Source organism: Peromyscus maniculatus, chromosome 5, assembly GCF_049852395.1.
Source record: "Peromyscus maniculatus bairdii isolate BWxNUB_F1_BW_parent chromosome 5, HU_Pman_BW_mat_3.1, whole genome shotgun sequence".
NCBI classification, from domain to species: Eukaryota; Metazoa; Chordata; class Mammalia; order Rodentia; family Cricetidae; genus Peromyscus; species Peromyscus maniculatus.
The window spans coordinates 88584435-88656523 of NC_134856.1; the positions used below are offsets into that span (position 1 = coordinate 88584435).

General features: G+C 38.4%; 2 protein-coding genes across 5 annotated transcripts; one reads left to right on the top strand and one right to left on the bottom strand.

The window, feature by feature from the left end:
• Positions 1-3545: 3545 nt before the first annotated feature.
• LOC102915293 (aldo-keto reductase family 1 member C21-like) lies at positions 3546-24140 on the top strand. 3 transcript variants are annotated; one of them, XM_042278186.2, is made up of 10 exons: positions 3546-3864; positions 4280-4454; positions 8507-8641; positions 9534-9650; positions 10342-10419; positions 10639-10761; positions 14210-14319; positions 14754-14919; positions 20597-20679; positions 23913-24140. In XM_042278186.2, exons 2-10 carry the CDS (start codon positions 4371-4373, stop codon positions 23953-23955), a joined length of 939 nt encoding a protein of 312 aa, XP_042134120.1. In that variant the 5' UTR covers positions 3546-3864; positions 4280-4370; the 3' UTR covers positions 23956-24140. The 3 variants fall into 3 exon arrangements, with proteins under 3 accessions (XP_042134120.1, XP_076428985.1, XP_006987900.1); XM_076572870.1 differs by having other exon boundaries at positions 3553-3864; positions 8507-8674; XM_006987838.4 differs by lacking the exon at positions 3546-3864 and having other exon boundaries at positions 4245-4454; positions 8507-8674.
• Positions 24141-49794: 25654 nt separating this feature from the next.
• Akr1e2 (aldo-keto reductase family 1 member E2) lies at positions 49795-64141 on the bottom strand. 2 transcript variants are annotated; one of them, XM_006987839.4, is made up of 10 exons: positions 63870-64141; positions 62064-62231; positions 59373-59489; positions 58586-58663; positions 56418-56540; positions 55105-55202; positions 53037-53109; positions 52063-52146; positions 50527-50609; positions 49795-50257 (listed from the first exon to the last, which is right to left on the bottom strand). In XM_006987839.4, exons 1-10 carry the CDS (start codon positions 63906-63908, stop codon positions 50215-50217), a joined length of 906 nt encoding a protein of 301 aa, XP_006987901.1. In that variant the 5' UTR covers positions 63909-64141; the 3' UTR covers positions 49795-50214. The 2 variants fall into 2 exon arrangements, with proteins under 2 accessions (XP_006987901.1, XP_076428986.1); XM_076572871.1 differs by lacking the exon at positions 59373-59489 and having other exon boundaries at positions 63870-64024.
• Between the last annotated feature and the right edge of the window lie 7948 nt (positions 64142-72089).

The window sequence follows — 72089 nt, forward strand, 5'->3', positions numbered from 1 at the left end:
AACTCAATCCTTGGGGGAGGCTTTGCCCTGGAGGAGATGGGAATGGGGGGTGGGCTGGGGAAAAGGCGGGAGGGGGGCTGGAGGGGGGAGAACAAGGGAATCCGTGGCTGATATGTAGAATTAAATTATATTGTGAAATAAAATAAAGTATCTTTCCAACAGGGGAGGTGAGCAAGTTAATTTCTGTTTCTGCCTCTGTTAGTCTGATGTTCTATTTCTTCACTCTTTCCATCTTCCTCCTGCTGCTCTTTCATTTCCTTTCTCCTCCCTTCCTCTCTCTCTCTCTCTCTCTCTCTCTCTCTCTCTCTCTCTCTCTCTCTCTCTCTCTCTGCATGTGTCTGCATGTCTAGGTAGCTGGGGACCAGCCCCATGTTCTTATGTATGCTGTATATTTATTACTACTGAATACATATGTAAAATTAAATTAAATTATAAAAAATAAAGCGGTTTCTGGGCTACACACTGCTTTGATAGAAGCATAGACCCACTATTTCTGAGAGTTGATGGCTCCCAGAGCTGGCAGTCAATGTACCCTTGCCATATTGGGAATCTGAAGTGGCCGGAGCCAGCAGCCACAACCTTTTCAGTCTTAGAATGCTGCAGTTTAAAGCAATAGGTTCACAATAAGACAGATTCAGATGAAATAGTTTACAATGTATGTAAAAATGTATGTAGGCTTAAAAAAGTGAGAAAAAGGAATATATACAGTTATATAAATAAATAGATAGTTTTTAAAAATAAAGTCTTTAGAGAGACAGTAAAATTAATATAAAAAATAAGCCACATGAAGATGGCTATCACACAGAGAATCTGGATTATGTTCTCTTTGATAGTCGTAACCAAAGAAAAACATTTGATTATAAAAGCTGTTGAGTTGTGCCAAAATGTGAATTTTAAAGGTACCTTGACTTCAAAATTTGGATATAAGGATATATTGCTTTGGAAAAGAGGCTCTGCTTTTGTTTCCATAGAAAGCCAGAGGCTGTGGATTTGTTCCAGATTAAGATATATCAGGTATGAACCAGTCAGGACCCCCTGAAAGGTCTCCAATGACACCATGGCCAAGATGATCCAATATCTAGAACAGTTTCAAGGCAACTGGCTCAGACAATACACCCTCACGGACTACCCCCTAAGCCTAAAATTTTCTTTGTGTCCCCATGAGATATAGTGCCCCCCTCCAGCAGGAAGTAAGAGATGCTTCACCCAAATTCCCAAATATACCAAGCTGGCTTTGGAGATGGAATTGGCTCACTCCCCCTCTAAACCCAGGCATATTGCTAAAATAAAAGGTTAAGAGATTCTTGTGCCCCAAATCAGAAGAGCCCTCTGGTGTGGGACACAGAAAAACCAATATTTTTATTTAAAACAGGTTGATTATAAATGTGATTTCTTTCTAAAAAAGAAAAGGGGATATGATATAGATATATAGGATATAGAGATGATAGGATAAAAGGGTAGATTAATAAACCTACTTTTAAAGAGCAACAACTTGTTTAAAATGTTTTACATTCGTATAGATTTTAGTTTATTGATGCAAGTTTAAACTTAATTTTGTAATACTGTATATATATTTCTATTATCATTTCAGGTATTATGTTTATATAACTCATTTAGATTATAGTGGAGAATTAAAAATACAGATTAATAATTAGTCTTCTATGATAGTCAAACTTGTACCATGCTAGTTAAGTTTTCTAGGTTTACATAGATATATTTCAGAGAGGCAGGTAATCTTCAAACACTTCAAAGACCTACAGAATATGGCATTTAAAATATTTTTAAAAATTTTGACTTTCTGGACAGTAAGACATGTCTGCTCCTGGGAGCAACGATTTACTTCAGAGAGGAGGATGGGCATCAAAGTCACTCCATATGGAGTTTATCTTTACCTTGGCAAAATAGCCATTTGGGCAAGAAACTGTTCTTTCCTGGACTGCTTGATTGACTGGACATGCAGGACCCATGGAAAGGTGACCACTGAACTTTGCTTGGCAAAATGGTCCTTCAGGTTCCTGCTTTGCAGAGGAAACTGCCAGACATTCTACAGGACGCAGAGAGAAGTGACTGAGAGACTCTAGGCCTGTGGGCTGAAGACAGATACCCCAACTTTACAGAAAACTTTGGATGACTGTCCAGGCATCCAGCTGTCTCTGTCTACCCTGTGAGACTCCCAAAAGTTGCTTGCATCCTTCTCCCATTTCTCAGGTAGTATTATATCCTTCTGAGGTCTTAGATGTAGTTAAAGCTAGATACAATCTTCCTTAGTTATGATAAAAGATGTTAGACTTTTATCCTTATAAAACCTTATCCATATAAAACCTTAGACTCACAAATATAACATAGATAGGATATCTTCTTTAATTTTTCCAAATAGACTAGTTATTATAGAATAGATATTGTAACTGTAATTCTTGCTTGATAATTGTTTTGTTATCTGTAATTTTACTATGTAAAAGTTAAAACCTTCCTTTAAAAAAAAAAAAAGGGAAGTGCCGTGGGATGTTCTGTATGACAAATGTGTTAATAAATAAAACATTGATTAGCCAATAGCCAGACAGGAAATATAGGCAAGACTAACAGAGAGGAGAATTGAGGGAACAGGAAGGGAAATGGAAGAGAGCCTGCAGCCACCGCCAGGACAAGGACGATGTAAGGTACCAGTAAGCCATGAGCTACATGGCAAAGTATAGATTAATAGAAATGGGCTGAATATAAGAGTAAGAGCTAGACAATGATAGGCCTGAGCTAATGGACAAACAGTTTAAACAATATAAGTGTCTGTATGTTTATTTTATAAGTGAGCTAAGGGACTGCCGGGGCTTGGTGGGACCCGGAGAGAAAACTCCAGCTTCAGCCAGAAGATGGAGGACACCAAGAAAGCAAGGCCCTCTAAATCAACAAGATAAACCCACTTATGAACTCACAGGGACTGACAGCATACATAAGGTTTGCATGGGTCTGTACCAGATAAGGTCCTAGAGCTGCAAAAATAGTGGACACATGCCCTCACCCCCAACTCAGAATTAATTTCAAACTGATAACCACTTGCAAGTAAAAGTTCAGTTTCTCCCTCCCCACAAAGGAGTCTCACTGGGGAAACAAAATACTTTTAAGGGTTGTTGGGTCCGGGGTCATGCAATAACAGGGGACAGACCACCAAAGGCTATTACACCAGAAGCAAACTGAATTCCAGAAAATAAATCCAAAGGAGAAGAAAAGCAAAACAAACAAACAAACAAAAAAAAAAAAACCACCAAAGCACTACAGGGCACAAAAGCTGGCTGAGACCACAGCCAGTGTTTGGGATTCTATGGCTGTGGCAATGCAGGCAGATTCTGGTCCCCTTTTTATAGTAAGGGGGAGAGCATCAGGCATGGAATTCATGCTATGAGTCACACTGAAACAACTGTTAAAAATTAACTTTGGTCCAGGCAGTTGTTGACTATAAGGGGTCAGGGCATTAATGCTTAGTCCCTGGCTGTTTACAGAGGAGCTGACTGTAAGCAGAGAATCTTGTTAGAACTTAACCTTTAGAGCTGATGACTGTCAGTTTCCATCTCTTAAGCTTATAATTTTATATTTCTATATTCCTGGACCCACCATGGTAGACTGTTTGCCCAGCAGTAGATGGCTAACAGGCCATCTTCCATTGGCATCTTTGGAGTTCCTTGTCTCATAATGTCATGTCAGGGCTTTTCTTTTTTTTAATTTTAGATTTTTTTTATTTTTAACACACACACACACACACACACACACACACACACACACACACACACACACACACCTTTTTACCCTACAGTTCCTTTGCATATATATTATGGCTTCCAGTTTAAAATTTTTATGGGATTCCTGGATGTGCAAGTGAGTGGGATTCTGAATCTATCTTTTTTGTGCCTTTTGGGGCTCTTTTCCTTATGTTTCTTTCTTTTGTCCTATTCCAATGTATTAGTTTTTGTTTTATATTATGTGATGTTACTTATCATCATATCATATCATATCATATCATATCATATCATATCATATCATATCAACCATATTCCTTTAGGAGCCTGTTTGTTTTCTAATGAGAGACAGAAGGGGTGGATCTGGATGGGAAAGGAGTTAGGAAGGGCAGAGGGAGGGGAAGGGATTATCAGGATTAATTGTATAGAAATATTTTTTTCAATGAAAGGGAGGAAAGAATTCTCTCTTTTATAAATAAGTTAACTGGCTCTCATTTTATCCTCACTTGTGGAAAGCAGCTTAACTCCTCCCACATGTCATGAACTATTATTAGCTTAGAAAGCAGAGGAAGAGCGACCATTATTTAAAGGACCTGTAAAGAAGAACATCAAGCAGAGACAGCTTATCCTGAAGAACGACAGAAGATGAACTCCAAGTGTCAACGTGTGGAACTGAATGATGGGCACTTCATTCCTGTGCTGGGCTTTGGTACTGCTCTACCTTTAGAGGTAAAAACAGTTATGAGTGGTTTGAAAATTCTGAAGAAATAGAACCAGAATAAATGTAAATCTATATGACTTGCAAAGTCACTCACTTCCTGGTGACTCTGGGCTTCCTGGATTCTCTCTTTCCTCGGGCTAGGGCCTGTAACAGAGACTGTTCAGAGACAGAGTGTGGTCATTAGCTTCCTGTTAATTATCTTGGAGCCATGTTTTCTTTTGTTTAAATCCATTTCCTTTTGCTTAACTTCCTGAAAATGAATATTACAGAGGCTTTAAATGTTTGCTTACAGTGTATTTTTCCTTTTGAGAAAAGTCTGTTCAGATAGGCTACCGATTCAAAAAATGGATTATGTGGTTTTTGTTAGTTTTGAATTCTAGACTAGTGTTTTGTAAGAAGAATGGTTCTTCATGTTCTATAGATTTTAACTATTCTTGACTGACTGATACTTTTTAATTACAGGGTAGGGGTTTGTGGTGTAAAAAATCTCAAAATTTAATATGATTGTATTTTTATATTTCTTCTGTTGCTTCATATGCTTTGAGAGACATATTTTAAAAGTTATTGCCCACATAGAAGCTGTTATCTAATTATCTTTGTCTGTTGCAGCACTTTTTATTATAAGTGATACATGGAACCAGTTTATGTGCCCATCATTCAGTAAATAGATAAGGAAAATGTACTATGTCACTCCTGGCTAAATATCTAAGGACATCAAGTGAACATATTATGGAAATATTTGCTCATTAGTCTTTATTGTAGCACTATTCACAGATAAGTTATGAATCCAGCCTAGGTCTCCAACAACAGAACAAATATAAAATATATGTATATATATATATATGTATATATATATATATATATTCATTCAAGCAAGAAGATGACCAAGGTTCTGTTGTTTTTAAGAAACTGAATAAAAGTGAATGTAATCATATAAAGCAAAGAAATCCAGTCTCAAAAGAACAAATATCATGTTTCCTCTAATTTACAGTTCCTTGATTTTATATAGGTATACAAGATCATGTGTGTAGATATGTCTGTCATAAAGTGAAATTGTTTAAGTTAATGAAGGGGATTAATGTGGAGGAAAAGAAAAGTGGGAAGGGAAGGAACACAGTGTTGAATGGGGCATTCGCTCAACATTATATGCTTGCATGAAAATGTTACTATGTAACGTGGTACCATATGCAGTAGATATACACAATACAATATTTTAAAGCATAGATAAAACATTTCATCTATTCATTGTGAATTTTTCATTTATAAAAGAAAATGGTATTCTTTCATTTGTAGTGACATAGATCCAACTGTTGTATACATTCCTATGATTGCCTGCCAAAGGGAAACAAAGAGTTACTTACTTTGTCTCAGAATAGGACACTATAACAAGTTAACTTGAATAATAAACATCACAAGATGCTGAGGCTGGAAATGATATGAGATGAACAATGATCAAGAGAGTTTATGTACCAGGTATGAAAAAGCAGTTGGCTAGAAAGAGTAAGTTTTTGTGTCTCCCAGTTTGGAGGAAGACTGTGGTTTGCAATAACTTAACATGTATTACTCAGTGTCTAGATTGGAAGAAAATAAGGAAGGAAAATGTAAGGAAATTATAAGTCATGTCAAATGTGGACTGTCCCTATTTATTCAGTGTACATGGTCACTGAACACGATTAGTATATGAAATTAATACATATTAACTGAAACAGAATTTTGAGAAGATTCTAGTTTCCAAGATCAGAAGCATGTTGATGTCCAATGTTTCATACATTCTCATACTCTTTTGTTATTAAGTTGCAAATCTGTCTACTTAAATTATATACAAAAGGAGTAAAAAAGAAAACTAGCTGTCAATTTCCTCAATTGCAAGTTGATTGTAACCAGAGAGGTTTTTATACTTATTTTTTTGTTGAAGATATTTTACACTTTTATAAAGCCAAAGATATTAGTACAATAATGTTTCTAAGATAAGATATGTGAGTCATTTAACTTTGGTGCTCTGCTTTGAGTTTGGCTTATTATCTCATTTTCTGTATATGATATGGGCCAATTAGATGTCCCCATGTCTTATTTTTGTGGTTGTCGATGTTTCCCAGAAGTATCACTCTGCAAACAGGCTGGTCTTGCAGCTTCAATCCCCTGGGCCTTTCTAGTGCTGTTATTACAGACTTTGGTTGCAGAACTAACTCCATTAACTATTCTTGGTGCAAAAGAAACAACTAGAAATAAAAATGGGACAATAACCTAGCAGAAATGAGGAACTTAGTAATGGAATTTAGACATAATTGATCTGTGTTCAACATGTTGGACTTAATACACAACAGTACATACAATTCTTTGAAATGAAAGTGTAGACCTGGAGAGTTTACTTGCCTGTAATGAAAGCAGTTTTCCAGTAAAGTGATTATCCTGACCACAAAAGTGTGTCTATGGAAGAGATCTAGAACTTTGAATTCACTTTTTTTGTTCTATAAATTTATTCCGTTTAATTTTGTTTGTTCCCTTTCATATCTCCTCTTCTCTTCTTTTCTTTCCTTTTTCCCCCTCCCAGCCCTGCTCTCTGTATGTATGTAGGTGTGTGTGTACTTGCTGTGGTACCATTGTGCAGGACAGAGAACAACAGTCTTAGGTCATTTCTCTTCCACCATTTGGGTCTAGGGATTGAAAAAAGAGTCATCAGGACTGTTGATAAGTTCTTAACCTGTTGAGTCATCTCAATGGACTAAGATGTTTTTAAAGTGTCCAAAGGACAATGATCAACAATGACAAGAATTGCTTAAATTTGTGGAGGAAAGTAGAATAAAGGGTAGGAGAAGATTGGGAGCACTTAAGGAATCAAAAGAAACAAAAGGTGATATCTAGAGAAGAAAGCAGGTGTGTCATTGTGTGTTGTAATTTCATTGATAAAACTAAGAACACTGATTTCATAATATGTGTGGCAATTTACTGCCTGGACAAGCACTGGGGCTCTCATAAACGAACTTTGATTTGGAGACAGACTTGGGGATGTGGTAAGTCAAGTGTTTATGTAACAAACTGAAAATGAAGATCTTTGAATGGAGGCTCTAAACAGTATCCATTTAAACACCAGAGCACCCTTTGTGAAGTCAGTGTTTGGGAAATTTGATGAGTTCTGACGTCTTTTCCTGGAAGAAACCTCATGGAAGATCTACAGTATAAGAATATGTAAAAATTAAGTTTATAGGAAGAAACCAAATGAACATTTAAACTATCTCGAATAGCTAGAGAAAGATTTACTTTATACCAGGGAAGGGACTATCAAGTTCTGGCTACACTGTGATCATAGCACAGGACCTGTCACTCAATGACCAGAGTACAAGGGAAACACAATGCTGTCTTTTAAGCTGCATTTTTGTAGCTAAGGATAAGAAAGAGGAAAGGAAGGATCATTAGTGACATATTAGAGAAGTTAGTCTTTTTTTTTTTCTTAAATTAGCTGTTTTTCTCGAAACTACAGGGTCTGTTATCTTTTTGCAATTATCAGTTATATAAGGGAAGAGTCGGCTGTTTTTCTTCTGAAATCATCAAATAGCTGACTTCCTGAAACTTTGACACAATTTTATGGCCTTGGCTTTGGGGTGGGTGGAATTCCCTTACACAGCATTTAATTTTTATGTTATTTGGAGGATATTTTCCAGTGTAAATTTTGTTTACCGTTCTTTTTTTTTTTTGCATTTTTGATATTACAATTTAATGGTTTTCTCTCTAGTTTGGCAGGATGGCAGATGATCTGCGACTTGGCCACACAGGGAATGTCTACTGGGCAATCCCAATCTTACAATTCTCTGTAGTAAATCCTGGATCCTAGGTGCTAGCTGAGCCCTCATTTGGCAATGTTCAACCTGTGCTTGGCAAGAACAGATGAGGTTCCCAGACTGCGTTACTCTTGATACCACATCAACAGATGTCAAAGTAAACTTAATGTAGTCTTTACCTCAAAAGATGTAGGGGGAAATTAATACCAGATCAGGTCACATTTTGTGCCTGAATACATTCTGAATCATGAATATCTGTCTATAAACCTTTTGTTGCTCCTCAGGTTCCCAAAAGTAGGATTAAGGAGCTCACCAAAATAGCTATCGAAGTTGGCTTCCGTCATTTTGATTCTGCTTCTGTTTATAAAACTGAAGATTATGTGGGAGAGGTCATCCGAAGCAAGATTGCTGATGGCACTGTGAGGAGAGAAGATGTATTTTATACAACAAAGGTTCTGTTTACGTAATGTACCTGTGAATGAACCATGATATCTGATGCTCATAGGATTAGATCAGTAATTGATAGTGAACAGTACTTACTGGTTTATATTTTACTTGCATGCATTTGCATATTGGATACAGTGTTGATTGACAGAGAATAGTTTTCTCATTATTGCTGTATTTAGATTCATGAATGTAATTTGATTTGATGCCTCTGATTCCGACATCTAAGTACATAGGAATATGATGTAAACTGGACTATGAAAGTAGCCTTGCTTATCTCCTGGATATCTTTCTAACAGTTCTCATTACTCTCAAAATTTTAGATACTTTTATCAATGAGAGAAAATAAGATTAGATTTTGGATGTTAAGCAAGATGTAACTAATATAGCATTAAATAAAATGTTGTAACTATTTTCCCTACAATTACATATATTAAAAATTACATAGACAGAGAGTGACAGAGATAGGCACCCAAGATTGACATCTGTCCATATGTGCATACTAAATAAGCAAAACAGCACACACGTATGCAGATACCCCCACCACAAACTATTTCATATTAAGTTGCCTGGGTAAGAGTATTAGACTCCTACTGTGCATTTTAAATCCAGTTAAATGGATGATGATGAGCATTATTATTGCTTGATTAAAATGTTGAGTATTGAGTAATTTCCAAGATTAATTTATAATAAACATAAAAGATGTGTATGGCTAAATCAGATTAAAGGACATTTGGGAAGAAGTGGAATATTCCCCGTGTGCACATCAATTTCAAATCAGTAGAAAAATGTCGCTGTATTAGGTAAAGTAAATGAACAAATTATCACAATTTATTAATTCAATCTGAATTCCACCCTCTACTATAGGTCTGGTGTAATTGTCTTCGCCCAGAACTAGTGAGGTCTTCTTTGGAGCAGTCACTGAAGAAAGTTCAGCTGGCTTATGTGAACCTGTACCTCATGCATTACCCAGTGGCCCTGAAAGTATGTTGTTTGAATCTCCAGAAGTATTTCATTTAGAGTAGTTTGTATTTATGATGGTTTAGTAATGCAGCAACTATAGGTTCTATGCATCTAAAATACAACTCCTGCTAAGGCACAGCGTTCACAGTAGAGAAAACGACAGAATGCTTATAAGATTCAGAGGAGTAGAAAGTTTTCTGTGAGATGGCATCTTCTAGAGATATCAGAGAAGCTATACTCATGAAGTCTCACAAACATGCTGACTAAAGAAGACCTGAGGAAGGACCAGTAGTCATGTTAATATGGAAGAGGAAAATCACATGAGGCCTCAACACCCCAAAAAGAACTAGAGGCAATAAGAAATTAGAGCAAGAGAAATAATCTTCTCCAGGGAAGAGATGCCAAATTGGTTATCCACCTACTGGAAAGCCCTAAAGAATGATAAAAATCACCTGGGATACTCCATAATGACCTAGAGATGCAATATTTATGAATACATATAATAGGTATAAGAGAAATAGAATCCTACCATGCAAGAGAATTTCCTATAACTCAAAATTCAAACTACATGACAAATATAATTATATTCAATATGACCCATCTATCTTATGGAGGTTTAGTTCTCAGCAATCCCTTTCCCTAGAATCATTACTACTGGTTTTGGAACAATGTGTTTGTTGAGAGGTTACTTTAACATTTGCTTCTGTTCCAGCCAGGAGAAGATGAGTACCCAGTAGATGAACATGGAAAACTAATATTTGACACAGTGGATCTCCTTGCAACCTGGGAAGTGAGTACTGGGATTAAGGAGCACTGGGGGGTGTACAGGGAGAGAAAAAGTCAGACCACAATTTCATACATGAAAATGGGGTGCGTCTTCTGTGTTGGAGGTTATTTTCAAGGGCTGTTTTGTTTAAGAGCTGGGGTAGCATGCGTGACTTTAATGTAGTAGAAACAAAGGAGTTATGCAACGACATAAAATATTTTGTGACCATCATTTCTTCTTTAGGCAATGGAGAGGTGTAAGGAGGCAGGACTGACCAAGTCCATTGGGGTGTCCAACTTTAACCGCAGGCAGCTGGAGACAATCCTGAACAAGCCAGGGCTCAAGTACAAGCCTGTGTGCAATCAGGTAGGGATCCTCAGCCTCTTCTTCTTGTTGTTCATTCCTTTGTTTCCCTTCTTACCACTGGTCGATAGGTACTCTTTTAGCATTCATCTTAGATGGGGAACAAACAAGCTAACAGCACAGTATTTATGTATAGGATATTTACAATAGTAGATTGTGTTTCACTCTGTTAAGTCTTACTGGAAAACATTGGCAGATCCTTTTCTTGTATTTTAGAGAGGTATGGATGATCAATGTAGACTATAGTCATTCATCACACTCCTAAGGAAAGGTGAAATTATACCTGATATGTTAAGAATGAACGATGATTAACAGGGAAAAGCTGTAAGGAACTGTGCTTAGATAAGACTGAGAAAGCTTGAGATGTCCAGAAAACAAGGATGCTGTGAAATTAACAAATGATGCTGGTCTGGGTTTCTGTAGGGTTCATATACTTTGTTGATTATGAACCAAGACTTAGCTATATTAAGAATTACAGCAGACTACAATTCTCATCTAGGTTAGAGGGAAGAACTTTATTGTTTGGCGATATTAATTGGGTTTGTAAAATTAATACTCAGAACTTTGAACAATACTTCAGCTGACTTGGTTTCTGAGCATATTTCGATTTCTTCTCCTGGTTTGTGGCATCAAATAAAGTGTGAAATAACTTCCTTGTATTTGTGGCTCCATTCTCTCAGGTATTTATAACAATTTGCAGAAGACAAGATAAGGTCACATATAAGAAATGAGGGTGTATGCTATTTAAGTTCTTGGCATATAAGAATCAAATCACTAGATATTCAAATATTAAAATAAGAAAAATAATGTGACAATAATTTTTATGTAATTTTATGATAACTTTAAAGCACTTTAGAAATTTGGATGGATGGTACAAATCTTTTATATTTCTTTGTCTATGTCCAAAATTGTTGACATTTTGAAAGTCTGCAAATTATAGTAACATATATATGATTAAACATTAATATATGTGTGTAATATGTTGCCAAATCTTTCAAAGTTAGATTCACATATTACTATCAACCTCTAATTATCTTATAAAACTTTTCCTAGGAATGAAGACATACTATTTTATTATTAGATTTATATTATGCGAACTGAGTTTATAACATTTCTTTCTATATGTTTTCTTCTCTAGTATATGTGCTTATGGTGTATATACAGTGTGTGCAAATATATAAGTGGAGGCCTAAGGCTGATGTTAGAAGTCTTTCTCTACAGCTCATTCTTTGAAACATGCTTTCTCATTCAAACCCATCTTGAATAAGGCTAGTCTTGCTAACTGAGATTCTTCTTGGATCATTTGTCTCCACCCTCAAACTAGAGAAATATGAGCAGAGCAGTCTGCCCATCTCAAATAAATGTAGGTTCTTGGAGTCTGAATTCCAGACCCCCTTCCTTGTGTAGCAATTGCTTTAACTACGGAGCCATCTCTCCAGCTCTCATGCTGTTATGAATTATCAGTTTACAGTAAAATTTCCCTGTTCCCCAAATCACCTTAGGTAGTTTTTCTCTCATCAAACTAAAATTGGTATTCATTCATCTTTCCCAAATATTTTCCCAGTTTTTTTATACTTTCATGTAGACAAGTGTTTTTCCAAATGACATATAGGAAGAATACTTAAAATACTGGATTGATTCAGATATATATTTTTTAATGAAAGATAGTTTTTCTATCCCTGCATGCTTGTATAATAAGGGATTGAGTGTGAATGGTCTATTACACATAATGTTATTTTTTTTTGCCAAGGAAACATCCTCCCAATGTTCCAATGTTCACATGGGAGTCGATAAAGTATCATGTACTGATACAATGTCCTGCTGTTCGTGATGTTCCATTGGCAGTGTGGTAATGCTAATAGTCTCAGGCAGATCTCTTCTTTTTCAACATTTTTTCCTCCATTGTAGACACTGTGACTTGTGTGCACGATGATTTAGAAGAGGGAATTCATACTTTATGATGAACTGTCACATAATATTTGTGAATCCATCAAAGATATTTGCCTGCGTCAATTATTTTGCTTCAGTTTGACAATACTAACTCTTCCTTTCAGCTTATTGTTACTTGTTGTTTTATTGTATATGAAAGAAAATTCATATAGCAAGTTTGGTTCCACTATAGCTATTGGTAAAATTTATACCTTTAGTTATCAATGTTCTGAAAAAGGAGTTGCTTTAGTAAGTACAATTGATAATGACCTGGAGTCTTTTTTTCTATGTCTAATTACCTCCTTTTTGTGTTCAAATTCTTATGAAAGTATTGATTTTGAATTACATCACGAATTTGGATTAACTTTTAGTTTTCAGTTCTTGCTAAAATCTGCCATATTTGAGGTATCTACCCAACTGGCTTTTTCAACCTATAGACTTTATAGTTCATGCTTTGTCATACTTTTTTTTTTTTTTTTTTTGGTTTTTCGAGACAGGGTTTCTCTATGTAGCTTTGCGCCTTTCCTGGAGCTCACTTGGTAGCCCAGGCTGGCCTCGAACTCATAGAGATCCGCCTGGCTCTGCCTCCCAAGTGCTGGGATTAAAGGCGTGCGCCACCACCGCCCGGCGCTTTGTTATACTTTTTAATAGTCAAAACTTAGTAATTCTCTTCCCTTTTCTGCATCTAGGCTCTGTCATGATTCTGCCTAGATAAAATGAATATTTACACCTAGAATTTTGTGCAAAGTTTGATTGAAATCAAAATGGTTGTTTTTTAACTGTTCCTAGATACATTAGACATTATAATTTTTAAATTAAAATATGGAGAATTGAATGGAAATTGTGGGTAGTAATGGGGGGGTGAGAGTGAATAGGATCAAAGTACAAAATGTAATTATATAAACATGTCTTTATGAAGCCCATCAGTACAATAAATGTATCAATAAAACATATATATCATGGGGCCAGTGAGACAGAAGAGTGAGTAAATCCATTTACTGCCAAGATAGAACACCTGAGTGTGATCCTTCCCATGATGGAAGGAAAGAACTGACTCACGCAAGTCTATGGTACATGTGCACACATATGTACACACACACACACACACACACACACACACACACACACACACACACAGAGTCTCCTAAATTCTGGAGTTAGAGCTATGAACAAGCCCAGTCTTTTCTTTCAAATATTTTTAAAAAATGTAAGTGTTCTTTTGAAAATTTATATATGTTCCTTGTTTAAATCCCCCAATTATCCTTTATTATTCCCTTCTCTACCCACACACAAACCCCTTCTACTTCCAAGAAACCTCTATTTTCATAACTTTTTAAAAATGACCCACTGTAATTAATCAAAGTTTCTTGAATAAGAATGAGTTGGAGGTTATTTGCTTAAGTCTTGATGTTGTTATAGTCATGCACACTTTGTTACACAAGTTGTCCTAATTCAGCTTATTGTATTTCAACACTTTAAATCAATGTGAATAATCATGTACTGTTTATTCATTCCTCTGCAGGTAGAATGTCATCCTTATCTCAACCAAATGAAACTTCTAGATTTCTGCAAGTCAAATGACATTGTACTGGTTGCCTATGGTGTCCTGGGAACACAACGATATACAGGATGGTAATGAGGTTATTAAAAATTAAACATAAAAGCCAGGCAGAGGTGGAGCACACCTTTAATCCCAGCACTGGGGAGGCAGAACCAGGCAGATCTCTGTGAGATGAGAGGCCAGCCTGGTCTACAGAGCCAGATCCAGGAAAGGCACCAAAACTACACAGAGAAACCCTGTCTCAAAAAACCAATAAACCAAAAAAATAAATAAATAAAATTAAACATAAGTTAACAACTGCTATTGACATACCTATAGTCCTGCAGTTCTAAGTTCATACTCTGTAATCTGGAAGCAGAGATAGGAGAGAATGAAAGATGATATTGGTGTTACCAGTCCAGGAACACACTTGGGAAAACCCATTGTCTATGGCCATCTTCATTTGTATTTCTAATTCTTTACATGCTATACATTTGGAATTTAGCCCCCTTGTATCTCATTCCAGGGTGGACCAGAACTCCCCTGTTCTCTTGGATGAACCAGTTCTTTGCTCCATGGCAAAAAAATACAATCAAACTCCAGCCTTGATTGCCCTGCGCTACCAGTTACAGCGTGGGGTTGTGGCCCTCAACAGCACTCTCAATGAAAAGCGGGTCAAAGAGAACACAAAGGTGATGAATGAGGCTGTTGGCTTCAGAATTGTTCATACTGAAGCATTATTTGTACTTCTTTAGAAACTCGGGAGCCTGTAATAGCCTTGTCCTTCTACCTTACTTTCTCAGGCTTTTATCTTTTATATACATTTGAAGGGTTTTATCCTGCTCTGTAATAGCATCATAGCTTTTGTTGTAATATAGAACTAGAATTAGATTGAAGATAGATTTCTTGTCTTAGCATCACATTGGCAATGCACCTAGTAACCTTAAGTGAATGAAATGACCCTTTGTCAGCTGAAATGAGGCACCCAAACTAGATAATCTTAGGTCTGCAAATTATTTATGTTCTGTTTCATATTTTCCTACATCTACATTTATTTTAACACCCAGGTATTTAACGTCTTTAAATTTAATTTTCTGTCAAGTATCTTCAAATCTGGTAGAAAGTAACTTTCTTTTCAAAGAGGAGGTCATTTATTTTTATCATGAATAGTTGTATGAGTTCAAGGTACTACCCAATTCCATGTATGGGCTCTCTATTAAAAAACATTTATGCAATTGTTCTTTGTAGGGATTCCGTATATAAAAACGTTTGTGCTACTATTTGTTCTGTGGTTAGAATTTTTCCTGTCTCATCTGACCTCAGAGAGGTAGTAGTAGAGCACTGTTCGCAGTAGAGCTTGCTTCATCTCCATGTCGTTCCTTGGCCTCTCCAGGTCTTGTCTTCATAGTTCTCAATGCTTCTTCCAAGCAGCTTTGACTTTACTTCACTACTTTGCACAATTTCAAATTAGTTTCTGAGTTCTTGGAAAGGGCTTTCATGTATGATTATGTTCTAATCTAGATCAGGAATACCATTACTTCTGGCATATTCTACTGGCACAGTGTACTACAACCAGGGAAGTATCAAGTATTCTAATTCAAATGGCTACATATTCACAAAATAGAGTGGACACTGCAAGACATGTAGTAGACATTCTTATAATCTTTTACAATTTTTAAATATTTTATTAAAATATAATTACACTACATTCCTCCTCCTTTTTCCTTTCTCCATCCCCTTTCCAGTTCCCTACCTCTAACTTCTCCCATACCCCTCCATTGTCAAATCAATAGGCCCTTATTTCTTAATTATTATTCTTACAAATATCTGTGTGTATGTGTTAGTATTTAACATTGCATAAATTAAACATGCTGAGTCCATTTTCGTTAATGGTGCTTATATGGCTTCAAGGCTGACCCCTTTGTATTGGGCAACCAATTAAGAGAATGATCCTTGGGAGAGACTAACTCTTCTTCTGGAATTACTATATGCTTATTGTCATTAACAATGCTGTTGTACTCTGGAAATTCATTGGTTTCAGCTTCTTAAGTGAATTGTGAAACTTTTTCTAAAAAAAGCTCTACTTTTCTAATTTTTGTTATATATTAACATGAACAGGAATTCCTTCTTTATAGACTCATATTCTTCATGACTTTCTTTTGTGGTTGACTGGCATTAAGTATTCCTGTGTGGAACACATCCATATTCTTCTCTCTTATTTTGAAAATGTTATCCTATGTTCTTTCCACGTCATTTTTTTGTTCTACCAGAATTACTCGTTTATGATTTCAAGTGTCAGCCAAAGCATACTTTCAATTTGAAAATGGCTAACAAAATTCACCATTCCATGACTATGCATCTCTCCTCACTCTTGTGGTCAGTTAACATATTTTACCTAATGTGTTAATTATCTGGAAATGAAGTTGGCTCTCCCAAATGACAATGTTTCTCACTTTTGCTCTTACTAAAACACAGCTTGATATTATTTGGTGTCTGGTATTTTACATTTTCATATTTTCTGTGGAAATTTTTTAAAAATTTGCAATAAATGCCTGCATACATCATGCACAAGAGAGTCCAGCTATGCAACCACTTTTTCACAAGCTAGTGCTGTTCCATTGCTGAGGTGTTACCAAGAAGTGAGAGAAAAAAACGGCAACTTGAAACATCTTGAGCAGTCAAGTTTCTTGTGCTTTTTAGGTCCAGGGATTTTTCTGGAGTTTTGGGTTGAGTTTTGTTTGTGGATGGTTTTTTATTTTCTGATGGTGGTTTACTTTGAGGTTGTCAATTTTAAAGTGGGCTGGCCTTAAGCTGGCAATGTAGGTGAAGATGACCAGGAACTTCTAAACTTAGTTCTGCCTTTTACAGTCTAAGTGGTGGGATTATAGACATGTGTCATCACACCTGGCTTGCTTTGGTTATTTACGCTTTTTTTTTTCTGAAACAAAGGGTTTGGAATCTACTTGCTAACTTCCAACAAGAGTGTTTAAGTCTGCCTTTGATATCATGTCTGTTCATTATTTTGAAGACTGTGGGTTTTTGACAATACTGTGATGTCCAACCCATGATCATTTTATTGGAATTTTCTGTTATGTAGATAATATTTTACATACTACCTAAACTTTCATAATTTTCATAATAAATAATCTGATTCTATTCTGTCTCACTTATACATAGAAACCACTTATTTTGTGATTTTTTTAATATCCTTTTTTTGTTTTAATAACTTTCAAATATTCAGGTGATTTTGCATCTGTCAGTTAAATGAGTAAGTGGTTGTATAATCTATATTCTTATTCTGTCATTCTTTTTTGGTATTTACTTTCAGATTAAAACCAGTGATTTGTTTCAATGTTAATAATTATAGATGATCTTGTTAATTAAACTGCCCAAACTGTATTAAAGATGACCTCTTGGAAGCCAGCTTTTTTTTTATTATTAAGAAATTTCTACTCACCCACAGATCCTCCCTCCTCCTTCCTCCCACCCTCCAGTCTTGCCTTCCAAGCCACCCCTGATCCCCACATCCTCCAATTCAAGGTCTCCCATGGGAAGTCGGCAGAGCCTGGCACACCAAGCTGAGGCAGGTCCAAGCCCCTTCCCACTGCACCAAGACTGCACAAGGTGCGACACCACAGGCACCATGCTTCCAAAAGCCTGCCCATGTACCAGGAATGGATCCCTATCCTCCAAACAGTTCAAGCTAAACAGCTGTGTCTGATATTCAGAGGGCCTAGTCTAGTCCCATGGGGGCTCCACAGCCAATAGTCCACAGTTCATGGGTCTCCACCAGTGTGGCCGGTCATCTCTGCATGTCTTCCTATCATGGTCTTGACATCCCCCACCCACAGAATCCCTCCTCTCTCCAATCAACTGGATTCCTGGAGCTCAGCCTGGCACCCAGCTGTGGATCCCTGCATCCACCTCCATCAGTCACTGGATAAAGGCTCTATGATGACAGTTAGGGTACTCACTAGACCAGTCACCAGAGTAGACCAGTCCAGGCAACCCCTCAATCACTGCCAGCAGTCCAGGTTGGGGGAATCCTTGTGGATTTCTGAGAGCTTCCCAGCACCCTGCCTGTTCCCAATCCCATGATGTCTTCATCTATAATAGTATGTCCTTCCCTGCTCTCCCACTCCGTCCCCGTTCCAGCTCACCCCTCCCATTTACCTATGTTCTCGCCCCCCATTCCTTGTCTTTCACCACCCCCCACTCCCAGCCTGCTCATGCAGATCCCATCCACTTCTACTTCACTGGACTATCTGTGTGTCCTGCCAGGGTCCCTCCCTGTCCCTGTCAGATAGCCTCTAAGATGCCATGGGCTGCAGTCTGCCCATCCTTGCCCTACATCTAGTATCCATTTATGGGTGATCCTGTTTGTTTGTCATGTTTGTTCCTCTGAATCTGGGTTACCTCACTCAGAATGATATTTTCTAGTTCCATCCATTTGCCTGAAAATTTCATGATATCATTGTTTTTTACTGCTGAGTAGTACTCCATTGTGTATATGTGCCACATTTTCTTAATCCATTCTTCAGTTGAAGGGCATCTAGGTTGTTTCCAGGTTCTGGCTATTACAAATAATGCTGATATGAACATAGTTGAGCAAGTGTCCTTGTGGTAAGATTGAGCATTCCTTGAGTATATGTCCAGGAGTGATATAGCTGGATCTTGAGGAAGACATATTCCCAATTTTCTGAGAAACCGCCATACTGATTTCCAGAGTGGCGATACAAGTTTGCATTCCCACCAACAGTGGAGGAGTGTTCCCCTTGATCCACATCCTCTCCAACATAATCTGTCTTCTGTGTTTTTGATTTTAGCCATTCTGACAGATGTAAGATGGTATCTCAGAGTCGTTTTGATTTGCATTTGCCTGATGACTAAGGATGTTGAGCAGTTCCTTAAATGTCTTTCAGCCATCTGAGATTCTGCTGTTGAGAATTCACTGTTAATTTGTGTAGCCCATTTTTCAATTAGATTGTTCAGTGTTTTGAAGTCTGGCTTTTAGAGTTCTTTATACATTTTGGAGATCAGCCTTTTGTCAGATTTGGGGTTGGTGAAGATCTTTTGCCATTGTGTATGCTGTTGTTTTGTCTTATTGACCGTGTCCTTTGCTCTACAAAGGCTTCTCAGTTTCAGGAGGTCCCATTTATTATTTGTTGCTCTCAGTGTCTATGCAACTAGTGCTATATTTAGGAAGTGTTCTCCTGAGCCTATGCATTCAAGACTACTCCCTACTTTCTCTCCTAGCAAGTTCAATGTAACTGGATTTATGTTTAGGTCTTTGATCCACTTGGACTTGAGTTTTGTGCATGGTGACAGATATGGATCTATTTGCAATCTTCTGCAATTTAACATCCAGTTATGGCAGCACCATTTGTTGAAGACGCTTTCTTTTTTCCATTGTACAATTTTGCCTTCTTTGTCAAAAATCTTATGTTCATAGTTGTGCAGATTAATGTCAGCATCTTCAATTTGATTCCATTGGTCCACATTTGGGTTTTTATGTCAATACTAAGCTGTTTTTATTACTGTAGCTCTATAGTAGAGCTTGAAGTCAGGGATGGTGATGCCCCCAGAGGTTGTTTTATTGTACAGGATTCTTTTAGCTATCCTGGGTTTTTTGTTTTCCATATAAAGTTGAGTATTGTTCTTGCCATGTCTGGGAAGAATTGTGTTGGGATTTTTATGGGGATTGCATTGAATCTGTAGACTGCTTTTGGTAAGATTGCTATTTTTACTATGTTAATTCTACCTATCCATGATCATGGGAGATCTTTCCATTTTCTGATATCTTCTTCTATTTCTTCCTTCAGAGACTTAAAGTTTTTATTATACAGGTCTTTTACTTGCTTAGAGTTGCCCCAGGATATTTTATATTATTTGTGGGAAGCAAGTTCTTAATCATTTATAAAACACCATTATTATTAGTAGAATGCCCATTTAAGTTATGTTTAAAACAATATGCTTATATTTGATTGTTTTCCTTTCAGATGTGGAAATAAAACTATATAAATGATTTCTAAATTGTGTTTCACATTAAGAAAATTGCACTCCGAATTTAGATCATCTAAGCAATGATGTTTTCTTCCTTGAATCACATCAGGTTTCTTTCCTTCTCACATTCCATTCAAATCTCTCTTGCCTGTGTTATGGATGGATTCAATATGTAGATGGATTTGAATCATGCTGTCCCTGATATGCATTTCTCACTTGGGCATTTTGCTGAATACCTTTGTATTTTGTAAGATCTGAGATTGTTCAACATATTTGTCATCACAGTTCAGTCTGTTGTATTTATCATGTGCCATTGGCAAACATGCAGTCTAAATTTCTAAAAAATAGTTCTTATCTATCTAATAGGTTTTTGAATTCCAGTTGAGTTCAGAGGATATGAAAGTCCTTGATGGACTGAACAGAAATTTGCGATACGTGAATACACCAATGTAAGTAACTTTGGCGACATACTTTATTCCATTTTTTTGCAGGGGGAATGCTTTTAAAGTTATCTCAATAAATATAAAGAAGGCAGAGGCGATTGGAGCCTAGAATTCAGAAAAAGAACTTCTGGAATTCTTTCTAGTCTATTCAGAGTTCTGACCTTTTTCACAGCAGCAGTGTAAGCAGACCCAAAGTCACCTTAATCTGTTGTACCTGAAAGTCTGCACTGTTTCAAGGAGTATGCAGGTCAGCCTGCATCACTGCTGAATCTCCATCTTCCCTGTGGTGATAAAAATCTGTATGCCCTGTGGATACGCACTGTGAACATTTCAAGGAGCCCATTGAATCATTTCCAATATCAATATCATCCCATCATGTCATTTTCTCCAGCACTTGCTTAATTCCAGATCCTACTAAATGTATTCTATATCATCACCTTTATGTGGAATTGTTTACTATATTCAGGAAATTAACTGATTTTTTAATAGTGGAAAACCTTTACTTTTTTTCTGATGTACTTTGATTTAGGACCTCAGTGTTCTAGTTTGAGAACTGCTTTCTTGATGTATGTAATAGCACAGTTGGTTTGATTTTCTGAAATGTAAAGAGGTCAATGTAGAGAACTTATAGAGAAACTTAGAAATTATAGAGAAAACATTTAAGGCCGAAAGAAATACTGAAAGATGGCTTAGTGAGTAAAGCACTTCCTTGAAAGTGTGAAGACCTGAGTTTGACATCAGAAACCATGATTAAAATCTGAGAGCAGTAGTGTGCTCTTGTAATTCAAGTGATCTGGAGGAAAAAACAAAAAATCCCTGGGGTTTGCAAGCCAGCCATCCTATGCTAACTAGTGAGTATAAGGTCAATGAGAGACCCTGCCTCAAAAGAGGTGAATACATTCTTGAGGATTACATCTAAGGGTTTCCTATGTCTCCTACATTCATGTGCATACTTGTATACACACATGTGCATCTACAATCACAAATGAAGCTGCACACACATATACATGGACACACATATGCATTAAACAACTTTAAATAGTATATAGAAACATTTCCATTGCTGTAGAGAATTTATAGCCCCAAGATGTCATATTTTTCTTTCTATATATAAGGCTAGAGAATTTGAGTTTGAGACAAGATGCATTACAAATGAAGGAAAGTAAGGAAAATGTATTCTCATTCCTCATGGGAAAATTACTTCAAAATAAAAAATATGATATTGTGTGAAAATTACAAACATAATGCAAAATTGCATGTAATAAAAATTTCTAGATACAATTAATATTAATAATATCCTGAAAATTAATAAAGTAGTACATATTACGTAGAGAGAGAACTATTATTCATATTATTATCTTCAATGGGTGATCTTTTAACTCTTTATGACTTGTGTGCCTATTTTGTTATGGTAATCTAAGGTTATCTTCTTGGATATGAGGTTTTTGTCTTGGACAAATATTGTTCTTATTACCAAATAAAAAACACTATAATTTATTTGGAAGGCAGTTAATGAATGCTTGATCAATTTTTAAATTAAAATTAAATGTCAGTGTACTAAACATTACATTTAAGCCAATATTTCTGAAAATGAAATATTGTTACAAATCCACTCAGCACATTTAAATTGGATAATGCATATCCCAAAATACTGGCATATATATACATATATATGCTATTACTGCATCTAATTTTCCTATATCATAATTATTTAGAAAATTTTATATTGGGAATATTTGATCATATGGTATTACAATGAAAATGGACTTCATATTTTTATTTAATTAAAAAAAGTTATTCTCATTTGTTTTCCTGTTATTGAAAATAGTCTTTTCTCATACACTATATCCTGGTTATAATTTCCCCTCCCTCTGTTCCTCCAAGTTCCTCCTCACTTCCTCTGCACTCTGCATCTACTCCATTTCTGTCTTTCATTAGAAAAGAACACAATTTTAAGAGATAACAACCAAATACGACAAAATAAAATATAACAAGATAAAACAAAAAACAATACATCAAGGCAGGACAAGGCAATCCAACAGAAGGAAAGAGTCCAAGAGCAGGCACAAGAATCAGAGACCCATTCATTCACATAATCAGAAATTCCATAAAAATACTAAGCTGAAATGAAACAGAAGTAGTTGATAGTGCTACATCTTGCAGGGAATAGGAAGTCAACTGTGACACCGTGCAATATCCAGAGCATAGGAAACCTCAAAGCCTGACCCCACAGTGACACATATCTTCCAACGAGGCCTTACCCATCCCAACAATGCCATACCTCCTAGTAGTGCCACTCCCTTTGAGATTATAGGGGCCAATTACATTCAAACTACCACACTCTCCAACACCCTTTCATTTGTCCTGGTGGCATTGAGAACAGTGTGTCACATAGTATACCCTTTTGTCTAATCAGCTTTACTAGCAAATGTTTACTGCAATGAGTCATTGGTTTGGTTCAAGGCCTTTGGTTTCTGGCACACCATCCTCACCAAAACTCCTCTGGGATAGCCTGTGGCCACCCTGAGTCATGGAGATCCTGCATGGTCCCAGTGGCCTGAACTGACTAGCTCAGCTACCATCCAGATCCACACATCTGGACCTTGGGTTGGCCCACCCTAACATCTATCCCCTCTAGGACCTGCTGGAACTAATGAAGGGATTGGTCCCGTGGAATGATAACTGCAGCATATCCTTGAGAGTTTTTAATATAAATGGCTAGGTACCTTCTTACTTAAAAAATATATTCTTTCTTATTTGTTATCTAATTTTTTTAAACATATGCATTTTGACTACATGTATAACTGTGCACCACATGCATTCCTAGAGCCATATAAACCAGAGGAAGGTACAGGATTTCTGGAATTGGAGTTACAGGTGGTTGTGAGCTACCATGTAGGTGTTGTAAATAGAACCTAGGTCCTTTGGAAGAGCAGGCAATGTTTTCAGTGGCTGAGTCATCTCTCCAGTGCTTCTTTGCTTTTGTTGATAGATACATGTTTGAACATTTGATTCTTCATTTTTATATGTCGAGTACTAGGGAAAGCAGGATAATCTGAATCATTCATCTATTATTTTCTTTACAAGCAGAAAGCAATAGTTTTGAAAGTAAGAAAAGAAGATTATATGCCTTAAGAAAAGAAAATTTTATACTTCCAAGCTAAAATCAGCTTTATAGAAATAATTCCTTGTAGAAACAGAATGATCAAATTCATTACACATTTTCTTTGTCTCTGCAGGTTTGCTGGCCACCCTAATTATCCATTTTCTGATGAATATTAACATGTAAGGATGTCTGTCAGAAGGTTTACTGGCAGGAGACTGCTCAGGTGCTAATGTCTTATCCTGTAACTTCTACTCTATAGCAATTCAGAATCTCCTGGAGCTGCATTTCAGCTAAGACAGAAAAAATAAAAATAAAAAATTGCCCCATTCTTAAACCAAATAAAAGACACATTCTCCACCAATTTTCAGGGTCATTGTATTACTTTAAAGCTTTACTTTCCTATCATTCATGATGTCCCCAAATTAAGCTGCCTACAGGTCTGTGTACAGTGTGTGATAGATGAAAACAGTCGTTTTATAGACAGTTCTTCCATGAGAATAGGTAGTGTTTTCATCCTTTGAGGAGTAACAGTTAGCAGGTATTTATTAATCTATGTTTCTCTAGCTCCCAGATGGAAAATGTATGTCATGTGGCTAGAAAGGGGAGACATAATTGAGAAGGGTGAACAATAAACCCAGAGCTACATGAAGCACTATGGGATTAGAAATGCCAAGGCTTACAGAATGAGATTTATTACATGAGGGCTGTCAGAGTGGGGTGAGAAATGAATCAGCCTCCAATTACAAACAAAAACATTCCTGGAGATAATTTTTTTAACTATAAAATTTAAATTTGTTATAGATTTAATTTATTTTCATTTTATGTGCATTTGTGTTTTGGCTGCATGTATGCCTGAGTGGGTGTGTTGCATTCTCTGGAACTGAGTTGCAGACACTTGTGATCTGTCATATGGGTGCTGAGAATTGAACCTGGTTCTTCTGGAGGAGCAGCCAGTGCTCTTAACCACTGAGTCATCTCTCCAGCCCCTGTAGATTTAATTACTATTACAATAAGTGTTTATAAACCCATTTAGAAAACTATTTACTTCTTTTTTTGGTGGGTGGATGGCAATTTCACTTCTAGTTGAGCATGAAAATGACAATAATTTTCAGAGCCCAATATCCAGGATACTCTTTTCAGAATGCTGTGGGTACTCACAAACATTCATGCACATCTTTAAACATGGATGCACAGATGTGCACATAATTTGAAAAATGATAGAACCAGGACTTAACATGTCAAACTAGTATTCATCAAGAAAGATAAACATGCTCCCTGCTTGATCAGTGGCCATGCCATCTGCCAAAACTCCCGGGAAACTGAATGCCCAGTGATTCCCCTCACCCTCTCAACTCCCCCACTCCAATTCCCCCACCCCTCCTCATCACTGTGTCCCAAGTCCTGAGGGTAGAGACCTTGGCTTAACCAGAAGCCACAACAGCCATTAGAAGCCCAGTCCTCAACTTGAGTAGAGAGACTCTCTGCTAAACTACAGGCCACTCTAGCCAGAAGACCAGAGAGGGAACAGAAAACGGTTGTGAGATATTTGTTTGCACTGTGAAATCTCTGTGTTAATAAAGATCAGCCTTGAGTCAGGGGACAGATCCAGCAACTGGTTGACAGGAATTAGCTATAAAACGTGTGGAGGAGCCAGGAAGACAGAGTGTGGTGGTATTGTGTTCCCCAAAATATTGTGCGCCGTAATAAACTTATCTGGGGTCAGAGACAGAACAGCCACTAGATACAAAGGCTAGAAAATGGTGGCACTCACACCTTTAATCCTAGCATTCCAGAGGCAGAAATCCCTCTGTATCTCTGTGAGTTCATGGCCACACTGGGAACAGCCAGGCATGGTGACACATGCCTTTAATCCCAGAAAGTGAGCCTTTAATCCCAGGGAGTGAGACAGAAAGCAGAAAGTATATAAGGCGTAAAGATCAGGAACTAAAAGCATTTGGCTGGTTAAGCTTTTAGGTTTTGAGCAGCACAGTTCAGCTGAGAGCCATTCAGATATGAGGACACAGAGGCTTCCAGTCTGAGGAAACAAGATCAGCTGAGAAGTTGGTCAGGTGAGGTTAGCTGTGGCTTGTTCTGTCTCTCTGATCTTCCAGTGTTCACCCCAATACTTGGCTCCAGGTTAGTTTTATTAATAAAGACTCTTTAAGTTTCATGCCACAAAGAGAGACTCACAGGAAGAAGTAGGGAGGGGCTTGGAGTTTCATGGTCTTTTTGGTTACGGATGGCTGGAGAAACACTCTCTTGCTGGGTCTCTGACCAAAAAGAGAGGTCAGCTGGTTGTTCTTCTGCCTCTCTGAGCTAACAGGTTTTCATCCCAACATCTGACTCGCAGGTTATTATTGGTAAATAAAATGATAGAGACTTAGTTAAAAGCTATATTTGGTGGTGGCAGCAGAGCCAGGGAGAAGGGTTGCCTGAAAATCCCATCAGGCTGTGGTCTGAGTAGTGGGGTGCTCACTGCAGAGACATTGGGGCCCCAAACAGTAGTTAACATATCAGTAGATTCAGTTCAGTCACAAAGCCCACTGAAAAACAACAGAAACCAGGGAACAAAACACTCATTGAACAAAGACAAACTCAGGATTCAGCACCTAGGCCTATAATCACTCCAAACACAGGTGCCAGTGTAAAAATCCAGTCAACAACAGCCAGAGCAACAAGTCATCACCAGAGCCTAGCTCTCCTATTACAGCAAGCCCTGAATATTTCAAGACAGCTGAAGCGCAAGTAAATGACCTTAATATCAACATTATGGAGATGATAGAGGTCCTTAAAAAGGAAATAAATAAGTCCCTTAAGAATCAGAGGGAAAGACAAACAAAAAAAGAGGAAATAAATAAATCCCTTAATGAAAGCCAGAAAAAAAAAAAAAAACAAGCAAACAGTTGAAGGAAATAAATAAAACTGTTCAAGACCTATAAATGGAAATAGAAGCAAAAAAAAAAAAAAGAAAGAAAAAAAAAAACACTGAAGGAACAGTGGAAATGAAAAATCTAGGTAAGTGACCAGGAACTATAGAATCAAGCATCACCAGCAGAATATAAGAGGATAAGAAGCAAATCTCAGGTGTTGAAGATGTGATAGAAGAAGTAGATACATTAGTCAAAGAAAATATTGAAAATCAAAAATTTCTAAAATCAAAAAACCACAAAACATCCTGGAAATCTGAAGCATTACATAAAGACAAAAACTAACAATAATAGGAATAGATGAAGGAGAAGAATCCCAGCTCAAAAACCCAGAAAATATTTTCAACAAAATCACAGAAGAAAATTTTCCTAACCTTAAGAAGGACTTGCCTATAAATGTATAAGAACCTTATAGAATACCAAATCAACTGGAACAGAAAAGAAAGTCCCCTTGCCACATAATAATCAAACCATTAAACATATAGAACCAAGAAATAATACATAAAAACTGCAAGGGAAAAAGGCCAAGTAACATATAAAGACAAACCTATTATAATTACACATGATTTCTCAATGGAGACTCTAAAAACTAGAGGGGCCTGGACAGATTTCTTGCAGACTATAAGAGACATCAGATGCCAGCCCCGACTACTATACTCAGAAAAACTCTCAATCATCACAGAAGAAGAAAACAAGGTATTCCATAATAAAATCAAACCTGAACACTGTTGCTGTGGATATTGCTCTGTATAAATAAAACACTGATTCACCAGTAGCCAGACAGGAAGTGTAGGTGGGACTAACAGAGAGGAGAATTGAGGTAACAGGAAGGCAGAGAGGGAGACACTGCCAGCCCCCACCATGACAAGCAGCATGTAAGGATGCCGGTAAGCCACAAGCCACGTGGCAAGGTATAGATTTATAGAAATGGGTTAATTTAAGAGTAAGAGCTAGACAATGTTAGTAGGCCTGAGCTAATGGCCGAGCAGTTTAAATAATATAAGAGTCTGTGTGTTTATTTTATAAGTGGGCTCCAGGACTGGCGGGACTTGGTGGGAGCTGGAGAGAAATTCTCCAGCTACACAGTGTCTATCTACAAATCTAACTCTATAGACAGAATTAGAAGGAAAACTGCAACCCAAGGAGATTAACTATGCCCAAGAAAATACTGGAAATTAATAATCTTACACCAGCAAACCAAAAAAGGAAGCAAACACACACACACACACACACACACACACACACACACACACACACACACACATACACACACACTACCACCAACAGGAATTAAACAACATTGGTCATTGATATCTCTGAACATCTATAGACTCAATTTTCTAATAAAAAGACATAGGCTTACAAAATGGATGCAAAAACAATACCCAATCTTCTGTTGCCTACAAGAAACACACAAAAATCATCAAAGATAAGTAATGCCTCAGAGTAAAATGTTAGAAAAATATTTTCAAAGAAAATGGACCTAAGAAGCAAGCTGGTGTAGCTATTCTAATCAAACCTATATCTAATCAAACCTAATAGACTTCAAACCAAAATTGATCAAAAGAGATGGGGAAGGACACTGCATACTTATCAAATGAAAATTCCACCAAGATGACATTTCCATTCTTAGGAGCTATGCCTCCAACACAAGGACACCCATTTTTGTAAAAGAAATAGTACTAAAGCTTAAATTACACATCAACCCTCACACATTGATAGTGACCGACTCAAATACACCACTCTCATCAACAGACAGGTCATTCAGAAAAAAACTAAACAGAGAAATACTGAGCTAACAGACATTATAAACAAAGTGGACTAACAGGTATCTACAGAACCATTTTACCCAAACACAAAGGAATATACCTCAATACCTCATGCAGCATTCTCCATAATTGACTACATAGTCATAAACCAAGTCTCAAAAGATACAAAAAGATTGAAATGACTCCTTGCATCCTATCAGACCAGCATAGATTGCAGCTGATTTCAACAACAAAACTAACAGAAAGCCTACAAACTAATGGAAATTGAACAACTCTCCACTGAGGGACTACTGGGTCAAGACAGAAATAAGGAAAAAATAAAACAATTCTTAGAATTCAATGAAAATGAATACACAACATACTTAAATTTATGGGGCACAATGAAAGCAGTGCTAAGAGAAAAATTTATAGCACCAAATGCCTAAATAAAAAAGCTGGAGAAATTTCATACTAGCAGTTTAATAGCACATCTGAAGGCCCTAGATCAAAATGAAGCAAGCACACACAAGAGGAAGATACGGCATGAAATAAACTGAGGGCTGAAATTAATAAAATAGAAGCTGAAAATTAATGAAACAGAGCTGTATATATTTGAGAAAAATCAACAAGATATAGTAAACTTTATCCAAACTCAGTAAAAGACAGAGAGAATATCCAAACTATCAAAGTCAGAAATGAAAAGGTGAATATAAAAGCACACCAAGGAAATCCAAAGAATCATTAGGTCAGATTTAAAAATCCCATCTTTTACAAAACTGAAAAATCTAAAAGAAATGGAGAATTTTCTCCAGAGATACCATTTACCATTGTTAAATCAAGATCAGATAAGCAGCTTAAATAGACCTATAACCCCTAAGGAAATAGAAGCCGTTAATAAAAAGCCTCTCAACCAAAAAAAGCCCAGGGCCAGGTGGCTTTAGTTCAGAATTCTAAAAGACTTTCAAAGAAGAATGAACACTAATACTTCTCAAATTATTCCATGAAACAGAAACAGGGAGAACATTGACCTATTCATTTTTATGAGTCCACAGTCACTCTGATAATCTAAACCACACAAAGAGGAAAATTACAGACCAATTTCCCTCATGACCATTGATGCAAAAATACTCAACAAAATACTCACAAACCACATCCAAGAACATATCAAAAATACCATCCACCATGATCAAGTAGCCTTCATTCCAGAGATGCAGGGATGGTTTAATATATGAAACTCAGTTAATGTAATCTGTCATATAAATAAACTGAAAAAAAAACCCCACATGATCATCACATTAGATGCAGAAAAAGTATTTGAAAAATCCAACAACCTTTGTGATAAAAGTCATGGAGAAATTAGGGATACAAGGTACATACCTAAATATAATAAAGACAATTACAGCAAGCATATAGCCAGCCAACATCACATTTAAATGGGGAGAAACTCTAAGCAATTCCACTAAAATCTGTAACAAGAGTAGGGTGTACATTCTCTCCATATCTATTCAATATAGTACTTTACATCTTAGCCAAACCAATAAGACAACTGAAGCAGATCAACAGGATACAAATTTGAAAGCAAAAAGTCCAAGTATCATTATTTGCAGATGAGATGATAGTGTACATAAAGGACCCAAAAAATTCTACCAGGGAATTCCTATTGTTGGTAAATACCTTCAGGGATTTGGCTGGTTACAATATTAACTCAGAAAAATCAGTAGCCCTTGTAGATGTAACCAACCGTCTTATTAAATAAGAAACACAGAGCCAATACAGAGATGAAAGCCAAGAGGTCAGAGCAATAGCTAAGAGCTAAAAACCTTACCCTTCACTGTCGCTGTACCTCTCTGAAAGAGACCTACTTCCTGTGTCTGTCTTTTTTTATAGAGTTTCTGTTCTGCCTTCTCATTGGTTGTAAACCCAACCACATGACCTCCTAGTCACTGCCTGTCTGTACAGACCTCCAGGTCTTCTATGGTTGGTACTGAGATTAAAGGTATGCGTCTCCAATGCTGGCTGTATCCTTGAACATTCAGAGATCTACCTAGCTCTGCCTACCAAGTGCTGGGATTAAAGGCATGCACTACCACCACCACCACCACCACCACCACCACCACCACCACCACCACCCAGGTTTTGCTATGGCTTGCTAATAGCTCCGACCCCCGGGTAACTTATTTATTAACATATAAATAAAATCACATTTCAGTACAAATAAAATATCACAATAAGCCCTTCTATAAATAAATGTCGGATAGACTGAGAAAGAAATCAGGGAATCAACACCTTTTACAATAGCCTCAAATAGCATAAAATATCTTTCATTAACCCTAACCAAGCAAGTGAAAGACTTGTATGACAAAAATTTCAAGTCTTTGAAGAGAGAAATTGAAGACATCAGAAGATGGCAAGATCTCCTGTGCTCATGGATCACCAGGGTAACATAGTAAACATGTCCATCTCACTAAAGCTATTACAGATTCAACAAAATCCTCATCAAAATTCCAACACCATTCTTTACAGATCTTGAAAACACAGGATAGCTAAACCAATCCTGAACAATAAAAGAACTTCTAGAGGTATCACTGTCCCTGATTTCAATCTGTACAACAGAACTATAGTAATAAAACATCATGATACTGGCATCAAAACAAACATGTTAATCAATGGAATTGTTCAATATCCTTAGCCATCAGGGAAATGAAAATCAAAATAACTGAGATTCCATCTTACATTTGTCAGAATGACTAAGATAAACAACATAGTGACTGCTCATGCTGGCAAAAATGTGGATCAAGGGGAACACTCCTCCATTCTGATGATAGTACAAACTTACACAATCACTTTGGAAATCAATATGGCAGTTCCTCAGAAAATTGGGAACTGATATACTTCAAGACACAGCTATACCATTCTTAGGCATATACCTAAAAGATCTTCATCTTACCACAAGGACACTTGCTCAAATATGTTCATAGTGGCTTTATTCATAATAGCCAGACAATGGAAGCCAGCTCAATGTCCCTCACCCAAATAATAGATAAAGAAAACGTGGTATATTTACACAATGGAGTATTACTTATCTGTTAGAAAAAAAAATGACATCATGGAACTTGCAGGCAAATTGATAGAACTAGAAAAAAATCATCCTGAGCCAGGCAAGGCAGACCCAGAAAGACAAACACGATATGTACTCACTTAAGTGGATATTAGCTATTAAGTGTAGGATAATCATGCTACAATCACAGACACAGGAAGGCTAGGTAACAAGGAGGGCTCTAGGAGAGACACATGGATTCCCCTTGGAAGGCAAAATCAAACAGATTTTGCAGGTGGACTGGGGACAGGTGGGACTGGGAACAGGAGAAATCAGGTAGAGTATGGAGGGATGGATGCAGAGCATACAGGGATGGTCAACTGGAATTGGGGGCATTTATGGGGCAATGTGGAAACCTAGTGCTGTAACCTCCTGGAATCTATGAGGGTGACCCTAGTGAAGACTCCTGATAATGAGGGATATGGAGCTTGACTTGGCCATTTTCTTTAATCAGGCAAGGTTTCCAGTGGTGAGACTGGGACACTAACCCAGATATAAATCTTAGACCCAGACCTGTCCTATCTACAAGATGTGCTGGGACAATGGAGACTCAATTGTTGCATATTGGGTATGAGTGTTCAGGTGGGTCCACAGAATCAAGACACAGAGACACCTCAAGGAGGTGCTGGAGGAGGGATTCATCTCTCTGGACTGAATCACTGTAGCTTAGCAAAGGGCTCTTTTGTTGTTATAAAATATATAACAATAATTATAATTCACATCTTTAGCAAGTCAGTTCCATATACCCAAACCTCTTATCTAAGCCCCCCAAAGAGACAATGCCAAATGCAAATTCTCAGTAAATGAATAACACAGTTTTCTGGGTTGTTCCTAAACCAAGTTTGCATAGGCTTTGAACCCCTAGGAAACACAGATAAGACTTCAAACAGAAGGTACAAGAGACAGGAGGTAGCTGTAGCTGGAGTTTTCTTGGTCCTGCCTGGCCCACGGTCAGGACAAATCTCTCTCACCTGCCAGTCCCGCAGCCCCTTGGACCAAACCAACTAAACACACAGAGACTTATTACTTAAACTGTTTGGCCTAATGACTCAGGCTTCTTGCTATCTGTTCTTATATCTTAAATTAACCCATTTCTATAAATCTATACCTTGCCACATGGTTCGTAGCTTACCAGTATCTTACATGTTGGTACTCATGATGGCAGCTGGCAGTGTCTCCTGATTCAGCCTTCCTGTTCCCAGAATTCTCTTCTCTGCTTCTTCTGCCTATACTTCCTGCCTGGCTACTGGCCAATCAGCATTTTATTTATACAGAGCAATATCCACAGCACTATTGTAGATGTAATGGTCTTATTAATAGTAATAAAAAAAAAAACAGTGCCAGTTATTGGGGTGAATGCTGGAAGATCAGAGAAGCAGAACAAGCCACAGCTTCCTCACCTCATCAGTTCCTCAGCTGATCCTGTTTCCTCAGACTAGAAGCCTCCGAGTCCTCATCCAAATAAATCTCAGCTGAACTGCTGCTCAAAAGCCTAAAAACTTAATCAGCTATAATTCCTCTGTCCTCATGCCTTAAATACCTTTCTGCCTCCTGCCATTACTTCCTGGGATTAAAGGTGTGAGTCACCATGTGTGGCTGTTTCCAGTGTAGCACACGCCTTTAATCCTAGCATTCCAGAACTCACAGAGATCCAGGCAGATCTCTGCCTCTGGAATGCTAGGATTAAAGGCATGTGCTACCACTGCCTAACCTCTGTGTTTAATATTGTGGCTCTTCTGTTCTCTGACCCCAGATAAGTTTATTAGAGTGCACAATATTTTGGGGAGCACAATACCACCACAGTAGCAATCACAAAAGGCAGATGAAAGCTAGGTAATAACACTTTGGAATCAAACCAGTGGTAGCTTTGCAGGAATTCTCCCACTATATCCCCCTTTTTCATATGCAACAATATTTTGGAGATTATGTAGCTTTACAGCAAATATACCCTTTTCTCTATCTTTCTGTCTTACAATCTTATGTAAGTAACCCAAAACACATATTAAATTCAATAAGGTTACTATTGCTAGAACAAGAGTAACACTTGCTAAAACAGGAAATCAATTAAAGTGAATCACAAGGTTGAATGAGACTATTGTATCTGCAAGGCTTTCCATAACATCCATTCCCATCGTATCAGGTAACTTTTTTGTGGAATATTCCTTAATTTCTTGCTGTAAATCATAAATCATTTGAGAATTAGGACAACCCATCAAATGCATCTTAACCTTTTCTCAATTATGCTTGCTTTTATGAAACTTTTAAAGATGTAATACAATAAGATGTAACATTCCAATCACATTTTAATTTAATTGCTCCTTCAGTATTTCTAACTGATCTCCCAATAATATAACAGCTTGTCTCAAAACAGCTAACTCATTAACTATCTCATTATCTATTTTATTTGTTCAGTCCAAAGTTCTGTAGAATTTGAATTTGAATTTCTTTATGAATTGCCACTCGGCTGTTGGAGCAGTAGCAATCAATGCAATAATTCCCATAATAACTGCAATAATCAGTTCAACCATTCAACATGTTCTTCTTAATATTCTTGCAGTGAACTTCTGTATCAGAATCATCACTGGTGAGTCCTGCCATGACCTCAGTAACTTCACCAGTATCCAGATTGCTGGCCTTGCTCTAAAAATGTATAAGCATTCAAAGATTAAGTTTAAAGACATACTAGAATTAACACAGATATAAAGGGTACGGTGTGCACAAATGATGTTGTAATTATTAGGGTGCCATTATACAGGCCCTTTTACTAGCAAGTAAGGTAATGTACATATGCTATAAAAGGATGACTTTGATTTTTCTAAAAGACAACATGTATTTATCATCCTTAATGTTTAACGTTCCTTCCCATGATTTAAAAGGGTGGAAGGCACTTGCCAATTTCCACAAATTAGTCTGAATTGAATTGCCAAATTTCAGGAAAGGACTTGACATTCGAACTCCATTCCATTGGATGGGTTCATTAACAGAAGAACTAATTTCTACAGTTCCATTTAAACTATACCGCTTCTATCTTAACTCTGAGTAAGAATATTTTCCTTGAGGGGAGCCATAAGGGCTCCAATCAATGAAATCTCCATGGGAGATACTAACTAATACTCGAGGTTTCCACTCTTATATTTTTACCAATGCACCTAGTCAGATTCCTTGTTGGAAACTCTCATCTCACAGAATGATAGGTTTATGGAACTAGTAGCATTAATCTCTTGTCCTTTAAAACCAGATTCATGAAGCATATAAAATTTATTATAATAATCTTGGGTAGTATGGACTATGGATAGCCATACTTGAAAGGTTATATTTAGATATTGAATTCCATTTCCCATACAAATAGGAATTCCTTGTACTCCCACAGTATGATTTTTTTTTTCCTTTTTACTCTCCATGATTTGCTTGGTTGTCATAAGGTCAGGTCACGAAGAAGATTCATTAACCACCACAGGAATATCTGTATCTCCCCACTTTACTGCTAAATTAATTGGGGGATTAGGAGTAAAGGCCCAGTAATTATGGGCAGACCCTTTTACCTGCACAATTACCACAGATAGATAACATGACAAGAAATAAATGTATATCATTCAGAGATTTCTGAGTCATACGAATTATTGCCTCCCTTTTGTCACACAAATTCTTAAGCTGTCCCCAGGTGGGAAGATTAACAGTATGCTCCAAAGACCTTTTGTGGTTTTTCCTTCATATAGGCATCTTAGCAGCCAAAGCATCTGGGATATTTTTTCTTGTTCATGTATAAGTTTTATTAATTTTGATAGTATCCACAACTTTTGGTCTCCTGCAGAAACCAAAAGTTGTGGATAACACCAAAATAGTCCAGGGAAAGTGTTAAGTTAAGGCATATCCTCAACCTTAACTTAACACTTTCCCTGGACTATTTTGGTGTTAAATCATCTATAATACTTGGGCTGACTCAATTAAGCAGTTCTTTCCATATCCAATGTCTTTCAGCAGCTGTTGTTTCTGTTTCATTAGTGTTTAAATATTTTAGTGAGTAAGGCATTATGCAATTTATCCCTGGGGATCCTTATATCCCCCTATGTTTAACAATCATCTCCTTTAGAGTATGATTAGATCTTTTGACAGTTGTTTGTCCTGTAGGATTATATAGTATCCCCTTTTAGTAACAGAATAATAACAAGCTGTAGCTGAAGTTTTCCTGTATCCCACCTGGTCCACAGCCGCTCAGACCCAAGCAAACACACAGAGGCTTATATTAATTAAAACTGCCCAGCCATTAGCTCAGGCTTACTACTGACTTGCTCTTACACTTAAATTCAGCCCATTTCTGTTAATCTATGTGTTGCCACATGGTCTGTGACTTTACCTGTGTGTCATTACATACTGCTCCCTGGACAGCAGGCTGGTGTCTTCTGATTCAGCCTTCCTCTTCCCAGAATTCTCCTTGTATGCTTATCCTACCTATACTTCCGGCCTGGCTACTCACCAATCAGCATTTTGTTAAACCAGTGTACAAAAGCATCATCCCACAGTAACAATCTTTCCTTAAAGTCCCAATTTTCCACAGTTAAAACATTTTGTATTCTGAGATCTAAGACCTTTAGCTAAAACTCATCCAATTATATTAGCATTGCATTCTGTGGATCCAATATCAGCAGTAGTTTTAATCCATTTCTCTAAAGGAGCTCCCTGAGCCTTCAAGGACCTTATAACCTTTTGGCATTCTGCATTAGCATTTTCAAAAGCCAAGGACTCAATTAAAATCTTTCCAACATCAGGATCAGCTACTGCTTTATGCACTGCTGAAGTTAATCATTGCAAAAAATTAGTATAGGCTTTTTATCAGTAAGAAATCATTTTTATAAGCTTTTCCCTTAGTAGCCACATTATCTAATAAGTTTCAACCCACTCTGTTTCAGGTATTACATTTTTAAAGAATTTAACAAAGAATTTTTAGAAAGCAACTTAAAGAGCAGAGCCAAATTCTTAGTAATGATAAACAGACAAGATCACGCCCAATATATAGTTTAAAATCATGAATTTTGTTCTTTTAGTTCATTTACTATAAAATTTAAACATTCATTTAAACTTTAATTAGACAACCAGGAGAAGACAACATCTTTTATATAATGAATGACTAATATCTCTGGCAATTCAAACAGCATTGACATAGTATTTTATGCCCTGACCACAATTGTTTTTTACTAGAAGTTGGGCTTATTTAAAATTTCCCTTTCTCCCATGAAGGGACCATTGATAATGTGTTATTCCCACTATTAAGGAAAAAAAAAAAACATTTTCCACAAAAGGTAGAGTTATCCTTGCTCTGAGGAAAAAGCCAGCAGCGGCCAGCCACACGCAGTGCACCGTTTAACCAACAGTTAGGACTAAGGTTAAGTAGTATGGTTAGGATTATAAATTAGTATTATGATTAGGTTGATTTTAGGGTTAGGGTTAAAAGTTAGGGTTCAGGTTTAGACATGATTATGATTTGACAACACAGTTTTTCCAGACATTGTCTTGAGATATCTGTAGTGGTTTGAATAAGAAAGGCCCCCGAAGATTCATGTATTTTCATACTTAGTCATCAAGGAATGGCACTAGTTGAAAGGATTAGAATGATTAGGAGGTATGGCCTTATGGGAGGAAGTGTGTCACTGGGAGTGGGCTTTGAGGTTTCAAAAACCCAGAGCTATGACAAACCCAGAGCTTCTCTCTCTGCCTATGGGTCAGGAAGGAGCTCTCAGCTATTGTTCCAGCACTTGCCTGCCTGCTGCCATGCTCCCAGCCCTTTAGATAATGGGCTAAACTTCTGAATCTGCAGGCAAACCCCCAATTAATTCTGTCTGTTGTAAGAGTTGCCTTGGTCATGATGTCTCTTCACAGCAATTGAACAGTGACTAAGACAATGTGGTGGCTTGAATAGCTATGGCCCTCCATGGACTCATAGTTTGAATGGTTGGCCCATAGGAATTGGTACTATTGGGAGGTGTGGCCTTTTTGGAGGAAATGTGTCTCTGTCCAGGTGGGCTTTGAAGTCTCAGATATGCTAAAAGCATGCCCAGTGTGAGAGTCTCACCCTGCTGCTTGTGGATCAAGATGTAGAACTCTCAGCTACTTCTCTGATACTATATCTACCTGAATGCCACTATGTTGTCCTACCATGATAATAAAGGACTAAACTCCAGAAACTGTTAGCCACTCCCAGTTAAATTTTTTTTATAAGAGTTGCTGTGGTCATGGTGTCCCTTCACAGCAATAGAAACTCAAACTAATACAGACAATATCAATATCTAGTTATTTAGGTATCCCTTTATTGTATCAGTAATTATAATATCTTAATTGATTAATAAACTATATATATTATATTATATTATAGAAAACTGATAAAATTGGTAGGTTTTTGTTTATGCTTTTCTTTTGATATTGAGAATATTCAAATGAGCAAGACACTTTCATGAATTGTGTTATGAATATGAATATTTCCTATACAGAGGGAATAGTTGTCACATCATCAATATATTTTTCTTTTTCTCTTGATTTCTGTCAATATTTCATTCTACTGTTAAGGCTTTTGGAACCACTTGTTTCAATAAGTTAACAGCATCATTCTTCCAATGACTAAATGGGCCAAAATTGGTTTGGTGAGATCCTCTTCAAAGCAATTCCTTCCTCCTTTGAACATGCTATCAACAATATTTAGAAATTCCTCTTTCTGATTCTGCCAAAATGGCATTTCTCATGTTATAATTATTCATTGATAGGATATAGAAATTAATTGTGTTTATGAAATTCATTGGATTATGTTTTTTAAAAAAATATTTGTAGAGTTCTCTGGCTCTTCAAATTCCATGATATTCTCAGGAAAGTTTCAGAATTGCCTGCTATTTGGGTTTCTCCTCTCTACCTGTTAATCAGCTGCGATGTATTACATTTGGGAACATTTCTATTGATTTTTCACCTGGTATTCATTATTCAATTCAGTGCTTTCCTTGGTGGCATTAATACCCTTTAGACATGGTTGAGATGCTTTTAATATTACTGTTTTAGCATCTGATTTTATTAATTTGAAATTTCCAAAATGGCAAAAATCTAATCCAAGTATAATAAAAAAAATTCTATTTTGATAACAGGATCTTGAGTTCTAACTGGTTAAAATAGACATGAAAATCCTAGCTGTCCTGAATAGAAATTTACAATACTGCAATAATGGCATGAAAGCAATCTTAGTACAAATATGTCCAGCTATTTGTTTTCTGAGTATGACTATATCATGAATTTCCATTTTAATGTCTTTATTAGTACCAATTCCTCAGGTCATTTTCCTTACATGTTTGTTAAAAATACAAACATTGAACTCTCTCAAGAACAGATAGTTTGGTACATTCAATAGGATAATTTGTATAGATAATTCCTAATTGTTATTTCTAAAGGTGTTTCACATCATGTGTTACACTTATTTCTTTGTATTTTATATTTTTGCAACTATTATATGGTGTTCACTTCTTGATTTCTATTTCATATATTCACTATTGTCTTTTGACATTGCTACTGAGTTTTCTCTGTTGGCTTTTGCATCCTGAAACTTGACTACATTTATTTTTTAGTTCTAAGAATTTTAGATGAAGTTTTAGAGGTTTCTATAAAGCCATCTCTTCTGAAAACATGGTATATTTGTTTCTTTTTCATTTGCATGTCCCATATTTCTTGCTCTTGCCTAGTTGTTCTCATTAGTATTTCATTACTCTGTTGATTAAAGTGATGCATATGGGCACTCTCATCTTGTATAAAATCTTATGGTAAATACTTTCTGGCTTCCATATTCAATAGACTGTTAGATGGTGCCCAATTGTAAATGGTCTTTATTCTCAAGACACAGCTATACCATTGTTGGGCACATACCCAAGGAATGCTCAATCATACCAGAAGGACACATGCTCAACTATGTTCCAAGAAACAATATTTGTAATATCCAGAACCTGGAAACAACCTAGATACCCCTCAACTGAAGAATGGATGAAGAAAATGTGGTATATATACACAATGAAGTACTCAGCAGAGAAAAACAATGACATCATGAAATTTACAGGCAAATGGATGGAACTAGAAAATATCATCCTGAGTGAGGTAACCCAGACTCAGAAGGACAAACATGGTATGTACTCATTCATAAGTGGAACTAGATGTAAAGCAATGGATAACCAGGCTGCAACCTACAACTCCAGAGAAGTTAGCTAACTAGGAAGTCCCAAAGAGGGATGCATGGACCACCCTGGGAAGGGGAAATAGATGAGATCTCCATGAGTAAATTGTAGATGAGGGTTGCGTGATGGAGGGTAGGAGATGGAGAATGAGACCATAAGGGAATGGGATGGTTGAGCTGGAACAAGGATGGAGTGGGAAAGCAATGAAATGGGTAACACAATAGAGGGACACATCATAGGGATAGAGACAAACTTAGTTCTAGGGAAGTTGCCAGGAATCCCCAGGGATGACCCCAACTTGGACTACTAGAAATAATAAAGAGAGTGCCTGAACTGAATAGGCTTGCCCCAGAGATCAGATAGGTGAATACCCTAACTGTCATCACAGAGCTTTTCTCCAGCAACTGATGGAAGCAGGTACATAGATCTACAGCCAAGTACCAGGTAGAGCTCCAGGAGTCCAGCCAGGGAGAGAGAAGAGGAATTCTATGAGCAAGTGCATCATGATCATAATGGGGAAATCTGCAGAGATGACCAAATAAAACCAGTGGGAACTCACGTAAGTTGGATCAAGAACTGTGGAGCCTGCATGGGACTGGGCAGGGCCTTCTGCATGGCAAGACAGTTGTGTAGCTTGATCTGCTTGTGGGTCCCCTGGTGATAGGATGAGAATCCATCCTAGTGAATGAGAGGGCTTTTTGGAGAACACTACCTCTGATGGAACACCTCTGGCAGCCTTGAGGCAGTGGGAGGGGCTTGGACATGCCTCTACTGAATGTGCCTCCTCATGGGAGGCCTTGTCTTCTTGTGGGATGGGGAGTAGGGAATGGGTTGGGATGGGGAACCTGGGGGGGTGGGAGGAGGGAAGAGGGGGATCTTTGATTGGTGTGTAAAATTAATGGAAAATTTTTCTTAATAAAAAAATAAAAAATGTATCTAAAACAATTTCCTACCTATGCTGATTATTCAGACAAACAAAACAAGCATACTAAGAAATGGTAATTTTATTACTAGATCCAGGGCTATGTAGGACAATTTTTAAAATATCATTTGGCAAGTCACAAATAAAATGCAAACACCCAAAGAAACTGAGCCCCAAATCATTTGAATTAGAGAGTGATAGCAAAGGGATAAAGAGGCTCCTTTAAAACAAGATGATATGGAGACTGCACTGCCCAAAAACCTGACCAGCAGCTTCTAGGGGACAGCATATGAGGACAAGAAAAACTTAGCGTTTAGTCAAGTAAACAAGTAGCCATAAGCTGTTCCATCTTGTGAGACATAGAAGTTGGATTCAATGACCTTTTTGTAAACTGGTTCTCAAAAATTTGAACTTGACACAAGAGACCTTCATCTTACACATGGTCACAAACCATAATGTGGCTTTTGATTGGTCATTCTATGACCACTATTTAGAATATAAAAATAATAGTCAACAACATAGTAAATACAAAAATGTCTGAAGGTTAATGTGTTTAGAACATCCCTTCCCATTTTGGAGAATAATACTGGTATAAGAGGGCTTTATCATCTAATGCAGGAACTCTGGCTAAGAAAAATGAAATGAACCAGATAGGTAGCTTCTCTTTCTGGACATATTCTCTATACATCAACCAAAACTCAAAGAAGTTTGACTCAACTGCAGATTCTGTTGTTAATTTATTTATCAAAAAGGAGGAGGAGGAGGAAAAGAAGAGGAGAAGGAGGAGGCAGAGGCTGAGGAGGAGGAGGAGGAGGAGGAGGAGGAGGAGGAGGAGGAGGAGGAGGAAGAAGAAGAAGAAGAAGAAGAAGAAGAAGAAGAAGAAGAAGAAGAAGAAGAAGAAGAAGAAGAAGAAGAAGAAGTGTTGAAATGCAAAGAAAAGCTGAGATGTGAAAGAGTGAGTCTTATCTAGTTCCTTCTAGTGGGGGTGATGGAAGAATATAAAAATTAGCATTATTTTCTTTCTGAAATACTACAAGTCCAAATCAAGACCAGAATAAAGAAAGTGGCATTTGTGACAGAAATAAATAAAGGAAAGCAGAAAACTATTAATATATACAAGGTATAAAATCTGTGAGACTGGATAGTTTATGAGTTGCAGAGGTATAGAATGACTGAAATTGATGTTTATAGCTTGGATACTAGGGTTATAGACACATAAATGTAAAGCTTTCCATTTAGGTATATTGTGTTTGACCTCCGAGAATAAGAATTGCCCAGGAGACTACTACATGTCTACTGGAGCTACAGTAGTCAGGGCTAACCAGGACTTCCAGAACCATATATCTTGTAGTAAGCAATCCTTGCCTGGGAGACCAACAGGCACCAGACTCTGACCTGTGAGGAGTGTTGCCTAGGAGCAACCCTTCAAGGCCGTATTGACAATACAGCTCATGGGAAGATGTAGTCAGGAGCCTAAAGTCTTGATCTTATTTACATTCTGAACTCTGGTCTTTCTTTTTTTTTTTTTTTTTTTTTTTTTTTTTTTGGTTTTTTGAGACAGGGTTTCTCTGTGTAGCTTTGCGCCTTTCCTGGAACTCACTTGGTAGCCAGGCTGGCCTCAAACTCAGAGATCTGCCTGGCTCTGCCTCCCGAGTGTTGGGATTAAAGGCGTGCGCCACCACTGCCCGGCTAAACTCTGGTCTTTCTTGTGACCAATTTCCTACCCCCAACTTAACATTGATCCATTTTATTTTCTCTATTATTTCCTTTTAAAAAAATTTAAAGTCAAGATACAAAGAAATCGGGTTGGGAGTGCCAACAGTCAATGCGAATATATTTACAACTGTTAAAGTATGAATTTGTTATTAATATGTGATGACTTGTTTTCTCTTTCTGATTAATTTGTGTTTGAAGTCTACTTTATCATATATAAGAGTAGTTACACTTACTTGTATATGGTTTTGATTTAAATGATATGACTTCCATCCTTTCTCTCTGTGTTTGGGTAGCTTTGCCAGTCAGGTGTCCTTTGGCAACAATGGGTAGTTTGATGATTGAATTAGCTAGTCGCATCTCTATATTACAGAACCAAGGCCATTTGCACTTAAAGTTGTTGTTGAAAGATGTTTACCAATTCCTGTCATTTGTTGGTTGATTTTTACTTGGTTGGATTACTTTTATTCTTTATTCTTCCTCCCATATATATCATGTATTTGCTAGTTTACTGTGTTGAGCATGATAGATTCCTTTCTAGATCTATTTTATCTATTCTCCTCATGAAGTGCATTCATTTTGGTAATGTCTTTCATTATGCATAGCACTCCTTCTGTAGTGCTCACAGGTGGTCATGAGCTGCCCAGGTCTGGCATGTCCAGAAGAAAAGCCAGTTGCCATAGTAAGTCCCTTAAAGAATATGGTGTGAAGCTTTCCTCCATGGAAGCAGATGTTACTAGTCCATAGCAAGGAAAAGGAAATGATATAGAAATTATGGCACTTGAAGAAACCAAAGGTGAGGGCAGTTTTGTGATTCAACATCAGAACGAAGATCAGAGCACTAAATTTCCATCACAAAGTGAACTTAAAACATAATCAGTTTCCACATATTTGTGGAAATCATATTTTCCACAAAATGTAAACCTGATGATTCCCCCAACATTCCCTTTCTTTTGTTCTTTGCTTTTTTCTCTGGCAATTTTATAGTGTAAGAAATTGTAAAGAAGAAGACATGGATGGGACATGTAGGGTATTGGGGAGGGGTGGAAAAGATGGAAGTAATGGGATGGAAGGGAAGTAACAGAAGACGACAAGGCAGCAATAACTGAGCACTGTACACATGAATAAAACTGTCAAAAACAGATTCAATAAAAGAAAAAACCTTAAAATCAAACAGCACCATGGATTGCTACCTCCTCTCAGAACTGCAAATAGGAAGAGGCAATAATTGTTTCCCCATTGGCACAGAAAAAGACTTTCTGAACAGAATACCATTGGCACAGGTAGGAAGATCAATGAGTAATAAATGGGACCTCATGAAACTGAAAATTTCTATATAGCAAAGGACACCATCATTTGGACAGAGTAGCAGCCTACAGAATGGGAGAAGATTTTTACAAACCAAATATCCAATAGAGAACTAATATTCAAAATATATAAAGAACTAAAAAAACCCCTAGATATCAAGAAACAATCCAATTAAAAAATGGGGTGCAGATTTTAACAGAGAATTCTCTTTAGAGGAAACACAAATGGCTATGAAACACTTAAAGAAATGTTAAATATCCTTTATCAGGAAAATGCATATCAATACTACTTTGATATTTCATTTTACATTCATCAGAATGGCAAAGATCAATAAAACAAGTGACATGCTGATGAGGATGTGGAAATAAGGCCAACACTCATTCTCTGTTGGTGGGAGTGCAAACTTGTACAGCCACACTATGAAAATTACTATGGTGGTCCCTTGGGAAGATGGGGATTGATCTACCTCCAGATCTAGGTATATTGCTCTTGGGAATATCCAAAGGTTGTTTCATCCTACCACAAAGACATTTGCTCAACCATGTTCATTGCTGCTCTATTCATAAAAGCCAGAAATTAAAGGACAACCTATGTAGTGGGTGGTTGTCTGGGTCATGCCCTGAAGCACCACACCTAGCGAGGCAGCAGATAGCTGCTAGGTACCTGCCCCTTGGGCATGATCTGGACAGCAACCTTTAAGACCTGGGATGCACTAATACGTGTTCTCCTCTCTTCAATACCTCGTGGTTTTGGATACTGGTGATTTTGGATAAAGACAGAGCTCTCCAGAGAACTGAGTTGGACCGTGCCTCACCTTCCAGGATCCTGCTACAATCTCCATCTCCTGTATTGTGAGTTTCCTGTATGGTGAGTTAACTCCCCAATAAATTCCTATAATCATTAAGCTATTTCTGTGGATTGGTAGTGATTTTATCACATTAAACCTAGATGTCCCCTCAATAGATGAATGAATAAAATGTGGTATATTTACAGAATGGAATATTAATCAGCAATTACAAAAAATAAAATCATGAAATTTTCATGTAAATGGATGAGTGTAGAAAAATTCATCCTGAGTGAGGTAACCCAGAACCAGACAAATATGGTATGTATTTTCTTTAAGTGTGGATAGTAGCTGTTAAGTCAATGATAAGTAAGCTATAATCTGTAGAACCATAGAGGTTAGATATAGAGTAAGGGGGTCAATTTGATTTCCCTAGGAAAAGGAACTAGCTATGGATGGATGGATGGGTGGCTTGGAAGGGAGACAGTGAAGAGGGACTAGAGGAGAGACAGCTAAAATTAAGGGCCATTTGAAGGGTAGAAAAGAAATCTAATGCAGTAGAAGTTTCCTAAACTATGTACATATATGAAAGTGGTCTAAATAAACTCACCAAGTAATGAGAGAGACAGAGCCCCAACTTACCATATCTTGTCACCAAATGAGGCTTCCAGTGCTGAGATTGGGTTCTATCTAATTAAATTATTGTCCAAATGGGTCCCATAGGAACTCTTAAACAACTCAGGCTATTGTCAAGACTATGGGTTGGTCTCCACAAACTGATAGTAAGATCTCATTGCTGAAGACAACACCCAACACATAATTCATTGAACATGGAAAAGTCAAGTTGGTGCCTACATAGAGACTTCACCCCTATGTGCTATCACCTTTGGTACAAGAAGGTACTCTGAGCTGGGTGGTGGCAGTACATGTCTTTAACCCCAGCACTTGGGAGGCATTTCTAGTCGGATCTCTGTGAGTTTGAGGCCAGCCTGGTGTAAAGAGCAAGATCCATAACAGGCACCAAAAACTACACAGAGAAACCCTGTCTCAACAAACAAACAAACAAACAAAGTACTCTGCAGCTACCAAAAGAGAAATGTAAGCAAAAACCAAGCTACAAACTCTTTGACCTACAATGATGCCCTGCCTGCAAGATATGCTAGTCCAATGGTGGCACAAAGTTCACTGGAGTAAATAACCAATACTTGATTTGACTTAAGGCCCACTCCACCAGATAGAACCCATGTTCAACACTGCTCGGGTGACCAAAAACCTAAGAATAGGTAGACTAGAGACCTAGGTAAAACCCAATACTAATGTTCCAAAAAAAAAAAAATTAGTTACAGCAAAATGACTCCTAATGATATTCTGATATACTCATAAATGGGTGCCTTATTTAACCACAGTCAGAGAAGCTTCATCCTGTAGCAGATGGGATCAAACAAATCCAGACATTATGCAGACTCTCAGAGGCTTTGAAACACTCAGCCCTAAATGAGATGTCTCCAGTAAATCTCAGGGTGCCTTACCTAAGAAGAAGCAGAAAGAGTGTAAGAGCCAGAGGGGATGAAAGACACTAAGAAAACAAGGCCCTCGAAATCAACAGGATTGACGCACATGAATTCACAGAGACTGAGGCAGAATGTACAGGGGCCCCTCACAGTTCTGTACCATATGAGTTCCCAGAGATGAAAGGAGAAATGGACACATGCTACCATTCCAAACACACAAGCAATTTCCAATGGATAGGCACTTGCAAATGAAAATATCATTTCCTCCAAAGGAGTCTCACTGGAGCCAACTCTGAAGAGTAGACTGCATGCCCAGCAATAGATGGCCAACAGAAACTCAAGGGCATCTTTGGAGGGTCCTTGTCTCATAGTGTCAGGTCATCGATTTTCTTTTTTTAAAATAATTTATCACACACACATACACACACACCCTTTTTTTCTTTTTTACCCTTCTGGCTCTTTGTGTATATATTATGGCTTTCAGTTTAGTGTTTTTATGGGATTCCTGGGTGTGCAAATGAATGGATCTGTGTTCCTATGTCTTCTCTTGGGCTTTCTTCCTTCCTTCCTTACTTTTTCCCCCCCCACTATTCTGTGTTAGATTTGCTTTGTTGTATTTTATTTTATTAGTATCCCTTAGAATCCCATTTGTTTTCTAATGAGACAGAAAGGGAGTAGATCTGGATTGGAGGGGAGGTAGGGAAGAACTAGGGGGAGTAGAGGGAGGGGATTAACATAATCAGGATATATTATGTAATAAAATAAAATCTACTTTCCATAACAGGGAAAAACCAAAAACTAATTGTTCTCCATGCAGCACCTTGTAGCAGACTGAGCACCTTTCATGTAGGCTTGGGAAACCCTTGAAACTCCTCCTTCAGGGATTCCATACTGGAAAAACCCTTGAAATCCAAATGCATGTGCTTTCACGACCATTAAAAAAACCTTCACAGAGCAGTTAGCTTTCCACATCCAGACGACTCCTTGTTTCAGCTCTTCGGCTATGTTCTAGTTTATTCTGTTACTGTGACATGGGATGGGGACAATGCAGGAACTCATACAGCTCTCACATAACTTTGTGTCAAGAGCAGAGAGAAACAAGTGCATCTACACTGATAGCGGCTTCCTAGTTTTCATCTAGTTTCCTCTGTGTAATATAACTCACATCTACTACTGGAGAATGGTACCGTCCATAATGAGGTGGGTCTTCCTACGTCAATAAACAATCAAGACAGTTCCCCACAGATATGCTTACAGGCCAACCTGATACAGGTGATTTCTCAACTGAGGCCCTTTCCCCAGGTGATTCTACCCTGTGGTGTGGCAAGCTGACATTTAAAAACCAACAAGCACAGGCTATAAGCAGAGTCCTTTTTACATGGTCTGTTTAGTGCTGTTTTCATATTTTTGGGGTTCTTGTTGTTGTTTCATGGTTTAAAATTGCCCAGTAACAGTGCTTGTTGACTAGTGTTCCAAACCCAAGAGACTGACATATATTTTATGACATATATTTTATAAGGAAAGTGGATGTGTTAGATAAACATGAGTTTATACTCATTGGCTATGAGTTCAGCATCAATGGATCCAGTGTGTATTCAAAAAGATATTTTTTAAACAGAAACATATAAACAATGCTAGGCACTAATCAGTTATGGAATAGTTACTACACAGCCTTATAGCAACCTAATCCAGAAATTCCATCAGAAACAACAATTTAGCACTCACTAATTTATGGTTAAAAGAGACTGTAGTACATGACTATTGAAAAGTATGATAACTACAACATTTAGATAAAATATGAAATCATAACATTCATTCTAGTTTCATTTCTGTTGCTGTGAAAAAATTCCATGACACAAAGCAACTTAGGGAAGGGTTTAGTCAGCTTCCAATCCCAGGTTATAATGCATCCTTGAGGGCAAGTCAGGGCAGGAATTTAAGTAGCTAGTTACCTCATATCCAGTCAAGAACAGGGAAAAAAAAAATAAACACATGATCTTTGCTGGCTTACTCGTCTGCTCTTTCTAGGAGCTAGCTTTCTCCTCTCATATAGTATTCAGGGCCCCCTTCCTGAGGAATGGTATCACCCACAATGGGCTATGTCATCCTACATCAATTAACAGTAAAGCCAGTCTCCCACAGACATGTCCCCAGGCCATCCTGATCAACATACAATTCGTTAAGACTCTTTAGGTGATTCTAGGTTGTGTCACGTTGACAAAAATTAAAACTGATTAGAAGGGCTTATATCCCATGAATCCATTTCTGACATTCTGAAGCCTTGGATAAAATGCAGTTTTATATACGAAAGCAATTCCAGTCTGGTGGGAAGCATTGACAGTCTGAGCCTCTAATCAAGCTCCCCCATTGATCTGCCGGGCAGCCTGGCAGACATCAGTCTTTCCTGTTAAAAACAGAAAATAGTGCCTGTTTTGAAAAACCATACCTATCATAAGGATAGGCTGAGGTACATACAGTGTGGGACACTCTTAAGAATGAACACTGCCCTCCCAAAGCAAAATGATCTCCATTTCTGCTCCCATACAAGGAACAGAAGAGATTTTCAAATTTGCTTCTTGAAACTCAAATAGAAAGTTTAGCTTCTCCGGGTATTGGCAGACAGCTGGATGCCAAATCTTTGACGTAAGAGGAGACTCTACATATTTCCTTAGCAAAGAGGGGGCTGATTAGATATTCTTGGGGAAGACATGGCTGAGGCCTGAATTTAATACTTATTTATTCTTGTTAAATTCCAGTTAGTTTGAAAACATGTTCTCAAGGGATTATCAGTCTTAAATGAGGGTCTGGAGCTCCCATGTCTTCTTTAATCCAACCAGTGGTTGGTTAGGGGAGAGTGGTGAGATCTTATATTCTCATTATACAGACAGGAACAAGTTCTGGACCACTGCTAATGTGGAATTCCTTCCTCATTCCCACTGCAGTTGGGTAGAAAGTAATAATCTTTGGCCCCCATCAAATCCATACAACCCACAAATCAAAGAATCACCTTGATTCGAATCCTGTTTAGGGAAAAAATTCCAAATTGGCAGTGGTTTATGTAGAAGTAATCTGAGATATGCAAAATATTATGGTTAGATTTGTCATGATTAGACGCTTAAAGATAAGACAATATATAACCTCCTGGTGCACTCATGTGTGCCCACACAAGAGGATTTTACTTGTTGATGACTGCGTCCAGTGCTTTATGTGTATGGTGCAATTTCATTATCATGTCCTTAGGTTGATACTTAAGAAAAAATTCAGTTTAGGAGCTAACTAACTTGCATAGAGTCATAAAATTAATAAGTGGTAGGTAGTTATGAGTATGGAAAAAATGAACGTCCATGGCAGTGAGGCCGAGGAGGAGTCAGTCAGGGTCAGCTTAATGAAATGCAGGTGGTAGGAGTTTTTGGAGGCCTTTGTAGACACTCTAATAGGACGTCCGACTTCACTTCCACTCACACCGCTCTGAAGAGCCAAAGATGAGGTTCTCGCATCAGCAGCGAACATCTTTCTGCAAAAAATCTCTCTTTGGGACCCAGACCAAGGAGATTCTTTCACTTCACTCTAGGACTATGAGAGAAGTGAGCACTCCATATGCATGCACTCATGTGTACCTGCACACATGTGTAAAGATGCACACACACATATATTTTTAAAATAAGAATAATAAAAACAAAATTTTGTCTGAGATAGAGCCTCAGTTTAATGACTTTCCTTTTCTTAAGTGCAGGTAGATTTTGCTTGAAAATAATCTGGAAAACTCCGGGAGGGCGCAGAGTAGTGTGAAGGAAAACACAACTGGCCTCGGGCTGATGGCTACTGAAGCCAGCTTGTGGATTTTTATTATACTAACTTCTCAAATATTACAAGTTATTCAAACACCTCTATCAATCAGGGTTTCTTAAAATGTGCAGGTAATTTTGATTCATGAGCCATCAACATCTCATTTCAGAGGATAGAAGCCACAGGACTAACCTACATAAATTACACTGCTCTGTGTGCTTGGCTATCCCTAACAACTTGGTAACAGCCACAGCCCTCACGGTACTTCCTTTCTCATCCCTAGATCTTTATGTTGCTCCAAGAACTGGTCCTTTGCTCTAGGCAGGATTTCCTTGCTTCTAATTCTGCTGTGTCGTTCCTGGCTGAGACCACACAGCCTCTGCAGAGGTGGATCCCTGCTGCCAGCCCTGGTGATCTGAGAACAAAGGAGGGCGAGTGCAGCTGTCTTCAGTACTTTATGTGGAAAGGGTAGTCCTTGTGATTTTCGGTCCTGAAACACAGAATCACAAATTCAAAACAGAAGTAAAGAATAGGCATTCTTAAAGGCAGCGTCTTAAGTGACAGAGTTGTGCTTTTCTAACTCTCTAGTATACAGATTAGTCATTGTCTTTATTCACTGGCCCAACCTTAAACAGGGAAGAGTTACAGTACGGTTTAATTGACCTTGAATATAACAGTAAGTATCTATTCAAGAACCAGTCACCCTGCTCATGTGTAGCTCCCTTTATCGTTAAAAGGAAGTAAAGGAGATGGACTTACGAGGGGAATGTGGCCAACCGGAGGTTCTTGTTCAGGCTGAGGAGTTCCTCCATATCTTTTTCTGTTAATTTAAAATCAAATACCTGGAACCAAAATCAGATGATCATAGCGGATTCATATTAAACCCCATTTAACTGTCGTGTGTGTTCCTTACAATGGACAGGAGATGGGACAAAAATTCCTTAGACATCTAGAACTTCCCCTGACATACAGCTGAGCTATATGTTATTTTTACGTTATGGGGGTGAGGAACACAGGAAGAGTTTTAAAAAAGCAAAGTAATTTCGTCAATGACCTACCTCCTCCTTTCAAAAGGAAAAACCATTGTTCCCTCTGACCTCATCAACTAGGAAGCCAGTTGGTACTGACTTTAGCATCAAATCACACAAGAACTTTTTGAGTGACTTCATTTTCAAATAGTAATCTTACCTCTCCTGCCCTTCCCCCTCTAACCCACTTGAGGGCTATGATCAAATTCAGCAATAACTGTATCTCACAGTGACCACAATTCACTGCAGCTGAGGGTCTGAATCCAAGGAGAATGAACAGAAGAACATCCAGTGGCTTCACCCTGCCCTAAGGGAGGGGAGCTGTTGGACCTCAGCCTCTACCCTAGGAAGATGGCTGTCCTCGGGTTTGGCCAAACCAGCCACACAGTACATATGGGAATTGCAGGGAGGCAGCCTTAGTGCTGGAGTCATTGGGACCAAAGAGAGATGTAAACAGTACCAGAAAAGATAGTAAATGGGAACTCTGAGCTGTCATACAGAGCGTATTGAAAGTTTTTGGCTAGCTCAGAGGACAAGCCCACAGTCTACTGTCCTTGATTTTCTTCTTCTAGTTAAGCTCGTGTACACAACTCCTGGCACTTTCTCTTGAGCCTCTCATAAACTGATACCATTCTCTGTCCTCAGCATCAGGTTCCATTTCTGCTGTGATTCTTGGTTAAATCTTAAAAGACTGTCTTCAAAAGTCTGCTCTCAATCAGAATTTTGTACATGTTGTAGATAATGAAAATGTCTAGTGGATTAGTTTTCACTGACTCTTAAATGTCATTAGGCAAAAGTGAAAAACATAACACCCGCAGCAGTGGACTAGTGGACAGAGCCTATCTGGTCCAGACTGGCTAGATGTTCACTAACCCTGTATTCCTTCCCCCTGAGCACACACTGGGCATATTCAGCTTCTGCTAAGGGCCAGTGTGGCAGAATGATTGAATGGGAGGGAGGTGCTCATTCTCAAAAGTGGTCTCTTACATGCTTCCCCATAAGCTCCTCTTACCTCTTTCCCCATCTTGGGTTGAATGGAGAAGATATCCAGCTCTGGCGGGTGCAGGGGTGGGGTGGGGCGGGGCATAATAAGAGCTGTCCTGACTCACTATGTGAAAGGCTGACCATCAACACAGTTAGCTCATAGAAGAAAACACCTCTGTCGGGTGAAGGCCATAGAGAGTTGTTTATTTGTTATTTGAAGTTAGCCAGCACTCCACTCTCTTAAGTCATGATATGAAACATTCTAAAATCAGAAAATGCCCACCTGGATATTCTCCCTAATCCGGCTTGGAGTGACAGATTTGGGAATCACTATCACGTTCCTTTGGATCTGAAATCGGATCAAAATCTGTAGGAAAGAAAGTTTCACACAGAAATAAAACAAATGGAACCAAGGCTGAGGCATTATGATAGTTCAGTTTCATCATACAGTAAGAGCTTAAAAGTCTTGGTCATCTCAAAGGCCTTTAGAAATCAAACTGAATTGCTTTGTTAATATGTCTGTAGTGAATGCCATCAGCCCAAGGAAAAGTTCAGAGGACCCACCCACACCTTCACTAGAATCCCTCAGCATGGGCCCAGTTCCCCCAGTGATCAGGACATTTGGATAAGGCTGACTTTAATGACTATTCTCTCTCACACTGGTTGTCCACGCAGTTGGTGGGGCAGAAGTGACACTGGAGGGCATCCTGAGTGCTGACTGTTGAGGAAGGCGGGCCATATGGCTTGACTGGATGGGAACATGGAAGCAACCAATGTACAGCTTCAAATCAGGAAGTTCTGGTGAGCCAACTCATCCAGGGTAAACTGAGCCCTTTCTAGAAACTGACAAGGCTCAGGACTGTGAGGGAGGTTGCTGGAGAGCTTCTCTCCAGGCTCCACCAAGCCCTGCAGTCCCACAATCCACGTATAAAATAATCACTCAGACGCTTATATTATTTATAAACTGTATGGCTGTGGCAGGCTTCTTGCTAACTGTTCTTTTATCTTAAATTAACCCATTTCTATAAATCTATACCTTGCCACGTGGCTGGTGGCTTACCACCGTCTTCACATGCTGCTTGTCCTGGCGGTGGCTGCAGTCTCTCTCCCCCCTTCTTCCTGTTTCCCCAATTCTCCTCTCTCCTTGTCCTGCCTATACTTCCTGTCTGGTCACTGGCCATCGGTGTTTTATTTATATAGAACGATATCCACAGCAGAGAACTGTGATCTCAGCACATGACAGCTCTTTCCACGTACCTGAGCACAAGACTTCCGATGCTTCTTGGCAATCTTCTGAACGACAAGGTCATCCATCAAGTCAACTCCCTGTCTAGAGAGACACAGCAAAGGGTGTTGAGTCAGGAAAACAGTCAACACAAGTACTTAAAAAATTTACTTTTCTCTAAGATTAAAAATTACTGCTGGGCGATGGTGGCACATGCCTTTAATCCCAGTACTCAGGAGGCAGAGCCAGGTGGAGCTCTTTGAGTTCAAGGCCAGCCTGGGCTACCAAGTAAGTGCCAGGAAAAGGCACAAAGCTACACAGAGAAACCCTGTCTTGAAAACCCCACCCCCCAAAAAATTACTATTTATTTACTTTACTTGCTTATTACGTTTTATTTTCTTGAGGCAACTCACTTAGTAGACCTGGTTGGTGGGCCTGGCACTCAGTCCTCTTGCCTCTGCCTCTTGCTGGAATTGCTGGCAAGTGTCGCCAGACCTGGGTCAGGTTTACTATTTTCTTGTTGTAAAAACTTTTAGTATAAAACACTTGTAAGAGTATGATTGTATCAATAAAAAAAAAAAAATCTATCCAGGCAAGGGTGCTAGTGACTAAAATAAGTCATTGTATTTTATTTTAGACAGGGTGCCATGTCTGGCTTTGAGCTTGCTATGTAGCCTGAGAATGACTTTGAACTTCTGATCTTTCTGCCTCCTGTTCAAAGTGCTAGTGTTACAGGTGTGCACCGCCACATCTGGTTTACACAGTGCTAGAGAATCAAAGCCAGAAAATCATTTTTGATTACGCACTTAAGAGGTTTCAAGAATGGAGCTAGTCACAGTACTCAGTGTGTTTAGAAAGAACCAGACTGAGTGGGTGGTATTTGCCATAAGCCCCTCAGTCTATCAGAAGCCTTTCTACACCAAGGCTCAGCTGTAAAATATACTCCAGACTTCTAGGAACTCCCCAGCTGCTATCAGGTCCAAATACGCACACCACATTTCACATGGAAAACACAGAGATAAGAAAACAGAAGGAAGTCCAGCCTTCCCTGGCTTCCGAATAGTGTCCTGACATCCAGTTTGGGGGTAGGAATAGACTAAGAAGAGATGGCCTTTGCAGTCACATGACATCAGTGACAAACAGTGGAAAGAAATCTAGTGCATTAGATAGTGAAAGGGAATAAAGATGAGATGCTATGATAAGAACAATGCGCCAAATACAAAGAGGGGCTCATGGGAAGTTCCTGGAGGGCACAGCCCTACTGAGCTGAAGATGACATCAGGGACAAGAAAAATACAGATTTTTAGTAAAAAGAACAGTATATGCAAAGACTAGAAAGAATACTCTATTCAAGCAACCACCAGCAGTTTTATGTGATGGATATGTTGAAGATTTGCAGGAACGGGGAAAAGAGCGACCAGAGGAGGATGGAATCAGGTCAGCTCCGCCACACAGGCTCAGGCAGAACAAAGGTAAAGTAGGAAACTGACGTGACTGTGTGCAGTGAGATTACTTCAGCTAGCAGGTGAGTAACCCAAAGAAATGGGTGGATCTGCACAGAAGTGAGGGGCTGAGAAGCTTAAGGCATCTGTATTTCATTAAGATAGAGGTGATGACAGAAGAGATCAAAAGACAGAATCCAGCCTCTCCTAGAATAAGTCATCCATCTTTGCATTAGATTGGAGTGGGGCTATGGGAAAGCCACAGTTCTGGCTTAGGTGGCTCAGTAGGGGTACAGTACAAACTCCGGGTTCAGGGAAAGAAGGCATCACTTTAGCGTTACCTCAAGACTCTGAGTTTTGTGACATGCCCCGAGAGACAGGTTAGTAGCTGACTGATGAACTACAAGGCAGATCAACAGAGGGTTCACTTCCGGCTGGGTCTGTCCCTTCAAAGCTGGTTACCCCCACAGGGAAGCCCAATCAAGGCAACCCTCCAGTTTGAGAAGGAGCTCCCCACCTTCTCCCTGGGGCCTGAGAAGTGTGGGCAGCCCACTCTATACCTTCTCAGTGAAATTCCTCCAACTCTCAAATGTAACGGGAGGGGAACTTCTAGCATCTGTTAGCATTCAGATTAGCACAGTCTCTAACATGCCCTTACCTTGAGCCACCAAGAGGACGGTAAGCAGTCACAGACACATTTCTCCTATGGCAAAAATCAATCAGATTCTTCTGAGTAAGATACGGGTGGCATTCAATCTACAAACAGAACCACAGTGCACCAAAGTCATTCAGACAAGGAGCACACCGGGAAAGCACTGAAGAGAAGACATACTTGATATCTCCACCATCACTAGTTAGGTACAAGGCCTCTCTTAGTGTTTGGATGTCTCCATCTACAAATGAGTAGGTTGCGTCTCTGCCAGCTCCAAGATGTCAGATGCTTTAAATGGCTCCAAGTCTACAGACTCTCTGACCCCTATGTCATGCAGACATTCCTGTATCACCTGCTCAGTGAGGCTTTCTTCCATCATGCAGGGACAAGCCTGAGCAGTCTGAATCTGCTCCCTCTCCCTCCTGCCCTTCAATTTTCCACTATAGTACTCACATTACCCAACACCTGGCACATTTAATTTGCTTATTGGCTATCTTTTGTCATCAGGATTTGAGTTTCAAACATAAGCCTTGACAGCAGTTGTTTCTGCCTCCTCCATTTTCTCATGCACAATTCCAGGTTATAAACAGACTTCAAAATTAATGCTCACTGAGGGAACTGAAGGGAATTATGAACAGTGCCTTTGCTTTCAGGATCATGCCACACCAGCAAGAAGAACTTCCAGGACGTCTCTGTTGACGGAGTGTTGATGTCACCTGCAACATGTACTTGTCACATGTAATTCTCTAATCTCATCCATTCAACAAATACTGATTGAAAAACTTAGAATGCCCAGGTTTGGGGCTGTACCTACAACCAAATTCAGACAAAAATTTCTACAGTCATTAAATCCTGCTGACAAATAGTAGCCAGTAAACATCAAAGTGTGAGGTTTTGGGTACTATATGTACTGCAGCAGAAATGTGAAGGGCACGCGGGAGAAGATTCATTTCTCTCTCTGCCATCCTGGGTGGAGACGGTGTCCTCTGCATGGGCTGGATGAGTGAAAGGGGAGGGATGCTTTTCTTTAATGAGGGTGAAGGGGCTGAGAACACCCTGCTTTTCTGAACGCACTTAGTCATCTGCCTCTAAACATATGCCAAGAATGGAGAACTGTGTCACATTCTACCCACCCATGGCATCACCTAACCACATGAGCTATAAAGAAAGACACTTGTTTATTCAGCCAGTCACTTCTGCCTGTTATCTCATTTCAATTCTGACAGCGAATGCAGGCAAACATGCTATCTGTCTCATCCACCTCCACATGGAGGAAAAAAGAATAACTGTGTAAAACTTCTGACCATCTGCCAGCTCACCTGGTTAGTTATTGGCTTGTACCTCAAACCAGGCTTATTCAGAAGTTTCTCAAGCTGTTCATGGTTAAAGTTTGACACCCCAAGGTGCTTCACCAACCCCTCAATCACCAGCTCCTCCATGGCCTGAAAAGAGAAAGAAATATGCTGAGTATACAAGTTGTTGTCTAGCTCCCTGACATGTCATTTCCTTAGTGACTTGCCATAGTGGCCCAATACTTTAAAAGGATTTTAGTTGAAGTTACAAATCCATGTGGACAATATTATCTCCACAAGGACTGTTTTAAAGTTACATGAAATGATACACACAAAGCATTTGGCCACGGTTGGACCCTAGCAAGCATTCAGCACATTTCAGCTGTTCTTACTCTTGTGTTCTGAGGTGATCTGCAGCAGTCCTCACCAGGGCTGACTGTTTCTTCACTTTCTTTCCACCTAGATATTCATCCCGAGCTCGGTGATGGGTCAACACTCTCGTTTCCTACTGCCACTATTCACATTTTAAGTAATTTGAAGACAAAGCAATCTGAGACTGGGCTGACCTCTGATAAGTGAACCCTGTGCCTAGGCTTTCAGAAAATACATGAGCTTTATGGCAGTGTGGAGTCAGGCATAAGTCAGTCTTCTGTGACGGTGAAGACAGTAACCAGTGACTCTGCAATCAACACCATGGATGTTTAAACACATGGTATTTAAGCCCAAATCTTTGATGAGTAGAAGCCCAAGCTGATAGAAAGGGATGGACTATTAGAACTGCTTTGTTTAGCTTCTTTCTGGTGAGTTTCCAAGTTTTAGTTTTCCAGGAAGAGAGGCTGTCAGTGCCCAGCCCAGGGACTTCTCCCTGTCTGTTCTGTCCCTCTCATCTCTCTAAGGGACTGAAGCATCCCTACAGTTTCACCCATAACTCTCCCAGGAAAGGTTCCCTATTGCATCTTCTGAGTTGAAACTCTTTCCTAAGCTTTGCCGATTTAAACTTGTTCCAATGTGCCAATGGTCTCTTCCTCTTATCTCACTTTCTAAGGGACTGAAGCATCCCTACAGTTTTGCTCATCATTCTCCCAGGAAAGGCTCCACATTGCATCTTCTGAGGTGAAACTCTTCCCTAAGCTTTGCCGATTTAGGCTTGTTCCAATGTGCGGATGGTCTCTTCCTCGAGTGGGCAGCAACAGTACTAGAGCTCAAAGTCAGAGTCCTGCTATTCTCTCTGCTCCTGCTTTGTCAACTTCACCGACTTCACGAGACTCTCAAGTCCACCACCTTCCTTCCTGATTTTTCTTGCTCACCACTTCTCTTTGAATGTTCCCCATTTTTCATCTGGACCCTGGACCCTGGCTTGACACTTGGTCATCTTTCCTCTAATTTTGTCCTTTTCCTACCCTTCCACTGTAAGCTTCAGAATGCTGCCAACATTATGTTTCTGTAACAATAAAAGAGAACCTACAGGAAATAGAAGGGGACTGCCAGAGGCCGATGGGAACATGGGCTTTCTAATTTCCTTTTTTTATACTCGGTATTTCCTGAATAAAGAAGGTATTTTTAAATTTAAAAAAGAAACAGTTGAAGGAAAAAGAGAGATCTGTATTATTCCCTACACTACACTAAGTTAAAGTCTGATGTATCTTCAGTTTTTCAAGTATTCATCCATAATTCATGGTGTGTGTTAGCTACTTTTCTTGTTGTTTTGACACGATTATCAAAAAGGTAACTTAAGGAAGGGCTTATTTTTGGCTTACAGTTTAAAGGAACAGTTGGTCATCCGTCATGGTGGGGAATCTTGGTAACAGGAGTGTGAGGGCCTTGGTCATATTGCATCCACAGTTAGGAAATGGACAGGGATGCACACAGGTGCCTGAGTACCCCTCTCTTTGTATTCAGTCCAGGATCCTAGTTCATGGAATGACTCAGCCTACGTTCAGGGTGACTCCTTTGAGCCTTGTTTAACCTAATCTAGAAACTTCTTCAAAGACTTGCCTAAGGGTTTGACCCTTGACCTAGCTGATTCTAGATCATGTCAAGTTGACAATCAATATTTACCTGTCATAGACTGCAAACCACATACTTGAAGCAGTACCTGGTACATTTTAACCCAGAAGCTTGAGAGATCTTATGCAACTTTCATTGGGGTATCTGTGAGTGGGGGTGAAGTAGCCAGATGGCATGCTTCAACTTACCTCCCAGGTGTCCAGAAAGCTGGTGTTACTGGGTATGACCATGCCATTGAAATCCAAAGGTACATCTTTTTCTCCAGGCTGTGAGAACCAGAAGATAAGGAGCTTATTGAGGCTTGTGGCATCCTCCATCAGGAGACTACTACGTAGGGAGAGAACGGAGATATACAGAGTCTGTACCGGTGGATTTGCATCTTAGCTTTACCCCTGTCACTAATCCTCCTGGCCTGGCTATGCCACTTCTTCCCTAGGCTCACCTGCCACTTTCAGACCAAGGGTGAAGGGAAGGGAAGGCCAGCAAAATCCCGTGAAACTTTCACAAAGTTTAAAAATCGGACTCAGATTTTTAAAATCAGGGAACAATGGAGCTTCCTTCATGTCTTAATATATTCAAGTTTCTCCCAACAATATTATTAGGCTCTTCACTCTTCTAAGACTTCCCATCAAGATGAGTGATAACCAAGTAAGAATAAAAAGGCAGGATATAAAGGGAAGAGGAAGACACACTAAGAGGTAAACACCTGGTCACTCTGCTGAACAGCCACAAGGGCTTACAGACTGCCTTTTTTCTCATGACCAATTATACCTTCCTAGTAGGTTACAGGACAAGTATCAGAAAATACATACTTAATAATTTCTAATGATTTCAAATGTTGGAAGTCCCAGCTTAATTAATACTTTAGATACATTTTCTATGACAAAACACAGACAATGTTTTGCTTCCAAGGTCTCTCCCATGCTGACATTTGTCTGAGTCTTTGTAGGAATCTAGACACAAACTGAGTGGTACCTTGAAACCCATGGGCCAATGTATGAGGTAGAGGTCCAGGTAATCCAAGTTTAAGGCCTTCAGGGTATTGGTGCATGCTGTTTTCACCAAAGACTTCTTGTGGTATGTGCACCACAGCTACAGAAAAGGAGGGAGACTATTGTTACAAGGCCACAATCTAAAACCAACAGGTCATACACTCATTGCTCCCTGCCACAAACTTGTATCTGACAACATGTTCTGCAGGAAAATAGTGACATAATCCTTACAAAAGGATTATCCTTTTCCACAGCAGGAAGTCTTCCCTACTTAAGGGAGGTTCAGGGCAACATAGGAAGGCATTTAATGGGATGCTGCTAGCCTACCTGAAGGTTCAGTGAGAAACTGATAAACCGGCCTGCCTCCATCTTGGGCTTGAAAGCCATCTCATAGTAAAGAGAAATTAGGCTGATTCTTGTTTATGATTAAATCTGTTTCTCAAGGATTGGGCTAGGCCCCACATGTAATGTTACTTACAAATGGTTCTGTATTGCCTGTTCCAGGAAACAGCAACCATGCTTTGTTTCGGGAGGTTGTTGTGATTACCTTGCAACCATGTCTTTGTTTCAGGAGGTTGTTAAGACCAACTTGTTATGCTTATGCTCTGCTTCTGTAACCTTGCCTATTTGCCTGACAAATCCATTTGGAAAAACCCTACTCTGGAAATATAAAAACCCTTATCTTACCCATGTCCAATGCTGATCTCTTGAACTCTACCTTTAGGAACAGCCCATGTGAACAAATAAAAAAGACTTTAAAAATTAATTTGGCCATGATTTGGATCACTGGTATTTCTCATCACATCTATGGGATTAACAAGACCTCGTCTCAAGGGAATTGGGTAGAATGTTAGAGCAGGCCATTGACATCCTCCTCTGGCTTCCCCACGTGAACACAGGCACACACACGTGAACATATATTACTCATACCACACATACACACGCTGACATACATACATACACCCACACCACACCCACAAACCCCATACACACACATGCCAAAGAGGGGGAGGGAGAAGGGGAAGGGAGAGAAACCCAAATTAGAGATAAACACATCACATTATTAATAATAATTTCCCTATATAAGTAATGTCCTCAACTTTGATTATAGTTCAGTGATTCTTCCAAATTTCCAGAATGATCAGCACACTTTCACTGCAGACTACCACCCACTTGAAAGCAATATGCACGTTGATTATGGAGACTTCAAAATCTGTAGTTCCTCATTCCTCTGCTTGAAGATTCAGAACAAAATCTCCCTCTTTAGCAAGCACACCCCAACTCATCTCCATTCCTCCGTCTGCTCTAGCTTACACAACAGTGATGAGCAACAAAAGTCAATCACTTTAAGTACAGCAGAAAGGTCAGTCTACAATAGCAACACCACTGAAATGAGGAATTAGGGATGTGAGACCTTAAACTCATCATGAGTTCAACCAATTCAAATGCTCATTTTAAAAATGCTGACCTTGGGACCCTGACCTTGTGCTCTCTAACAACCTGGGCGGAGCTCCTAAATGACAGCTGGAACTTAACATGTGACTATTGCCCGGTATTCACAATATGGATCAAGGTTTCAAACATATTTTAAAAAGCAGTTTCTTTTCTCCCCCGCCCCCCTTAAGACAGCATCTCACTATGTAGCTCTGGCTGTCCTGGAACTCACGATATAGACCAGGCTGGCCTCAAACTCACAGAGATCTACCTGCTTCTGCTGGGATTAAAGGTGTGTGCTACTATGCCTGGTCAAAAAACAAAAAATGAAAAGCAAAAAAAAGAAAGAAAGAAAGAAAGAAAGGAAGGAAGGAAGAAAGAAGGAAAGAAAAAAAGAAAACAGCTTTGAAGTCTTGGTTTAACCTTATGTTTTCTACAGATCTTACTTTCTTACTCTCTTTCATGTCTACTTCTTCTTTCTCACTAGGCCAGGAAAGACATTCACCATCTCCCATTTGCACTATTAGTACATTCTGTTTAAAGTGCACATTCCTCCCGTTCTATGTACCTGTCTCATTCACATGTAAAACTACCTGACTTAGAAACAGTGTTTGTTCTCCACCCCGACGTTTCAAGGAAAAGTACAAGCTTCTTACATGCCAGGACTTTGATGACTTGAACCCTGTCCATTTCTCCAGCCTCCCTCTGCTTCCTGGGGACTCCTACACCTGCTGTGTTCATGCACAGCCTGTGTCCCATTTATGATTTACTTCCTGTTTGTGAAGCTATCCTGACAGTGTCAAGTCAATTTCTTAGTGTGGATTTTGCAATGTGCACTTTACCCATCACTAGCGGGTGATTCCAAGTGTAGGCATGTCTGTGCAGACAAGAGTTCACAAGGGCTAGAACTTGATCCCGTTCACCACAGACACAAAGCTGTCATCACTCAACCATGTTTTGTGTGCATGAAGGCATTGTTGATTGTCAGTGTCTCTACATATACATTTGAACAGCTGCATTAAAAAAAAGTGTGTGTGTGGGGGGGGAGTCTTAAGCAAATCTACTTCACATGCACATGAAGCTGTAGAAGATCTTGTTGGTTATGAATCAATTGCAAACCAATGACACCAATTCCCATAAGGAAACTGAAAAATCCTCTAGGCTAGGTTATTCCAGCTTTCCCAGTCTCCATCAACGCAGGGGCTGAGACCCTGCTGTCCCTGCAACTGAGAAACCTTACCTTACTGACCACAAACAGATCTTCTCTCTTCACCACGCCCTCCTGGATCTTGGCATTGATTCCCATTCCAACCTCACTCTCATTGTGGTATAAGTAAGCACAGTCAAAATGCCGGTACCCCAAGTTGATAGCCACCTTCACCGCATCGGCCACTTCTCCTGGAGAGGCCTGCAATACAATCAAACACAAGTATCCCTTCTATCATCAGGGGAAACCAACTCAGCGTCTCCCTTGTCACCTGGGAAAGTAGAACCAAGTAATACATAAACACCCAAATCATTGAAGCAGTACTAATATCAGCCAAACCTCAAGTTAGGGGATGTGAGAGTCAGAATATGGTTAATTGTCTGGCTCCGTTACTCATTCAGGGAAAGACCACAGGCATTTGCAACTCCTGCAGATAACTGAGGTGTATGTCATGCTCCTGAATGATTACTGAATAAACAATAAATAGCCAGGGCATGAAGCAGTCTGAGATCTAACACTCAGGAATTTTGAATCAACTGTATAGGTAAAACAAGTGTTTATTCTTACAAAAGGTACTCATCAGATACCTGCATATACAGAAATTTAATGATACACGGTATGCATTTCCATTAAATCTGAGAATAGCTCAAGCTAGTTTTGAATTTGAGCTCTTCCTTGCTTTGTTCTATAGTTTACTTAATTATTATATCAAAGCAACAAACATATCTAGCATAGCTCCATTATTTAAGATCACCAGTCAATGTCACATTGTGCTATGGTTTTCCAGTGCCTTCCACCTTTTTGGAAATTCATACCCTTTAGGAGATACAAATTAATTTTTTCATTGTGTTAGGAAATTGATGCTTTTTTCCTTTTTTAAAAAATTTAATTACAAATAGTTATTAATTATACTAAAATATAATGTATTTGTTTTCATTTAACAAATCGCAGGTTCCGAGCAATTCAAAATTAATAACTGAAGTATCCATCTTCAGTTACAGAAAATAAAAATAAGAATGCTGTCAAGGAGCTAGCAAGTGAAAACATGATAAGTAAGATCAACAGAAAATAGGTATTTGAAGAATCTGAAATAGGGCAACTTCGGAGAGACCTCTTGATTTTGTCTCCAGAGTTACTCACGCTTCTTCCATGTCAACCTTCTCTATAAAGCACCAAAGAGCACTCAAATCACCAAATTCCCACCCTTTTACAAAAAATTCCAAAGAAACATTTATTTTAAAAACCTTTTCTACACAGATTTTTTATTTATTTTTTTCATACAATATATTTTTATTATGTTTTCCCCTCCCAGATCTTCCCCACCTCTCTACCCACCCAACTTCATGTTCATTCTCTATTTAAAAAGTGTTTTAACCAACATATAATATCTACTGCAGAAGCTGTGCAACCACTAGCAAGTATCTGTTCTGTCACGAAGTGGAAGCCAGACAGAAAGATTAAACTTACATTAGTGCAATTATTTAAATTTTTTTCTTTTCTTTTGGCTATTTAAGCATGCAAAGTAGCATGTTTCCTGGTGGCCGTTTCATACACACTTGGTTTGGGTGTGCAAATGATTCTTTGGAGGCTGGGGGTCCGTGACTATGTGGCACAGGGTCCGATTAAAGTTTAGTCTGACTGCTTTTCAACCTGGCCGGGCGCAGGTGTTTTAGGACCTTGTAACAGTTGTTTGTTTCACAAGTATCTCTCCAGGCAGGACCTTGATCAGAGACCCGTTGTGGAAGAAGTCACCCCGCAACCCTGCCCGCTCTTGAGCAAGTATTCATCAAGCTCGAGCCCCTTTAATCAGCCCGACCGCAGACCGAAAAGCATCCTCACCTTCCAGGTGCCCAAGCCCACTACAGGGATGTTTTCCATGGCTCCCTTGGCCCACTGGCTCAACCTTCAAACCAGCACTGAAGGGGTCAGGAAGCGGCCGCCGGCGGCGCCTAGATAGGTAGACAGTACGGGCAGGGTAATGCCGTAATTGGCAGGAGTTCTGGCACTCTAATTGGCTAGTGGAGAGGTCCAAAGGCTCTCTGATTGGCTGGTAGCACAGCCCATCTTACAGAGGACTGAGTAACTGTGTTTGGTTGTGCATTTCACCTCTCATAAATCCTCTGGAATCCTAGGAGTCCTGTCTCCTGGCAACCTGGCTAAAGCCCACGTCTAAAACTTGGTATTTCGAGGAAGCAGGCTGGGGTACAGATTTATTTCCTGGACATCACATGCTTTAGGCTGATGTTCGTTCTTAGTATACTGGAAAATAATCGGTTTGGGTAGAGTTTGAGGAGAGTTTGATATTATAATTGTTTTAAAACTATTTATAGACGAAAATATCACCTGTGAACAAGGAGAATTTTGTTTCTTCCTTCTTAATATGTAAATGCTTTATTTTCCCTCTTTGCTTACTTACTTTAGCTTGTTTTTCCAGTGTTGAAAAACAGATGTAAGAAATTCATTATCACGTTCCTAATAGTGGAAAATCTGATATGAATATGATTTTCCCAGGGTATATCTTGCAGTGTTAGAAAAAAAAAAATCTCTTTTTGGAAGATTTTTGACATCCTTCTTCTAATCGTCTCTTTGACAAATGCATTTATATGCTCTGATGCAACTTGCCAGTTAAAGTATGTGTGGGTCTTGTGACAGCATCCAGCTACTAAATCGTTAACAAGTATGAAATCAACTGTAATTACTTTATTCTCAAGAGTTGTCTTCTGTGGCGTTTGCTTGTTATAGTTGTTGTCTTGGTGATTTGTTTCCTGTAAGATACACTGCAATAGCGTGTGTTTGAGAGACGAGATTAGGAAAGTAAAAACAGTATGGCCTGCAATAGAAAAGTTGCAAGGATAAAATTAGGGCAAAATTAAATCGATGGAGCTTGAGAAATAAATAAGCTATGAGTTGGGAATGATAATTAGTGTAAGATTTCAAGATAGACAGCACTGGTGAATGGAAACAGTGATTACACTGTTTGATTTAAAGATTTTCTTCATAGAATATATTATCAAAGGAGAAAGGAGAATAGGCTGGCCTGCACTGAGGTTTTACTTTTAAAAATGTATTTCTGAACTGAAGAGAATGCTCAGCAATTCAGAATGCTTATTGCTTGAACATTAGGATTAGAGTTTGGATGCCATAACCCAGGTAACAAACCAGGTATGCCCATGAATCCTGCCCATAACTATAATAACAATTAATAAGAAAGGAGGCTATGAACTTGAAAGAGAGCAAGGAGTATGGAGGCAGGTTTTGAGGAAGGAAAAGGAAGGGCTATATGCATTTATAATTGCAAAAAAAATTGATGGTATTACCACAAGATAATCCCTCAAGGGTGTGCCTAGAGGAGCATCTCCTGGGTGGTTTTAGGTATTACTGAGGTGACAGTAATCCTAGTACCACAAACTGAATCAGATAGAAGGAACCAAATAAGCAAAGGAAGAAGGTAAATAGCTGTTCTAAAGATATCAGCATTATTAAAATAATTACAAAAATTTGAGGACTTGCCATATGATAGTGCTAGAATTTTGTACCCTTTATTTTGTTTATTAATAATTTGGCAGAATTCAACAATGTTACATTGTGACTAGGATCACCAAATTAAGACAGTGATTTGTCTTTTCCTTTTTGTCCATTGCTAAATTATATATCATATCTGTTCATTAGTTTGATTTTTGCAAGTGCTCATGGCAGTCTGTGGATATGGAAAATTCTGTATCTTTTCCATATCTCTTCATGACTACTTTGCAAAGTCAAGCTGTACTTAAGTTTATAAGACAACTTTTTAAAATAGGTTTTGATCCTAAAAATATTTTGCAAATTAATGGAAGTAGCTATTTGCAAGGGAATGTGTTTTCAAATGTCAGATGTCAACTATTACTAATACTATATATCATAGGCTTTTATTACTCATAGCCACACTTACAATTTTATTTCATGTATCTACAGAAATATTCTTCTTTCTTTGAATGGTTTCTATCATTTCATAACAGCTTAGTTTGATCTAGTGATACCTTCTTTTTTAATGGTCATGTTGAATTTCTTAAGTAATAATTTGGGAGAATAATATAAATGCTATAGATATAAATACTTGAAAAAAGTACAATTATCATTTCCAAGAAACTGTTGAACCCTCAGATTTTGATGAGGTAGTTTGGTGATATATTGTGTACCCTAATAAAATTTGCCTGAAGATCAGAGAAGAATAAGCCACTAGATTAAGCATAGAGGACAGACAGCAGTGGCACACACCTTTAATGCTAGCACGTGGGAGGCAGAGATCCGTCTGGATCTCTGTGAGTTCAAAGCCACCCTGGACTACATGAAATTGACTCAGTCTAGGAGAGAAAACAGAGCCAGGCAGTGGTGGCACACACCTTTAATCCCAGTACTGGGAAGCACACACACCTTTAATCCCAGGAAGTGATGGCTGGGTGGAGAAAGGTATGTAAAGGCATGAGGAGACAGGAGCTAAAGGTTTTTCAGCAGAAGCATCCTTTCAGTTAGAGGCTTTTTTTGGCTGGAGCCTTTTGGGTGAGGACTCAGAGGATTTTAGTCAGAGGATTGGTGGAGTTGGTGAGGTAAGACGTGGCAGTGGCTTGTTCCTTTGTCTCTCTGATCTTTCAGCATTTACTCCAATATCTGGCTCAGGTTTTTTTTTTTTTAATTAAAAGATCATTTAGTAATTTGTGTTACAGGTAGTTAATGTTAAGACACTGAAAACCTTGACCATGTATTCACAACAGAGTGGAGACCAATATATAACATACATATACCTAATGCAAGACATACATGCATATGTATGTGTATGAATATAGTTATATCTGCACAATTATCTATTCAATCAACATAAGCTTAACAATGTGAAATGGTGCAATAATGACTGAGATAATTACGAAATATTTGGATGCTATGAGATTAATTTTACACATATATTTTAATAGAGACCATTTAGAAATCATATTTTATTCTTGATTATTTATAGATGATAGTGAGAAAATTCACCAAATGTAAGCCACAAGTTGATAAATACAAAAGGGGTACCTCATCTGAACTTTGGAAATATTTTGTAATGATCCTCTATGTTTAAAAAACACAACTGGGGACAAATAAGTAGTTGTATAATAAAAAAAAGTCCATCATAAAAGACATAGTCTTTATAAGTTGGTTCTTCCTGCCCCCTGGTGGTCATTCCTCAAAATGCAGATGTGTGCGAGTATGTATGAATGTTTATGAGGGTGTGTATAAATACACATATAAAATGTATATATATAATATGTAAGTGTATATGTAGGAATATATATATATTTATACACACACATACCTTACTCCCTTAAATAGGGTATAAAGTTCTTCCCAGATACTTTAGTTGCCAAATAAAAAGCTCAGTGCCAGGTGTACCATACCTTGTGTTGGTGTGGAGGTCTCAGAGACCTCAAAAACATTACAGGCCATTGACACTGATCTTGATTGCACACCAGAACTTGATGGAATGATTCTATTGTCAAAGGCAGCACATATTCTAGTCACAGGATACAGAGAAATCAAGTTGGTACTGACACTTCTTCTGGACTGTCTAGCTTTTATAATACCAGAAGGTACTGTGTGGGCTGATATAGGAAAAAAAAAACATCAACAGTTTATCTAGCTGTAAAATTTGGAGGTAGAATAATGTTCTGCATGGAAAGCTATGCCCCTGGACATGAACAGACATTATGGAGGTAATCAACTACATTCTGATTGGACATGAGGCTCATTCAATGGGGTGAAATGTGTGACTGGCACTGTAAATCTAGGTAAGAACTCATGATCATGGAACTCACAAGCCACAGGGTGAATCTACTAGTATCATCTTGTTAAATATGTAGCATCAACCTGTCCTCTGAATTGTATCTATATGCCATTGATTAGTGCAGCTCTCACATCTTGCCAGAGAAGTTTCTTGTGCAAGAGAGCGAAATGAATACAGAAACTCACAATTGGTCAATGCATTGATAATAAGTGCTGTGGGGTTATTCCTCCACAGATGAAATGTCTAGAACACATGTCTCCTCACAAGACTCAGGGGTCACTCCAGAAAAGGTGGGGTGGAATGATTGTAAGAGCTAGAATTTCGAGAGAAATGAAGCTACATAGTGTTTTCCGCACATGGTAGTACCATGAATTTATGGCAGCTGTGGTTGCCTGCAGAGTACCTAAACAAGCGCAAACCAGCTGAGCCTCAGTATGTAAGGGGAAGTGTCTTGAGCCCCCACCACACTAGCTACTGAGCTATTGTCAGATGGCAGCTTCTGGAGGAAGGACAGTTTTGTTTTTTTTTTTTTTAATTTAAGGATTTGGTCTCTAGTAGGTCCACCATAATCAAGTGAATGGCCCCATAGCCATGACTGCATGGATGTATGAACAGGACAAAGTGGACTTGATTAGTGAGGAGGAGGAGGAGCTGGGAGTGGAGCAGGAGTGGGGAATGGATCTGGGAGAAGTTAGAGGTGTGAAAATCGCTAAACTTGTGTATTTAATATGAACATTTACAAACTTAACAAATGTACACAGTCTAAAATTTGTCTAGTAATAATTTAGTTGTAACATATACCTCAAATTAATGTACAAATAAATAGAAAATATTGAAAATTGAAAAAAAAAGAAATAGGGTGTGAAAATGATCAAACTATGTTATATATATGTGTGAAATTCTCAAGGAATTAATAAAAATATTATAGAAAAATTACACAGAAATACATTAGGAAAGAAAATGACTCTGTCATCAAAGAGACATCACTGACAGTCTGTGATTGAGGACAGATACACATTTTTTCATTAGCATTTGCATCTTCAATAAAAGTGATGCTATTCTGGACCACACATATACACAAATATGCTTAAGTGTATAAAATACCACAGCATTTGCACTTTGAGCTACAAGTTGTTTGTCTGGGTGTGGGTGGGCAGAACTAAAGACAAATCTATAGCAAATGCTGTCAAGGATACAGAAGTATACTAAATGTTCAGGATTGTGTAGGAGAGGAGTAGGCTTTGTGAGATGTGGAAAAAGAATAATCAATAGGGTACAATGTGTTCTACCAATGCACACTTCAAGAAATATGCTCTGATATCTGGGTTGGATTATTGGATGGATGAAGATTCAGTTTGTCAACTATAAAAGAATAAGACAAAAGGAAAAATTTGACTTTCTGAGGATCTGGGGGTATTGTATGGAGTGAGTTCAGTGTTTGTCTTGATTCTCCAAAAGAACATTGGTAGAACACAGGTAAACTATGTCCTAGAAAAAGAAAGAACTTAACATCAAAATTAGCTATGTAGTGAGGGTCTCAAGTTATGAATAATGAATACGAAAGACAAAAGTGCTTAGAGAGAAGTCCTTAAAAACTTCTGTTTCTCTTAGTCTTCTAGCTAGCCCTTGCCTCCAACCACATACAGAGAGGGACAGGAATAGTGAGAGAGGAAATGGGAGAAGGGTGGGGGGAGAAGGGCAAAGAGAAGACTTCTGAGGTGATCAAACCTTAAAATTAGCATACAGCCTGAAGATAACAAAATTGGTTATGGAAGCCATGGTATCTGTATTGGTTAATTTCCTGTTGTTGAATAAAGACCATGAGAAAAGCAATTTAGGAAGAAATGAGTTAATGTTGGATTAAGGTTCCAGAGGGTAGAGTCCATTATGGAGGGGAGAGCCTGGCTACAGGCTGCTGAAGCAGGAATCTGGCTAATGACATTTATCAACACACAGATAGGAGAGATAGGGAGAGGGAAGGGAGGAGATGGAGACAGAGATAGAGACAGAGACAGAGGGAGATGGGAGAGTTTGTAAGAAGTGTGGGGTTAGGCTAAATGTCCCATAACCTTCCTTAACAGCACCACCATTGGGGACCAATTGTTCAAATACATGAGCCTAAGGGGATCATTAATCATTCTAAATACCATAGAATCCTTGATAACCAAATGAACTGATAATGAGCAAATGCTCAGGGAGACTCAGATATTGGGACTGGTTATTAAGAGTTATGGCTCAAGGTATGGGAATAATGTCCCCTATATAATCTCAATTTTATCTGAAATTTATAAAACTTACAATGAAAGCCATCTAACATGGCTTTAGGATATTTGTTTAAAGGAAGGAAAAGTATGGCATGGCAAAGTATGCTCAAAGTATGTGCTATCTATATGTCAAAATTACAACCCCAAATAACCTAAAACTGCAATCTACTTATAAGCTGTGAGGCTTGTAAGGTGGTAATGTTAATCCTTCCAGAATTAATTTAGAGAAGCAATAAAATTTGAATAAAAGATTTTTATATTAATAATATATCTTATATAATTAAGTAGGAATTCAAATATAAAAGAGCCTAACTCATTATGGAAAAGGGAGACAAATGAAAATGTCACCAAATGGTCAGCTCTGAAAATATACAAACAAGCAACAATATGCATACTGAGCAGGTTATATTTAGGAAGTTTCACACAGACACAGACACAGACACAGACACACACACACACACACACACACACACACACACACACACATGTGCTGTGGGATAATGCTCTTATACACTGTAAAGATTTGTCACCCAACTTGGTTTAATAAAACACTAACTGGCCACTAGTCAGGCAGGAAATATAGGTGGGGTGACCAGACTAGGATAATTCTGGGAAGAGGAAGGGCAGAGTCAGGAGTTACCAGCCAGATACAGAGGAAGCAAGATGAGAATGCTGGACCGAGGAAAGTTTCCAAGCCATGTGGCTAAACATAAATCAGAATCATACTTTAATTTAAGTGTAAGAGCTAGTTAATAATAAGCCTGAGCCACCAGCTGAGCATTTCTAAGTAATATTAAGCCTCAGAGTCAATTATTTAAGAAGCAGCTGCAGGATATTTGGGAACAGGTAGGTGGGAGAGAAACTTCCATCTACATATATGCATGTAACAATAACTAATAAAAAAAGGGCCATGAATTTGAAAAAGCAAGGGTGGGTAGTATGGGAGTGTTTAGAGGAATGAAAGAGAAGGGGAAATTGTAATTATGCTCTCAAAAATAAAAGAAACAATAAACTATTTAAGAAGTGTATGAAGCTTTAGAAGTTTGTGTTGTATTAGCAAAGGGACACATGCACAAATCAGTGAACTGAAAAGAGAAACTGGAAACAGACTCACTAAATACTATCAGTTTTCTATAAAGTTTTACAAAAGGAATTCATTCAACTGGGAAAGAATTTTTTTAACAGATATTTCTAAATAGAAATATGTCTAAACAAAAGGAGCTGTGATCCTTACTTTTCAATGAATACAAAAGTTGTATTAAAATATTAAAATTTAATACAAAAATTTGTATTAAAAAATTGCTGGTCTACATATTAAGACATGGAATTTTTTGTTGTTATCAAATAAGAAAAACCTATAAATGAAGCTTGTTCTTAGGTACGACAGCAGAGCTCTAGCCATGAGAAAAGACAGAACAGAATCAGCTATAGTTAAGGACTTCAGCATTTGAAGCACTGATAAGGAAATGTAAAGTCAAGCCACACAGTAATAGACTATATCAGCAAAATATAAATTTAATAAATAATTAGCAGTAAGGAAATGAACTGAAAATTTGATAATGAAAAAGTGACAAAAATTGAGCAAAAGATTTGAGCATACACTACAACAAATAAGCACATGAAAAGTGCCAAATGTCTTCAATTCTTTGGGAAATTCACATTAAATAGCAATGAGATACTAGTTCACATCTACTAGGCTTGTCAACAATAAATTACTGGCCATAAGAGAAGTATGCTGAGCAAACAGAACTCCCATCTATTGCAGGTAGGCATGCAAATAGCAAACCCTTTAGAGGAAAAATGTATACAGCCGCCTTTGGTAATCGCCTTACAAACAGGAAATGCATAAAGAGGCATTTATCTTCTTGTCACACATTCACTCACTTCCAAACTTTAGTTTACTAGGCATCTTCTAATGATAAAAATCTTACACATAAGGACCAGTCAACGTTTTGAATAAAAAAAAGTGAGGTTTTCAAATTCTGAGGATTAGAGATAATA

Excerpts from the sequence above, each read along its gene's own strand:
- Akr1e2 (XM_006987839.4), bottom strand. The coding sequence starts at position 63,908 with ATGGAAAACATCCCTGTAGTGGGCTTGGGCACCTGGAAG. Across the intron at positions 59,490-62,063 it reads ATCTGTTTGTGGTCAGTAAG|CTGTGGTGCACATACCACAA; the intron begins GTAAGGTTTCTC and ends CCTTTTCTGTAG. Across the intron at positions 50,610-52,062 it reads GGATTAGGGAGAATATCCAG|GTATTTGATTTTAAATTAAC; the intron begins GTGGGCATTTTC and ends TTTTGGTTCCAG.
- LOC102915293 (XM_076572870.1), top strand. The coding sequence starts at position 4,371 with ATGAACTCCAAGTGTCAACGTGTGGAACTGAATGATGGGCACTTCATT. Across the intron at positions 10,420-10,638 it reads ATCTCCTTGCAACCTGGGAA|GCAATGGAGAGGTGTAAGGA; the intron begins GTGAGTACTGGG and ends TTTCTTCTTTAG. Across the intron at positions 14,320-14,753 it reads ACACAACGATATACAGGATG|GGTGGACCAGAACTCCCCTG; the intron begins GTAATGAGGTTA and ends ATCTCATTCCAG.